Below are 70,909 nucleotides of genomic sequence, written 5' to 3' on the forward strand. Positions count from 1 at the left end.
CATTAGGAAGAAATTCTTTAGTGTGAGGATGGTGAGACACTGGAACAGGTTGCTCAGAGAAGCTGTGGCTGCCTCATCCCTGGAAGTGTTCAAGAGCAGGTTGGATAGGGCTTGGAGCAACCTGGGCTGGTGGGACATGTCCCTGCCCATGCAGGGGGGTTGGAATGAGATGATCTTTATGGTCCCTTCCAACCCAAACCATTCCATGATTCCATGACATAGTGAAGAGCTGTGAACCAGGGGAAAACCCATCCCTCCCCACCGAGATGTAGGACATTACAACATACAAGGCAACTCTCACAACAAGCCTGAAGAAGCAGGACAACCTCAAGAAGCTGCACTCCTGGAACTCACTGCTCTTTGTGGGCAGAGCTCTGGGACTAATTTTTGTCCTCTCGATTATCCACACGCGATGGTTCCTGCAAGCACTGAAACCCAACCCCCTAATTGTATTTTTGCTGGACCAACCTGCCACAGGACACGCTTGCCTTCCAAGCACCCCTGATCAAAGCTCTGGATACGAAGTCGTGTCTAAACCAAATCCATATTTCAGCACAAACCTCCTGTTTACCAACGCAGAGAGGAGATTTTTCTTTTTCTTTTTTTTTTTTCAGCAATGCCCTGAAACCACAGCATATTTGTCCAATTTCTCTGCAGCAAATTCGTTTCTTAGCAATGAAAGAGCAAGCTGGAAGAAGGAATAAACAAACTATAACACATATACAATTCAAACAATGATATAGAGGCAGTAAGTACTAGAGAAGAAGTTATGGCCAGACCCCGATGTAAAAATTGGATCTCTTCGTTCAGCCCCGTGGATTCCCCATAGCTACATGTATTCATAGAACCATAGAATGGTTTGGGTTGGAAGGGACCTTAAAGATCATCTAGATCCAACCCCCTCATTGACACAAGATGATTGAAGTAATGATGCCAGAGAATTTACTTATATGTGTTGGGAGTTTTTAAAAAACTACTTACGTCCCTGGAAGACAAATGATCTTTTTTTGCAGCTGGGAAGTGCTGCTGAGATGGCTTGAACAGTGGAGATGGGGTCTTGATCCAAAGGCTGGAGCAGCTCTGCTCTGGAGACAGGCTGGGAGAGTTCGGGTGTTCAGCCTGGAGAAGAGAAGGCTCCAGGAACACCTTAGAGCACCTTCCAGTGCCTGCAGGGGCTCCAGGAAAGCTGGGGAGGGGCTTGGGACAAGGGCAGGGAGTGAGAAGATGAGGGGGAATGATTTCAAACTGAAAAAAGGGGAGACTTAGATTAGATATTAGGAAGAAATTTTTTCCTGTGAGCGTGGTGAGACACTGGCCAAGGTGGTACAGAGCAGCTGTGGCTGCCCCATCCCTGGAAGTGCTGAAAGGCAGGTTGGATGGGGCTTGGAGCAACCTGGTCTGGTGGGAGGTGTCCCTGCCCATGCAGGGAGCTGGAACTAAACAGTCTTTAAGGTTCCTTCCAACCCAAACCATTCTATGAACCTATAAGCCTGTTACTGGACAGGAGGAGGGTTACCCCACCTAGGGCAAAGGAGACCCAGTCATATTGTCTGCAGAATTTAGACTCTAAAAAGATCTGTCAAAGGAAATTAAATGCTGAGCTTAAAGGCTGGGCATCATGTTGGAGCAATCATGAAGAACAAAGTCTTTCAGTACCACTTGACCCAAAGCTGATGGCAACCTGGTCACTGCACCCAGATGCCCTGTCCTTGGAAGCCCAATTGTCCCTCCATTGGGTCACCCACCCACGTTCCCACGTGGCTGCAGGTCAGGGCATCCCTTAGGGCTGGGGAAGGCTGTAGCCCTCACTGTGAGCCCCAAGGCAGCCCCCCAGCCTGGGGGCAGCCCCCCCTCCTCCCCAGCTGCACTGCCAGGTCCTGCTGAGACTCGTCCACCAGCTGAACCTCACACACCCTCCAACCCCCTGCACACGAAGTGCAGCGCGGGACGGACGGACAAGCCTCTGCAGGTTCCAGCTCAGCCTGAACCCTCTGGAGCCAGGAGAAAACTTCCCTCAGCATTAGCAGGAGCTGGATGAGGGGGCCCTGATGCTGGGGAAGGCTGGACTGCAGTGGGACCCCAGATCCCTGCATGCCTTTGGGGAGGGGGAATACAGGAAAAAAGGAAAAGCTTTTCCTTAAGGAAAAAAGATATCCCATCTCAGGGGGACATCACCACATCACGTCTCCCCAGCTCTTCCCACGGGAACCCTCTGCATGCCCACAGGGGCTGAGCTGACCACCTGGGAAAACATTCAATTTCAGAATTGGAATAAACGCATTTCATCAGCTCTGCCTGCGAGGGGAAAAGCGAAAGGAATGATTAAGAAGTTGTTAATGTTACATAAGGTGGCTAAGAGCAGCGGTGGGGCCAGGGCAGCACCACGCTGAGTGCATCACCCCCGGCACAGTGCGAGCACAAAGGCAAGAGGTTCCTCTCCACTGGATCCATAAAATCTAAAACCCAAAGGAAACAAAACACAGCACATGCCTTTTCCACCCTTGCCGCGGTGTTTTTCTCTCTGGTGTTCACTGTGATGCACCAGGGCATTGCAACGGGCTTCCCCGGGCTGGGTGCTGGGTGAGGTGCCCTGTGTGCACCCGGGGACAGCAGCACCAGCCGTGCTCAGCACATGGTGGGGGTGCCTGCACCAAGACCCCCCATGGGCAACATGTCCACACTGCTGTCCTGCCCTGGACACACCCCTGGGCACGGCCATCCCACCACCTTCAGCCTGAGCTCTTCCCTGGTCCCCCAGGAGCCTCAGGATCCCACTGAGAAGTGTCCCATGTTGCGTGGATGAAACCAGTAACAGAAGCAGGACATCCAGCAGCCACCACATCCACCTCCCACACCACGCCAGGGGGACAGAGCAGCTGTGCAGGGCGCAGGCAGGGATGCAGGTGGGACATGGGCAGGTGGGATGCAGGCAGGGATGGATGGAGGTAGGGATGCAGGGGTGGATGGAGGCAGGGATGCAGGCAGGCAGGGATGGATGGAGGCAGGGATGCAGGCAGGCAGGGAGGCAGGCAGGGATGGAAGCAGGGATGCATGCAGGCAGGGAGGCAGGCAGGGATGGATGGAGGCAGGGATGCAGGCAGGCAGGGAGGCAGGCAGGCAGGGAGGCAGGCAGGGATGCAGGTAGGTGTGGAGGCAGGGATGGAGGCAGGCAGGGATGGAGGCAGGGATGCAGGTAGGGATGGAGGCAGGGAGGGATGGAGGCAGGCAGGGATGGAGGCAGGGATGCAGGCAGGCAGGGAGGCAGGCAGGGATGGAGGCAGGGATGCAGGCGGGGATGCAGGCGGGGATGGAGGCAGGGATGGAGGCAGGGATGGAAGCAGGGATGGAAACAGGGATGGAAACAGGGATGCAGGCAGGGATGTAGGCGGGGACCTGCCCCACCTTAGCCACAGCAGTTCAAGGCACGCACCGACCCGGCGAGCCAACGCGCCCGCGGGTGCGCAGCCCCCCCGCGTCACTCCGCAGCCGCGCACGGCCGGGAGGGACCCGCACCGGCCGCGCTCTCGCCTCTCGGCGCGCGCTCCTTTGCGCGCACCCCCGCCCCGCGCAGCCTCCTCCCCGCTCCCTCCCCGCCGCCCCGCGCAGGCTCCGCGGGCGCGCAGCCCCGCGCCGCCCCCTGCAGGAAGCGGCGGGACTACAGCTCCCAGGGCGCTGCGCGGCGGGCGGCGGCAGCGCGGCTGCGCATTGCGCCCCCAGCTCCAAGTTTGGAGCTTTGAGCTGCCAGCCCTGGCCCATCATGTAGGTGCAGCGAGAGCCTTCCCCAGCACTGCGAGCAGGGGGGGAGGGAACCCCCCGCTCTGCAGGCTGCCCTGCACAGACGTGCAATTGCACGGCCTCCCCCCCGCTGCAAGGAGAGCTGCTGCAGCCAGTCGGGAAAACTCCCGTTGCACGAAGATTTTGAGCGCTTTGCAGTTTGCATCTTTGTTGCAAAACTAGCTCCAGAAGAGAGAGGCAAGGCAAAGTCTTTTGTGCTCCCCTCCCCCACCAAAGCAAAGGGGAAAATGTCTCAGTCGAGAGGTAAGGCTCCTACTTCTGTTCGTGGCAAATATGCAAAAAGTCGTGCATGCATTTTGAAGTGCATGCATGCATTTTTCGGGATGCAATTGCATTTTGAAGTTTGAGGCTTTCCACGGCTCTCAGTTGCATTTCCTGTTTAGTATGTGCCTTTTTGCAGACACACACACACTCACACACACAGTTCCTGTAAGGCAGGGCTTGCAGTTCAGCTGTGCATTGACGTTATTTGAATTCTTCTGCGGGGATTACTGAGCCCTTTTTGCCTTTTGCACAGTCAGGACAGATAAAGGGTGTTGGAGAGCAGATGCATTCGCTTCTGTATCTATTGCATGCAAAATGGGCACGATGCATGCGAATTGCTGCTAATTCCAAGTGCAGAATTAAATGAAACTTTTAAAGAAGTCCGTGGAGGAGATGAAAGGTGAAACTTGAGTGGAGTTACCAGGAATTAAATATATACCTATGTTTCCATGGGAAAGTATTGTTCTTGTGCCAGGACTGAGATCATTTTCCACCGATTTCTTCCCCCTCCCCTTAATATTTGGTAACTTTTGGTCAGAGGCAGCAGGGTGGTTTGGAACACCAGGTCTCTCGGAGCTGCTTTATTTAGCATTTGGGAGCAGGGGCTCGGCACTTGGGATGGAGCGGGAGGGGCCGCTTTGGGTAGGGGACAACAGTGATTTATTATTATTTTCTTTTTCCTTTTTTTTTTTTTTTGTTTTGTTGTTGTTGTTGTTTTTCCTGCCAGCGTGGTGAGGAAGGGTTTGATCTTTGCTTTTTAACTTGATAATTATTCCGGAGTGTCTCTGCCTTGTGTCCTGCAAAGGGGGGGCGGTCGGTGGGGGTGGTGGTGGGGAGGAGGTGGAGAATTTAATATTGCAGAAATGCTGTGGGAACGCAATAGCCCCTGCAAGAGCAGGCTGAGATGGTTAAGGAGGAGTTGCTCTGGCCATTCATTGTGGAAATAGATGCACATATGTCAGCGACTGGCCACACAGATGCGGCTTTTGGAGCTTCTTTTAAATGTTTGGTTTTGATATTGCAGCTGCTTTTCCTTGCACTTTGCAGCCCTCGCACGTACTGGGAAGTGTGTGTGGGGGTGAGACACGGTGCATGGCCCAGTGGGAGACCAGTTCCCAAACTGGGACTCGGGCTTTTTGTTGTTGTTTTTTGGTGTGGTGGTGGTGGGTTTTTTTGTTTGTTGTTTTTTGGGGTTTTTTAAACACACATCCGTGAAGTCAGTGGCCTTCCACTAGAAGCCTTGCTGGGAGGACATAGGAAGGAGGTGCTTTCACAGCTCTTGCCACACAGTTTTCCTTTGTAAGAAAAACGTAAAGTTGTTGTATAATTTATTCCTAATTTGGGTTTGCTGCAGTCATCTTTTCCAGCCAAGCAGGGAATTGTAAAAGTTTCCAATAGAAAGAGCCAACGAAGTTTGATAATGCAAAATTGAACCAAATGATACCCAGAGCAACACTGCTGCTGGCAGGAGTGTCCCTGTGAGACCCATGCAGGGGCAGGGGCTGGGCAGGGGGTCCCCAGACAGCCTCGGGGTGGGACAGCCTGGTGACAGGCAGGGACCTGTGCTGGTGGCCCTGCCACCCACCCTCCAGGATGCAGCTGAGCTCCCACCCTCGCCAGCACTGGCCTTGTCTGTCCTTCTCAGTACCAGGAAAACGGGAAAATACAAGTAGCCAACCCACAAAACATGATCTCAATGAATGGCATGATTCTTGACTGTTTTCTGTCCATCTCGTGCTCTGCAATACGGGTCTAAGTTGGAATTCCTTACACAGATAACTTTTCCAAGTTCAGCTGTTCAGGCAGAGGTTTTCCCCGGGAAGGGGTTTCAGCTCCGGGGTTTGCACCAGAGGTATCGTTCTTCAGAAGGCTGAATTCAGGGAGGCATAATCTGCATTTCAGGATCAGCTTTCATGTGTTGCACAGGAGGTTCCTCGTCAGCTTTCTAAAATACTGCACAGAGCTTCAGCCAGCTGCTGAGCTCTGGAGCCTGCTCCCTACTTTGAATCGTTTCCAAAGTTGTTCTGAGAATTTGCCAGAGATTATTATTTTTTTTTTTTTAATGCTGCTTGTCAAGGCGACAGCAATCGGGAGGGTTATTTGCTGATAAGACTTATTCCCTGCAAGTAATCTCACCGAGTTAGGAGGGCAGATCTGCTCCTTGGGCCCTACCTGGGCCACGGGAAGAAGCAGAGGTGATCTGCTCCCTGCACAGCCACAGCAGGGGCTGGAGAAGATAAAACTCTCCCTGGAGTTTGGAAGCAAAAGTTTCGTTCTGGCCCTTTCCACAGCAGAAACCAGCAGATGCCTGCAGCATCTCACTTGAGTGCTCAGACACCTTACTCTGGTCCTGATGGACTCCTGAAGACTTTCTGGTCAAGTCAGAAAGATGCAACCAGGTGCAAACTCCTGCATTTCACCCCATGCTCATTTCTACCTTCATTCTCTCTTTTAAGTTACAAAATGGTATTTTTAGTTGGATGGAGCAATCCATAGAAAATAAGATTTCCCCAAGCCCTGTGGATTCCTGCGTTGCATTTCTTACCTTCAGAGAAGGGTCTGCTCTGGACCAGTGGACTTGATGTTGGTGGCAGCTCAGAAGTTGAATCGATGCCCAAATGTGGCACATTTGGCTGTCAGGACTAATAGGATATTATTCTGGAAGAGAAAAAAATATGTGGAAGTCCATATTAATTACAAGCTAAACACAGTTTGAAGCCATAAATCTGAACTCTTGTGACAGCAGAGACATTCAAGAGTCTTCCAGATTCCTTGTAATGGGGGAATTATTCACTCATGAAGCCCACATCAGAGAAGCAACCTGCAAATATGCAAATTTCTCCATTGAAACAAGAAAAGAGAAGGGGGAGCAGTTCCCATTAGAGCACTAAGTCATAAACAGAACATTGAAATGAGCATCACTGAACTACTAAATATTGCTGTCCATTGATCTCATTCTTAATTCTCAGTCTTTGTTGTTTCAAATAAATTTATTTTGTTCTCTAGCTGAAAAGGGATACTGAGATTATGAGAACCATGTCCCACGTGATGCTGGCTGAACGTGTACCCTCTGGACTTTGACCAAAGGCCCTGCACCTATTCAAAATACTGCATTTTATCTGAAATGTTCTTCCTTTTTTCTTTTTTTTTTCCCCCCCAGCTAGAAGTCTCAGTGAAATAGATGTAAAGCCTAAGTGGTAGCTTTAAAAAAAAAAAAAAAAAAAATCCTAGGTAGGTGGCAGGTTTTTGCTGGTATAAAATTAACCTGTAAGGAGTGTGAGGCTGCTGGTGGTTGTGCAATGTGCAGTTTGCCTCGTCAGCACCACCTCAGCTCCTCACCATGAACACGCTCCCATGACACAGGCCCTTGGCACCGGCCAGCTCTGCAGGAGCAGGGTGAGCAACCTGCCAGTGAGGTGCAAGCCTAGCAGGGCCTCATCTGGCAGCAAAGACAGCCAAGTTCAGGTCAAGCTGTTCATTTTTATTATTTCTTTTCTTTTTTTTATTTTGGAGACCAGGTTGAGTTACTGTTTCACCTGTTGCAGGTGCTGCCTGCTCTGCTGCACCTCTCTTCTGGTGGAGATGCCTGTGCACTTGCTTTGGGTTAAGAGGGGACAAACGTTTGTAAAGAGGTTTAAGAGTCTCATGCAATGCCTGGCTGGAGAGATTAAGCAGCATGGGAAGAAGGAAAACCAGCTAGGTGGGGTAGAAAGTATTAGGCTAGAAATGATGCCTGACATAAGCCAAATCCCTGCCCTGCACTGCTGGCCAAGAGGGAACCAATGGGGCCCGTCAGGGCTCTCCAGTTGCTGCATTTTGTTTCTGCTCCGTCTGCATTGCCCTGTCCTTCAGTGCTGCTGGGCTGTGCAGGGAAGGAGCTCTTGCCCCCTCTGCCCCCGGCAGCAAAACTGGGAGTGTAAAAACCAGACTGCATTTGTCGGGTGCCCTATCCCCATGTCCTGACATGTCCTGACAGCTGGCAACATGCTGGTCAGGGCAGCAGCTCCCCCGTGTAAGCAGGCTGCTGGCAGGGACAGGAGGATACGAGCATTTAAAAGCTCAAACTAAAGAAGTAATTATAACAATAACAGTGATAAGTTCCAAGGGGAAAGGAGCAAAGATCTGTTTTCTTCTCCCAGCTGAAAAAATGTTTAGGTTTCGCACTGCTACAGTGTTTCTTGTGTGGTACTTTAGTCACCCCAAAAAAACAGAGCTTCCTTTAGGGTGAATTCCCTCCCATGACACATCCACAAGCTGCTAAGGTGAGGCAAATGATACTCAATTAACAGTACAGGTGTAATTTAGAGAGATGAGACACCTTATTCCTCCTAGAGTATTGGCATTAATGGAAGACAATTGCCTTCAAAGTCACAACCCAGATTTGCAAATTCTGTGCACAGTGGCTGCAAACACACAAGATGACAAAAAAGTTGCCTTTTTTGTCCAAACAAACGCGCATTTGATGTCACTTGTCCATTTTCTCTTGCTGAAAAGAGCCATGACAACACCTATAGAAGCCTCTCAGAAAAGGATTTAAAGACAATACCTCTGAAACAAGCTCTGATCCCTCCTTTCAGCTGGAAAAAGAGAAATACCATGGGATCTTTGACAGCACAGGAGTGTGAACACAGTGCCTGTTACTCTGATTGTGGGGATTCCCAGCCCTTCCCCACAGCAGGTCCTGCTGAGGCTGGGCAGGTCACAGCTTCCTGATGGCAGCAAGTGGGATGAGGAATTCTCAGGAAGGGAAAAGGGTAGAAACCAGAGCACTCAGGTATCCTTACTGCTGTCACTTGTGTTTTGGGGAACAATCAGGGCAATGTAGGAGTTGGGCAGTGTGACCACCAGCAGCATCATTATACAAAATGTTGAGTAAGTCTCTGGTGCCTAGAGAAGTTGCAGGACTGATCTTTTAATTTTAGATGTGGCCAGAGCTATAATTAAAAAAAAAGTTTCATTACCTGTAGAGTTACTTAGCTCCCCTTCTCAGGCCTGTTTGGGAATAGTTTAAGAGATTAGCATTATCAGCTCGAGCAACATTAGCAGGAAAGCAGATTTGGGACCCTGGAGCTGTGCCATGTTAGATATTATGCTCTGTGGTGCCAGTGGTGAAGGCCATCCAGTGCAATTTTCATATCTACTCATTGGGCAAGAAGGTTTATTTTATTTTGTCTCCCAATTCCCCAGTATTCTGCATGTTGACAAGTGTGAATGGGAGAGTCTCTTCTGCTCAGCAAAAAGCAATTTGGAGAGGGAAGCCTGAGACTCCGGCTTGTAGGGCTTCCATCTCAAAGCCAAAATTAAAGCTATCCTTCCTAGATATTCCTAGCTACAAATTCCAAACACCCAGGTGATGTTTCAGGGGGTTCATCCCACTATGAAAGTCTCTGGGCTGCTAAAGCACTTCTGAGTCATTTTTACTTTCGAGATGTTGCAAACAGAAGCTGAACATCCTCTATGGAAGTTTCAAGAAGCCACTTGTACATCTTGGTCTGCTGGTGCTGGCAAAGCTTTGGCTGAATGTCACTCTGGATTTGCATCCTATGGTCAAGTAAGGGCCTGAATTTGTGTGAGCATGGTAGGAGCAGCATCCAACTGCATCAGGACAGCAGTAGGAGCTACTCAGGCTACTTTCCCCCTGGAAGTCCCTATAGGAGCAGAGGCAGTGGCTTATTAGGCTGCTGCAAAAAGCTGAGTGCAGTGAAGCCCAAGGAGCATTGTGCAAAGAGCCAGAGGGAGCAGCGTCCACGCAGAGATAGAGTTTCATATTTGTAAGAAAGATTGCAGAGAGAAAGCACTTCCCCCCCACCCCCCATTTAAGCAGGAAAACTTCACTGAGCAGAGCTGTTCCAGGTTCTTGTTGCTGTTTTGTTAGCCTACTTAGCTTGCAGTTTTATAACCGAGGCTGGATTTTCCTAGCCTGCACCCAGGCAGATCAAAAATCATTAAAACTGAAGCCCAAGTAGGATCCACTTTTACTGCACTCAGATGAAGCCAGTGGAAAAAAAACCCAACAGACCAGCAGAAGTTGCAGATGAGATGCCAAAGATAAGGCAGCAATAGAAAGTGAGTACAGGAGTCAACACTTCACTGTGTCTGCAGCAAGAGGCCTTTAATGAAGGCTGAATCAGCACAGACTTGGTAGCTGCTTTTGAAAGAGAATCTTTTTCTAAACAGAAATATGTAATTGCACTCAGCGAAACAATGCTTATCAGTGCCAAATGGCCCCAGAGCATCATCTGGCTGTTCCTCTGTGGAAGTCCCAGGCAACATGCTTTTGTGCTTATTTTCATCCTGCCACAGGGGCTGATCCTGAGGTTCCTCATTCGGCTGTTTTCACCAGGGCTTATTTGACACTCAAGCAACAAGTTGTCTTATAAAAATTACAGCTTCACTCCGTGTTATTGTTCCTCTTAAGAATGTTTATTGCTTTTCCAGTAGTTCAAGGTCAGATATAGAAAATGACTTAAAGTCTTTTGTTGTTCTGACAGCTCTAAAGTAATGGGAAGTCCCCATCTGGCAAAGACAAACCTTCCCAGGATATCAGCATTTAAAATAAAGAGAGAAAAAATTTCAAAGGCAAATCCAGCACTGATCCCTGCATTTCTTTCCCTGGACTTGCTCCTTTGTGTCTGTGCCCATCAGCTCTCTGCATCTCCCATCTCTCATGCAGAGGAGCCCCAGTAAGAGCCCGCTAGACTTGCACACTCTCACAAGTACCTGGATGGAGGAGGTGAAGTGTTCACTTAAAAAGCAGGGCACATGAGATGAGAAGGTCCTTCTGGAGCTGGCTCCACGTAGAGGGTTTGTGCAGCACCCAGCACTGCTCTTGGCACCAGCTCCTTGTTCCTGGGGCACTTCTCCAGTGCTGGCAACTGGCAGCCATTTAGAGGCACACTTTCCAGCTTGGATTTCAACACAGCCCTTTCTTCCTAGGGTGGCTTTCATTGCCTACAATTAGGGTCTCCAGTGCTGCAAAAGTATGAAGAAATAATCCCCAAATTTGGCTTCAAAAGGACTGGAATTGATTTATTCTTTCAAACAACTGATCGTTGAGAAGGAACTGACAGTCTGTGATCGTAGTGCGTCTGTCTGCAACTGCCCAGGGCTTGAAGCACAGATACATGACATTTATTGTAGCTTTCTTCAAGGAGTGAAACACCTGTAGGAGCTGAGAGCAGCTGTCCCACTTCTTCCAGGTAGATGAATCATGAAGGAAAAGACAGGGACTTTACATGCTATCATCAAAATGCCAAAACCCCTTTGGGCAAAGCTACTTCTTAAGCAGATTTGTTTAAACACTGAACTTCAGGATTTAGCAAAAATGCTTAAGCAGAAGCACAAGCCACAGCCCAGGGCTTTTGGCAGCCTCAGTGGGTCCCTGGAGGTGCAATGGGTCACCTCAGCCCCTGCAAAAGATGACCAGGATCTGGCCAGCTAGGACTCTGCTGCTAAAGATTTGCAGACAGAGATCTGAACTTCATATCCAAACCCAACATGATTTTGGAGCTAGCAACAGGACAGAGAAGTTGTGACAGCTTTCATTCTAAGCTGGAACACCACTGAAGTTTTGGACATGGAGATACAGCCTTAACCTGCAGTCCCCACTTGCAGGTTTGCATCTCCAAATTGAAAGATGCTGATGGTTAAAGCAGAAGCTCACTCCCAGGCAGACCTCAGTACTTAGCCATACTAATTAAATGTTTTCAAAACCCACAAGATTGACCTTCACTGCATGCCCACAGATTTTTCTCTCATTTAACAAGCACAGGGTTGACAGAGTAGCCTATTAAAGGAGAAGAAAGGCAATGCTCTAGATACTGTTGTTTTTCAACTTGTTACAAAGTATTTTCTGCTTTTTAACTGTAAGAGATGGAAATCATAATGCCCTAATAAGCTACCAGGAGGAACCAGGCTGGAGACAAGGAGTGCTGGGCTCAAATAAAGCACAAAGTCTGATAAAATAGTAAACATACTTAAAACTTAAGTTTATGCAGCTACCTATGCAGTAAGCCATGACAACCATTGTAAATACTGGTACTTATGTAAGCAGACAGCCAGTGTATGTGGCAGAGAGCTGTCCTGTGGGAGATACCCTCTAGAAAAAAAAATAAGGCAATTAAGCTAGACTCTGACTTCCTTACCTTTTCCAAGGACACCAGCAATTTGCTCATTGCTAATAAAACTTGGAACATCTCTACGAAGGACTTGAATTCCTGCCAAGGAATCAGTTTTACAAATTAACTAAAAGACCAGATTGGTGTGGAGCATTGCATGAAAGGACACGGCAAAGCAGCCCCCAACAGAGCCACATGGGAACTGGAGGGGGAGCCCAAAATAGTCCCTGGCAGCTGGGGAGGGTGACACAGACACTGCCTTCAAAGATGATTAGTAGTAAGTTGATTTCGGGAGACCAAAAAGAAACAGGGACCTTTTTGGCAGAGAGAAGGACCTCTGGGCTTGCACCTCTCCAGGTCTTTGCAGGGTGACAGCAGGGGAACGTGCCCTTGCTTGTAGCCACCTGGGCTCCACACTTCCTCATAGCATTCAGTTTCATTCATGTCATTAGGCAGCTTCCTTTATAGCTAAGCATGCTATTTTTTTTTTCTTTCCTTTTTTTCTTCCCCTCAGAAACATTTGGTACTTCCCTCACATGAAATGAGAAGCTTTATGTCTGATAAGAGGCTGGAACAGCTTCCTGCAATAGGAGAGCATTCCTCCTCTGGCTCTTCCTGCCCTGACCTCAGAACAATGCCAGCACTTCCAGCATCAGCAAGCATATACTTTACCTTGTAGCACATTCATTTAGGGCCCATCCCGTGCAAGCATCTCCCCAGCCAGCACCTCCTGCAAAGGAGGAATCTCTACCCAGGGGCTTGCTTTAAAAAGGCATCACAGCTGCTGAAACGCAGGGAGCAATCTGGGAGCTTCAATCTGAGCTGATTCAGAGCAGCTGCAGCCAAGCAGGGCCCTCATTTGGACAAGTGGGGTCTGAAGGATTTTTTTCTTTCCCCCTAAAAGAGAAGCCAAATAGGATTTTATTTTTTTCATTCTCTGATCTTGAAATGACTTGTGGACGTGCTAAACTTGGAGCATATGAGTCCTTTTGCAGGAGTCAGTGGGACTGAATGTGCTTGGAGTTGAGCACACACATAAGAATTTACAAGGCTGGGGATGTATTTTGCCCTGGTTGCTAAGTAGGATGGACATCATGGATCTGTGTGGATGAATTATACTGCTTTGCTTTCTCTTCTTTATCTGTTCTTGCAACTTAGAAAGCAGTGTTGTGTTTGACAGCATGTATGCATGGAACTGAAAATACAGTCTGGAACCTTGCACAAGGAGCTCTACAGAGGCTTTGATGGAAAGGCTCATCCAGGGAGTTTTGTATTTACAGCTCCTGATTTAGCAGACTGAATGGAGAGATGTAACCTGACAGGGTTTGATCCATGTGGGCATATGTGGATAGGAAAAAATCTGCCCGGTTGTGTCAGGGACAGTTTATTGGGGGAAAAAAAAACACCCCACAACAGAACTTGCTGTCTTCTGCCAGGGTACTGTGCATAAGGCATTTCTTCAGCATGGTTTCAAAATGGAAATAAAATTCCAGGATAAAAACTGGGGAAAGCCTTTTGTTCTTTACATACTGCTTGCTTGACTTCATTATGTGACACGTGAAGAAGTGTATGCTCTTAGCAGGTGCCTGGAAGGAGAGCTAGAAGTTCATGCTCTCTAACCTCTGGGTAAAATGTGTTTGAACTTGAAAGAAGTTCCCTGGGAGCCCCAAGAGCTGCACTGCATCCTGCAGACCTTCCTGTGCATGGCTTTGAGCATCTGAGACTTCTGGCATGTGCTGAAGTGGTTGCAGGACCAAGACTGGTGGTCAGACTTGCTGCTGCCTTGGTGGTGGTGGAGCAGCTCTGGTTCTTGTCCATCTCTGCTGCCTGTGGTTTCCTGGAGCAGCTGCGGTTACTGCTGACAGTGCAAACTGGGTGCAGTTACTCTCCTGGAGCCTCCTGTCCTGCTCGGAGTTGGGGTAGAGCCCAAAGCTGCAGTGCTGGAGACCTGGGTGGGTGCCGGGGCTCAGACGAGACGTGGGTTTGGCTTTCCTGTGGTTGCCTTTGGCTTCTTGCTGCGAATAGGGTTCCTGTATGTTTTTAAAGTAGGACCCACATGTTTGCTGGGAGGCATTGCCAGCAGAGGGAGCATGAGTTAGTTCCTCCCATTTGTGTTGTCCAGACCTGTCAAATAGCATCTTTATTAATGCTGGTATAAAAAACCCAAAAACCCATATAAGCATATAAACTCTTAAGGGGAAAAGACAGTAGCACAAGAGAACTGTCAGAGGGGGTAGCACAAAGGCAGGCTGGTCAAAGTCTTGACTGTGTTGAAAACTTAATCCCAATATTTGGCTGAGCCTTTACAGAAATTCTCTGTGACAAAATGTTAAGTGAGGAAGCAGATCCTCTCCTTCCATGCCAGTGCTGCAGGTGCTGCAGCATTGTGCTAAGGCAGGAAAACTGCCACCAGATTTCTACTCACCTTCTCTGTTTGGCCTGAGCTGCAAGTGTAGGATGGAGCGTGAGCAGCATTATCACTGGGAAGAAAATCAGGTGCTGATTTGAGATTCTTCCGAGTGTTATTTGCACCACAGAAGAGGAAAGTGGTCCTAAAATTATCTTCAATTCAACACTTTTCGTTGAAACAAACACACACCAGCTGCCAAACAGAACAGCACAACTTGGGAACTGAAGAGAAGTAATTCAGTCTGGAGGTGTCTTATTCGAGTTTGGCAGGGTTGAAACGTTTTGAACCCAGAGGTGCTATTTTCCCCTGAGGAGCACAGTGGGTGATAGACCACGTGGATTAACCGTGCCAAGGATACTTGCTAAAGAAATGGCTGGTGACACATTCCTCTATTTGCATTTGATTTTAAAAGTTATTGATACTCTATAACTCACAGAATTACCAAATTGATAAGCGTTTTGCTCATTTTGCAAAATTGCCCATTTTGTCCTAATGTGGCTTTACTCATGAGCAGAAAATGACAAACCCAATTTTATATGCAGCACATTAGCACTAGAAGATGGCTGGTAGCAGTGTAGTTTAAATGTCCAACATTTACATTATGCTCAACAAATTAAATCTGTGCTTGGTAAAATGAGACTTCTGTGGCTGGCTGGAGCACCCGGGAACAGACATAAAACCAGAGCTCAGATTGCCCTGTGTCATTGATTAGATTTTTTTCTGTCTTGTCCTGCTGCATGGGTGATGACACCAAGGCTGGTATCCCACAGACAAGGTGCAATCTTGCTCAGGGAGCAAAGGAATCTGCAGAGAAATGGAGCTGCAATAATCCATGGGGAGCAGTTGTTCAGAGCTGAAGGACAAATAGCTGTGTGTGCTTTCCTGGGGACAGTGACACCTGCAAGAGCCAGTTTGCTGAGCTCCCCTTGGAGCGTGGGGGTCCTTCCTTGCCCATCACACCCTCTGGATTCAGCAAATTCCTGCTTTTCCTGTGTGTAAGCCTCTCCTGACTGATTTCTGGCTGAACAGCACTTGCCTACATAGCTTTGCCAGTGGATGCTATGGAGCAGCATCATGGGGAAGCAGTGAGGAGGAACCTGCAATCTGGCTGGCACCACGGCTTGCAGAGGGACTTGTGCCAATGCTTATCTGTGGGTTGTCCCTTTTGGTGGCTATGGCTGAGAAATGGGCTGAAGCCTGCAGCCAGGTATCCAGGGGACAGACATTTGCTGCAGCTATTTGGAGAGGCTCAGACAACAGTCTAGCACAGCCTTTTTGTACCTGTTCCTGCTCAGCCTGGCACTTAATGGAGCCTTAATAGGAACATGTGCTCCTGGTAAGCATGTGCATAAGTGTAGGCACCATCAAGACACAAAAGCCTTCCTAGCTGGAGCTGCAGGCTTGAATTGGGCTTTTGAGTCTGCAGCACAGCAGAAATCAGCAAGCGGGTGGAAATGTCACCTTCGTTTTCCAAAGCAATTTGCATTTCCCCATGCTGGCAGCACACCTGACAGCTCCAGGAGGCCCTGGCTGGCAAGCACGGTGCCCCTCCCCACCCTGCTGGGTGCCCATGGGCTCGTTACCCCTCGGTGGCCAGGCCAGATGCAGAACCTGATCTGTTTTTCCTGGGAAATGAAGCTCTGCTCCAGAGCCCTCACTCTGCTAGCGATGCTTCTTTGAAAACACCTTGCAGGACCCCCTGGGAGGAAATCCCAGCTGCACTAAACACATTTTAAAGACCTGAAAACTAAAATTGAAACATGAGGGAGACCTCAAGCAAAAAGTCTGTCTGATGGGCAGGGAATACTTATTGCCTCCCTGCAGCCAGGCCTGAGAAAGTTGGTGTTTGAGGCTCTACAGAGCAATGGAGAAAGGAGGTGGGTGCTCCTTTACTGTGTTGAGTTTTCCAGGGAGCAGCCGAGAAGTGTAGAAGTGGTTGTAAGTGGGCTGGAGCTGGTGGATTTAAAGCAAATCCTGCTCCCACCATAGCTGAGGCTGACAGGGCACCTGCTTTTATGCTGAATATAGGACACTTGCTGCTGCCTCCTAGATGTGTGGGAAATTGTTTAGAGCCCCATAGATGCATTTGATCGTTCCCTGTAGTGTTTTGAGGTGGAATCTCAGTGGATAAAGAGAAGTGGAAAAAGCAACCAGAGCAGTAGGAGTGATGCTGAGCTGGCAGCATCCCTGCTCATGCATTGGCTGTGGGAGCTTCAGCCCCTCATCCATGGGGCTGCCTCTCCTGTGAGCATCAACCGGCACGGCAGAGCCTGCCTGTCCCTTGGGAGGCATCTTGGGGTGCTGCCCCCGTGCTGAGGAGCAAAGCCCACCTCACCCTCCATGCCAGGGGCAGAGGTATCTGTCCTTCTGCCCGTGTGTCCCCCCATGCTGGGGCAGCAGCCCAGCGCCTCCAGCGCCGCCGGCAGGTGCTCTTTGGCAAGGAGAAAACAGAACTGAAGGTAGGGACAATGAAAGCAGCCGCGTCCTCCAAATCCTCCTGCACAAAAGCCCTTTTGTTTCCCGGGTGAATTCCAAGAGCTTTTCTCCAGTTTTGATTCCAGCAAACTCCCACTGCAAGCAGACAGCCGAGGGTTTGAAAACAAAGCAGCAACTAAACCAAAAGTGCCTCATAAAAAATATCCCCACGAGGGCTGGAGGCTCTTGACAAACAGCTTCCCCAGCCTGCAGTTCCTGTGGATTTCCTAATTTGAGATAAGGACCAAATAAAGTGGGCTCTGGGATGGGGAGGCAGCGAAACCAGCGGACCTTGGCAGAGGGAAAATACAGGCTTGATTGATGTTGTGCTGGAGGGAGTGAGTACCCCTGCTGCTCACCTCCCCGCAGCTCCACTGCTGGGATTTCTCACAGCAACAGGGGCAAGAGGAGAGACCGTAAGGCTCTTGATGGCCTCAGTTGCTCCATGGGATCTCCACCACCATCATGTCTTTCCCAGATGGGAGGATGCAGCTGCCCAAATGTGCAGGAGCCCGGTGAGGGATATGACCTGCTCCAGTAACCACGGAGAGCAGAAAACAAAGTCCTTTCTGGCATCACTTGAACCCCAAGAAGTTTTTCCTGAGCTGTTAGCTGCCTTTGGCTATTGCAGCCTCACTTTGGGCAGCCACGGGGGATTTGCAGGATTTGAGGACATCTGAGATGGTGTGATGGGAGGAGACAAGTGGAAGTGGTTTTTCTCTGTGTGTTATGAGGGAGGAAGGCTTGGACACACCCATGAAATTAACTTGATGGCTGGAAAAATAGTTAGGCAAAGCAAGGTGAGAAGAAGGAAGAGCCTTTGGTCCCTACAGGACTGTTGGAGATGGGATGTGTGTAGGCAAACAGTCCAATTTTGCATTTTGTGTTTTTATACATGGCTCCACAACCACCTCTGAAGGATCCAGCATGTCTGGAGCCTCAATGCACAGTCCTAGCCTTGAAGTGAGCAGGTGTCTTCTTGCAGATAAAGGGTGTCACAGATGTCTCACAAGCCTGGAAGGGATTGGTGCTGCTATCCCATCCTTAGCTGGAACCATCTCTGTGTTTTCAGGCTAATAGTCTCCAAAATGGTGTTGGGTGTTGATGTCCCACAAAACCTGCTGGAAGGTTGCTTCAGCTCCCAGACCTCCCTGAAAGCTCCTAGAGCTGCAAGGGGGTTTAGTTTTGTTTGGAGAGGCATTATGGGAGGGTACAGAATTGCCCCAAAATTGGATCAGCTCCATGTCCCCTTCTGAGAGTTGCAGCAAATGTGTGCAGTGCATGTCTTAGCACAGGATCTAATGTCTTATCTCTATCAAAGTGGGTCTTCCGCTTCACACTCTTTGAAAATTTAGAGATGCACTCTTATCAGAGTGACAAACAGACTCTCATAATCAAAATGTGCAGATAGATAAGAAGAAATTGCAAACCTCTGGTTTCTATATTGACATGAATAAACCCAGCAGCCTGCAGGCCTTTTGCAGGACTTGTTAAGAGGAAAATGGGCAGAGTAAGAGAGATTAGCCCAAATCAGGAAATTACATTCAAAATTGAATTACTGAAATACAAAGCTTATTGAAAGGCAGGCAAATAGGTTCTGGTATTTGCACAGTTTGGTGACATTTCTGTATGTTTCTGCACTGCGGGATCCAGAGATTAGTCTGCTGGAGCCCTCATTGCAAGGCTTTCTGCTTCACCTTCTTCCAGCGTTTTGTGCCTGTGCTGTTCCAAGCTTTGCCTCCCAACCATCTCCTGCTGGAGGCCAATCTCGAGGCAGGCATGAAGGACTGACCTTGTGGTTTTACCTTGCAGTAAAGCTGGAGATCTTTGTCTCCCCTGTGTTTGTGCCTCAGCAGAGCTGACCTGCGTCAGCCGCAGCGGCTTGACAGCGCAGCTTGCTCCTGCAGGGAGACAGGCCCTGAGACACAAATAACCCTGGCGTGATCCAAGCAGACATTGCACAACCTCTGCCACACAGTTCACTGGGTGCACCTCCATCGCTCCTTGTGGAAGCCTTGCTATTTTGGTTTGGGGCCTCTCCTGCCCTGGGTTTATTACAAGTTGCAGGATTGAGTCAGAGGAGCAAGTTAAGTTCTGTGACAGAGAAAGCCTGGGGCAGCCACTGGCATGGCTGGGTGTTGGGGCACAGCTGGGTGTTGGGGCACAGCTGGGTGTTGGGGCAAGACAGCAAATTACGATCCCAGCATTGTAATGTGGGTGCTTATGGGGTCAGCAAATACTTTGGGATTGGCTGGTACATGATCACTGGGGGAGCTGTGCCCAGGCTGTGGCATGCCATGCTCTTCTTATCTTCAGAAATCTTGGGAATTAATGTGGAAGATGAATGAAGAATGATCTACTCATGTGTTGTGCCAATGTTCCAGGGCTTCCTCCTGCCCAGGCTTCCAGATATTGGTTTTCCACATAGAGATGCAGGGTTTTATGGTCTCCATGATTTCATTGCTCAGACTGACTTTGAGAAAAAAAAGCATCCACCTCTGGGCTGTGGCTCTGAGGTGCTCTCCTCTTTGCCAAAGCATATTTGGTTGCATTTGGGTTGATGTGTTGGCTGGGTAAGTCTCTGGAAGGTCTTTAGGAGCAGATTGCCCCCGATCAGTGCAATGTGTCTCAGCCATCAGCCAGAGCCAGAAGGGAGAAGGAGAGAGAAGGAGCAGGGAGAAGTGACTCAGGCACTCCATTTAGCCTGCTGGCATTTCCACCTTTGGTGAGAAATGAGATTTATTTCTTTGTTTTTGGAGAAAAGCACCAAGAGAAGTGGAGGACTAGGACTTCAGAAGAAGATAGGGCTGTCCCGTGGTATTTCTGTGCCTGGCACAGTGATCCAGGCATATCCTGATTCCAGTATGTGTTGGCAAAATCCATCCAGTCATAAAGGTGCTCTTGCCTTTCCTGCTTCCTATCCCAAAATGTGGTTCTTGGGGGGGAAAAAGAAACAAAACAAAAGCTTCAATTCTTGAGACATAAAGGTGTGAGTTGCAGTGTGGGCACAGGGCACAATGGTGGGGCTGGCAGCAGGGCTCAGACATGCCAACAGCCACCAAATGAGCTGGCAGCTCCATGGCACCAAAACAAGAGGAAGAAAGCCTGAAGCTGGGAGATGTTTCAGCCCCACAACCATGGCAGGCTCAGCTGCCTTCTCCTGAGCAGCTCTGAAAGGAGTTGTTAAGGAAACAGATTTCAAGTTTGCCATTTCCAAGGAGTTATTGCAAACAGCCACAATGGAAGAGACAGATAAAGGATGTGCAGGAAATGTCCCTGTCCTGTGCAGAGGACACACCATGTTCCTGACTGGAACATCTCCAAATGACCCAGTTGCTCATGGCAGTGATGGAGGAGCAGGCATTGTCACTTGGCCAGTCTTATTTATCAACAGGGCTAAGCAGAGAGAAGCTGAATTCTATTTTGAGGAGGCAAATAAAGGACAATATCCACTTCATCTCTCCACTTGGCCTTTAGTTGAAACTTCAACAGTTTTTAAGAATCTCTTGCACATTGAATTCTTTTTCTGTGGCTTTATGAGGGGTTGGAAAATGGATTTTCAGGCCCACTTCCACATAATTGGTGCTTACAGGAACATCTGGCTTTTGATTTTCTCCAGAAACTAGGACTTGGATAAAGCTCTGCATTTACAAACTGGTGGTGGGCACAGATCAGGAGCTCCTCTGCCCTGTCCCTGGCACCCAGCAGCATTGCACAGTGTGGCTGTATGCAGCTTTACCAAAGGGTTACCACGATATGCAACCCAACCATGAAGGCAGAAGTGGGGAAAGAACTTCCTTCGTGCCTCCCTACCCCAGACCCTACTGTCACCCAGACCAGCCTCCCTATCACTTGCAGATCCACCCCAAAGAGTTTGAAAGAAAAAAGACATGGCCTGATCCTGTACTTTGACTGCCTGTGTGAAAAAATTCAAAGGCTTTCAGGCAGCCAAAGCCCTTGGGGAAAGGCAGTGATGATGCAGGAGGCACTGTGCTCATGGCAGTGGAGATACCACAACAACCCATGGGAAGGCAAGTAGGGCTGCCTTTGGGAAGTGGCTGCCCAGGAAGATACATTTTTACTACAAAATCCACCAGAAGTGGCTAGTTAATGAATTTACACCCATTTGTGTTTGTTCTTTTTGACTGGCGACTTGATTTCCTTGTCAGCTGGAGTGGAGCCAGGTCATAAAAATGAGTCCAGGTACAGCCCTGGCAGCATGGCTTCTCCTTCACACCCACTCATTTAAAATATCCTTTGTTATCTACGTGTATTTTAATTTTGAAGCATGAGGATTTGGCAGGGAATCTCAGGAATCTCTTTGCTCAGTGTCTGTTGTTTAGTCTGGAGGTGGTGAGTGTTTGACTGTGGGGCCGCCAGGAATGCACCCAGCCTTCCTGCTCCTCTTATGCTTGGCTGGGGTGTCCCCACTTGTGGGATTCCTTGGTGGAGAGACATTGGCAGAATTAAAGGCTTTTCACCTTGAGAACTGATGAGCTGTGACGAGTTATTGCTGGGGTAGATAACTGAGGACCAAAGGAGATGAGCAAGTCCATCAACAGCCCTTGAGCTCTCATGTGTGCCAAACAGGTTTGTATCCCCTCTAACCATTGCATGTGCCTTAATCTTTAATAATTTGCCAATAAAAATAATAAATCTGTGAGAAGATACTTGGTACTTGTTAAAAAGAACATTTCTCCCCCTCTTTGGTCATCCGTTGTGAACGTGATGTTAACCATGAGGTTGCTACATCATCTACAGCACAAGTTGCTCCAGGGGACCCTGCTCTGCCTTGGGTGCCATGAGCAGCTTTCAGATACTTCAGTGTTTATGTGCCTGGGTCCAGGCATGTTAATGAGTGAAGTTCTCAGAGGTTTGAGTATTTCCACCTGGCTTGCAAGGCTTGAACTTCACTTTGAGAGCATCAAATCTACCACTGCTTCCTGAAATGCAGGCTGGAGCTGGGCTATGGGTAAAAGATGCCCTTTGCAGTTGAAGACCAAGGCTTTGCATGAAGAGTTTTGTCCTGCTGGGAATTTCCAGGGCATCTGGGACCAAAAAAAGTTAATCTTAATTCCTTCATTTTGGTGGTACAGGGCTCAGTCTGGCAGAGCCCACAAGGTGTCAGTTCACCCTTGTTCCATGGAATCACACCCAGCATCTCCATTTTGGCCTCATTTTAGAGACAGGGGTTCTGCTTACACAGTTGAGTACAGCCTACAGGAAAAGCAGATCATTTGGCTTTCAAAAGCTTTCAAGAAATCAGACAAAAAAAAAAATAATCCATAGGAAAGACAGGAATAGTAAATGAACCACTTTTATCTTTTTTAAAAGTGGGAGAAAGAGGCTTTTCCAGCCTGTGAAATTTTACCAGCAAATTAGATGCTAAAGAGTGTTATTTGAAAGAAAATACTTGCTACATAGCTATTGAACACAGCATTAATAATAAATTGTGGTGAAGACAGAACTGCTTAATATCCTTTGAAGGAAACAGGAGCTCTTTGTGTGGCAAGGAACCATTTACTTTGGATTATATCGTAAAAAACATTTTTGACTACAATGAAAAATCTGGAGACGGGGAATGGGATTTTCCTTCAGAAGTAACAGTTTATTTTCTCTTACAATGTATGTGGGTAGTGAATTCCTCTGTCTTCCCTTTTGTTGTTATTCTCTATTATGCCTCCTGCCCTTTTGCTGTGAAAGTTTGAAGTTTCCTTTTTCAATATTGATACTTAATGCTGCCCTAATTGAAAGGAGCTAGCAACATTAATCTCTTGTCGGTGCTGGTGGGAAGAGGTTAACAGGCCCATTGGAAGCTGTATTTTTCTCCCCTCCCTCAGGAGTTGGCTTTAAGACCTTCACAGGGAAGTATTTAATGTGTTTTCATTAAGTCAGGTTTTCTTTTTCCTATTACAGTTTTGTTTTCAGACCTCACTTTGTTCTCAGCATTGACTTTCTTGGGCTGGTGGAGTCGGTGCCTGTGCAGAAGACAGGCAGGGTGGGGAGCTGGGTGCAGGAGCTTGCAGTGATGTTTTCATTGCTGGTTTCCTGATCAGTGCACTTAGCGAGAAAACACTGAGGTTTCTTAAAAGTGGCAACTTCTCCAGCACTGGTCAGTTCAGTATTTACTGTGGATAATTGTTTCAGAATAAGAAAGTAGATTAAAGCTTGTGCTTAATGTTACAGATGACCTGGATGTTTTGCTGAATCACAACTCAGCTCTGGAGACGTCTCCCAGCATTGTATCAAACCAGTCTGTTATTTTCTCCTCAGTTATTCTTAAAACTTGGCTTTTGAGTCAAGTGCTGGTGGAAGTCTCCGTGTGGAGGATTGCAGGGAGAGCTCTCAAATGAGCTTTAGCTTGAAGGCTTAGAGACCAGGAAGACAGGTGATTGTTTACACAGAAAACTCATGACTTTTTGGATGCTGGGGAGGAGGTGCATGATCCCATCTGTTGATCAATCAGGACTGGAAACCTTTTGCAGAAGGAGCCACATTTACACTTCATGCTTTGTATGGTGGTTCATTGGGGCTTTCCTTTTTGCAAATCTCAGGGAGTTGCAGTGAACCCACTGCACTGATGCTCAGGCCCCAACTGATTTGTGCCTTGGGATTGAGCCTCGTGCTGTCATTTTGGTGTCTGAGACACCTGGAGCTTCTGCACAGCTTGAATGTGGATGCCTGGTGTCTGCCATGGGTTGCTGTTGTGTTTCAGCCTGCCTCTGTGTTGGGGACTTTGCTGAGTCACCTGTTTTTTATCAGATTTACAATCTCCAAAAGCTCAATTTCTCTGTCAGATAGGGCTGAAATCAGCCCATAGAGACACAGACTGTCAAATACACCCATGTGGTGATTTTCTTCAGGAAACAAAGCTAAAAATAACAATGATTCATACAAACACTGGAAAATACTGGTTTTCTGGTGGATGGAACAGGTAACATCCAATTTTGCTTGTTATTAAGCTGCCTCCACATTTTGAGCTCTGGTATGGATGACTTTCTCTGCAAACTGCAATTTAATACTGCAGCATCTATGAAAGCCCCTGTCTGCTATGGTAAACTGGGGGACTTTATTTTGACAGCAAGATACTTGCTTGGCAGCTGTTATTCAACAGGACTGATTCTGGGACATAATTGTTTTGGGTTTTTTTTCTTAAAAAAAACCCCACAGCCCTCTAAGTGTCAGTGTTTGTCTTTGGGGAGAAACTCCTTCAAGCATGTGTGACCTGGATTCACCCTGCAGAGTGGTGCTGACCACTGCTCCGTGCTTCTGATTGCAATGTTCAGGATTGCTAATGCTTCCTGCAGGCACTGGCCCCAGAAGGCTCGGACAGACAAGCATTTTGCATGTTGTAACAAATGGAGCTCAGAAACCTGGCCTGATCCAGTTGAGAGGCATGAAATTGCCTGATCACAGCCTGAAACTTTGATGAAACAACCACAGGGTGAGCCACTGTGCGCAGGGAACTGCTTTCCCCCTCCGCTCATCCTGCAGGAGCTCCTGGTGCTGCAGGTACAAGTCCCACCCATGGCAATTCCCATTTGCAATCCCTTCTCCTGGTGCCATCCGTGTTTTATTCCTGCTCCTGTTGTTGCTGTCTTCTTTCTTGAAAAGAAAACCCCAAAGAATGTTAAACTGTGTCTGTGTCTTGGCAGCTCCGATACGTGAACAGATTGTGCTTCAAAAAAATGGCAAAGTTTCAAAATATTGTATTCTGTGAAGAAGAGACAAGGAAAATAAACTCCCCAAAGTGCAGATTTTATTTCACCAGAAGGCGGAAGGCTTTTAGTATTTATTTGGGTTTGGCATTTTGCTACCAAGTTCTTCTGCTGACACCACTTGTGAACCATGGTAAGATTAAATGCTGCACAACCTGTTCTGGTTCACACTCAAATTAGGTTAATTTCCAGGAGGTTTGTTTTCACCCTCCCAGAGCTGCCTGGGAGCAAGTTCCTGAGGTTCAGGTACAGCACACGGGATTGTGCAAGAAATCCACAAAAGAAAAAAAAATAAAAAAGGAAAGAACCGAGCAAATTTGTGCTTGTTTCTCTTTAGGTTTTGGTTGGGTGAATGTGATAGCAGCAGTGGGGATGGATGGTCCATGTGTAGAAGTATGCCAGGAGGCAGCTGGTGAGTGTTAACAGGAAGAATTCAGCTCTGGAGCCAAAGAGGCAGTTCCTGCCTCCATGGGCAAATCAGTGAATTTCTTTCTTGATTCTCTCGTGCAAAACTAAGGATGAAGATCCTGCTTTTCTTGTGCCTGTGGTTGTTGTGTTTGCTTGAACTGTGAGAGGATGCAGGCGGGTTTCTGGAGGCGGAGAAGTCACTGGATGGCAGACTTAGAAGCTGCCAGAGAAGCAGAGTTTTTGTTTGCCTGCACTGCAAGACCTGTATTTTTGAGATTCCTTTTTTAGCTAAAACATGACAACATCAACACCACGGTTACCCATTTAGCATCCTGTTGGATGCAATGAGCACTTGGCACAGCCTGGGCAAGAAATGGTATCTAGAGCTTCTCACACAGCAGGGCGTGCTTCTCAGTTGTGCCTTCTAGAGAACTTTGTAGTACAACCAAGAAAACTAGAAGGAAAAGGGTCAAAGAACAGCTCTGCTAACTGTAGGAATTCCTCCATGTTTTTTTACAATTTTTTTTACTTTCTAATGGACGAGCTTTTACCTCTTGGGAAAACTGAGAGCTATTCTTCATGCTTCTGAGTGACCTTTCTTCTTCTATTTTGCCTTTTCTGTGCTAGACTGGAAGCTCCTTGGAGCAGAGAATTGGCTGCTTTATGTTTGTTTTTTTTTTCTTCCCTTTTGTAAATTTGCAGCTCTGTAGATTTCTAATAACAGTAGCAAGTGTTCACAGTGGTTTGCAAGAAATGGTGTCAGCTGGGTTGTCATTGCCCATCCTGGAATGACTCTTTGCCAAAAGGAGTAAGGATGATCTTATCTTTTGGAGCAGACAAGGGGGAAAAATAAAATAAAAGATTGTTAATCTGAATTGACTAATTGCTTCTAAAAGATAATTTTCAGTTCTGGGTGCCTGCACTTTGATCTAGCACTCCTCAAGCACTGGGATGCACAAACATTTATTGACATGAGTTTGCATCAAGAGGAGAAACAAACTCAAACATGTAGAGAAGTTTGATCTGAGAGTGTTGGGAAGGACAGTAATTGATATCAATTCCTAGGTTAAAAATGGTTAACACCTAAATTAGATGCTTGTGCTGTTTTTGGGGACCAGGGATTTTATTACACAGCTAAACAGCCAGATGTTTACCTTGGGGTTTTGGTGACATGACTTATGTTTTCAGGTTATTTTATCCATGAATTCAAAGTCCTGTGCTGAAATGTGGCTGTATATGTTTAGTCATAAAAAGGTTCTTGTATTTCTCTAGTCTGGCTGGCTCTTGTGTCTGCTGGCTTGGACCTCCTTTACAGGAGAGCCTGCATTTGAACTACTTCAGAGCTTGAGCTTCATCCAGCTCAGAAAAGCTTGGCTGGTCAGTGTGAACAGAAACAAATGGCTTTGAAGCCTGCAAACTGAATTCTGCTTTATTTTTGCTGGGTTTGCACAACTTTAATGACCGAGAGGTGAAACAGCCACTTAAATAGGATCAGAATCTGGTTCTGGACTTTCAGATTCAAATTTTAAAAGTTTTTTAACCCCGCCAGGGTTTGCAGTTGTGTATCTGAAGTGGTTTAAAATCTAAGAAACACAGGGTTTCTACATGGGTAGGGCTGACAAAGGAGAATACCTTTCATTTTGCATTTTCACATGGCCTGCCTTTGCCAGAGCTCCTGCCTGTTTTCTGTACCAAGTTGGCAGCCAAACTTTGCAGGTCTAAATGAAGCGTTACTGAACAAAGGCACTTTATGTTTTGAACTCTGTGCCCTGAGTCTACACCACCAGCCTGGCTGGGCATTTATGTTAAATAAGGTCAACAAATATAGACAAGCTGTGTTTTGCAAATTAAAACAAAATAACAACAACAAAAAGCCTTGCTTTCATTCTGCCTCTTGCTTGTTTCACAGGCAAGAAGCGAAACCCTGGGCTGAAAATTCCTAAAGAAGCATTTGAGCAACCACAGACAAGCTCCACGTAAGTCTGCAAACACTAAGGCAGAATAAAAGAAAACCACGAGCCCCAGCTGCCTTCCAGCCTTGCTTGGTGCCTGCACTGGCACAGCCAGGGGCTGGGCAGCACCCGGGGCTCGTGCTTGCAGGTCTGGGATAAGGGGGACCCTTCACCAGAAACAGGGGCAAAATTCCTAGGTTAATTCTGGCACCATTAGGGAGGATAATAATTTAACAGCCCTTCTGTTTCTCTTGTAGCTCCAGGTACAGTCAGGGGGTCTCAGCCCATCACCCATCACTGCCCATGGTACATGTCTTGTGCTGCTTAATGATGTGCCCAGCAAAAGGGAAACACCAGCACAGGCACCCATTGTTAACCAATGTGACACTTCTGCCACCCAGTTTGAGTAACATGGATTTGGTCAAGGCATAAAAGTGCATCCCCTTCCCTACATACACAGCCTTGCAAAAGAACAGGCTGCGTTTTAAGGCAATTTGTGCAATTCCAGCCTGCTTGTTTTTCTTTGCCTCCTTGAGGGTTGACTTTTATGAGCCTGTTAACCCATGCTGTGTGACTTGGGTAATCATTTACAGTGGGTTTAGGCCTTTTTGCCTGTCTTATCCATCTTTCACACAGGCTGGCAGAGGTTTGGTGCTTGCCACCTAGTTTGCCTTTCACAGTGGATCTCTCTGGTTTCCTGCATGGGAAAGTTGGATGTGAGAAATGCCAACTCCAGCAGCTTCCTTCCTGACCCCTTTTTTGGGGTGACTTTGTGGATCTTGGCTGTATCTGTTGATCCTGCAAAGCTAGGAGGCTGGTGAGGCTGCTCAGGGCTGTGGGGGCTGCTGGCCTGAGGGTGTGAGGGGATGGGCTGGAGGACACTGGGGAATGTATTGACTCATTGAGGCAGAATTGAACTTTGTAAGGCATATTTCAAAAGTTTTTCCTTTCCTTTCCTACAGGCCACCCAGAGATCTAGATTCCAAAGCATGTATCTCTATTGGTGAGGAGGTAAGACTAGGAGTTATGGTGACAAGAAGACCTCTGGGGACAGGTGACCATCCTGGGCTGGCTGCTTATGGTCCTGGCTGCTCATCCAGGCAGGCTGCTCATGAGATTGCTTAAATTCAGCCCCTCAAAAAAAGGCGATCCTAACTATTCCCCTTTGCTAATACTGAAGGCCATCTCATCGGGAGTCTAACTCAGGGTAGATTTTCCTGTCCTGGAAGCAAATCCTTCTGACAGCATGGAACCCAGCCCAGCTGATGCAAAAAAAAAAAAGCAGGGAAAAAACCAAACCAAAACCAAGGACAGCTATTTTGATATGAGAAAATGGCACAGCAGCATTCATAAAAGCACTTTAAAGTTCGGCAATAAATTTATGAGGTGCAAAAGATAGGCCTCAAGTGTCAGCAAATTAATTTATGAAGTGAAAGGCTATTCCAGTAGTGTTTTATAATGTCTGTCTTTGGATGCTTCTCTTTGATTTTGCATTTTCTATTTTCCCTGGCATGCAGCAGGCACTGGAAGGTGGAGATGCCTCTGGAGCAAAATGGTGCAGCACGGAGGCAGAGAAAATGTCTGTTGGTAGAGCATGTGCCTCCTCCAAAAAAACAATTTCTCCCCTGCATTCCCAGAGATGAGGAAAAGCTCAAGTGCTCCAAAAAAGGCTCCATGCAGGGAGGGAGACTGACCATGTTGGACGGTGCAATGAGAAATGCACTTGTAAAACCCAGAGCTCAGTCTTTCTTACAGATACGTGGCTATCTTGGAGGGACTGACATGCCGGGGCTTGCTTTTCCCATAAAACTGCTGCCTGTTTGTCCAGCCAAGTTCTTACAGGATGTCCTCTGTCTTCCACCAGCCTTTCTACATTCACCCTGATCTCTAGGGAAAGCCACTGTCATAGAATTATAAAGTGGTTTGGGTTGGAAGGGACCTTAAAGATCATCTAGATCCAACCCCCCTGCATGGGCAGGGACACGTCCCACTAGATGAGGTTACTCCCAGCTTGATCCAACCTGCCCTTGAACACTTCTGGGGATGGAGCAGCCACAGCTTCCCTGGACAGCCTGGGCCAGTGTCTCACCACCCTCACACTAAAGAATTTCCTCCTTTCTTCTTTTCCTCCTTTCCCTTTAAACTCTGCTGCAAAATTTAAGAGTGGCCTTGAGAGAGTCAAGTGCTTTTTAGGAGAGGACCTGTTGAACACTGGGAGCCATGTTGGGTAGTCAGAGATGCTGAAATCTCTGCCTTACACAAAAACATGAGTCAGGGCTCCTTTTGTAGGCAACGTAGCTGTGAGCGAATGACCAGGAGCTCGAGTGCACAGTGAGACAGTGTATGGGCCCTGCCTGCCCTGGCATCCTCATTCAACACATTTCAGGCTGCAGGTTTTGTTATTTTTTTCTGCTGTGCCAGCAAAAAACGGGGTGGGATTATGCACTGTGAATCAGTTCATTATAACCTGCTTCTTTGATTGACTGATGTGGTTGTGCGTTCAGCAAACAGAATGGCTGGTTTTAGTAGCAAGGGCATATTTAAAACATCCAAAACTAATAATAAGCAAAAAAATAGAGCTGCTGCACAATATCACAGCAGAAGGGAGAAGGGCAGGTTAGAATGCAGGGCACCAAACAAAGCCATCCTTTGTGTCAGGCCAGGGGAAAGAGATCTTGAATGCTAGATGAAATAAATCCTCCCTGGTTTAAAAATGGGGCACACTCAGCTGGTAACTGGCCCAACTACAGGTCTGGAGAAATAACGGGCCTTAAAAAAACCTGGAGATATTGCCATGATCATTTGTGGGAGGGGGAGGATGGAAGCAGAAAAAATAAATGAATAAAGGACTGAAGGTGATTCCTAAGGGAGAAGCTGCTGTGGTGTTTTCCATCCCAGCCCTTAGAGGATGGAGAAGCTGAAAGCGCTGGCAGGAGCACTTGGGTGCAGGTGGTGGGCAGGGAGAGCATCCCACTGCAGGAAGGCTCCCTTCACTCGCCTGGCTCGGGATGCTCCTCAACACAGGCTCCCTGCTCATGCCTTTACATGGCACATCCTCTTTAGATTTCTGCTAATTACTGCACAGTAGTTAATCCTCCTGACAAATCCCAAGGACCATGATTTTGTTCCTAGGCTCATGAACACATATAGGGAGGGGGGATGCAGAGAGGTGAATTCAGGTGCCAAGCAGCACTGGGTTTTAGGGGTGTTTTGCTCCCTGCTTAGCATGTGTGCTCAGCAGCTGCCTTCATGGTGATGGTTTTTTCCCCTGCAGAACTTTGAGGTGAAAGCTGATGACCTGGAGCCCATCTCTGAGCTGGGACGAGGTGCATACGGGGTGGTGGAGAAGATGCGGCACATGCCGAGCGGGCAGATCATGGCAGTGAAGGTAGAGTGAGCCTCCCGAGGTGCCTTCCCTCTGTGTTGTTGTGTGTGGACCCCTTTGTGCTCTCCCTCATCTCTACCCTCCCTTGTTCTGACACGTGCCTTCACTGGGGCAACTGTCTGAAAAGTGTTGATGTTCAATGTGTTTCCAGCATTGTGGTGCACACAGACTTCTTGTTTGTCTGTGTCTGCAATATTTTTGTGTTCATGAGGAGCACAAGGACACTAAGATGCTGAAGGGGCTGGAGCATGTGCCCAGTGAGGAAAGGCTGAGAGAGCTGGGGCTGTTCAGCCTGGAGAAAAGGAGGCTGAGCAGGGGTCTCATCAATGCTTATAAATATCTACAGGGGGTGTCAGGAGGATGGGCTCAGATTCTTCTCAGTGGTGTTCAGTGACAGAACACGGGGCAATGGTCACAAACTGGTCCACAGCAGGTTTAACTTGAATATAAGAAAATGCTTCTTTACTCTGAGAGTAACAGAGCACTGGAACAGGCTGCCCAGGGAGGTTGTGGAATCTCCATCCCTGGAGACATTCCAAACCCACCTGGTTGTGTTCCTGTGTGTTCTGCTCTAGGGGATCCTGCTCTAGCAGGGGGGTTAGACTAGATGATCTCCAGAGGTCCCTTCCAACCCCCAACATTTTGGGATTCTGTGATATTTGCCATAATTTTTTGAATATACTTATTTTTTTCTACTGTAGATATAGCCTCTGCTGCATAGGGGTGCTCCTACCTTGGGTGCTGTCCTTGTGACAGTGCCTATGACACTCTGACAGAGAGAAAGGATAAAAGGATGACAGAAAGAGGTGTGATAAAAGGGTAAAGGTGCAATGTCAGGGCAGTGTGGTGAGCACAGGTATGGCTGTGGCATGTCCCCTGCAGCAGCAGCAGCAGTATGGAATGGAGGTGCTGACAGCCAATGCTAAATTGTTGTGTCTTCCAGCGGATCCGAGCCACGGTGAACAGTCAGGAGCAGAAGAGGTTATTGATGGATCTGGATATCTCCATGAGGACGGTAGATTGCCCCTTCACTGTCACCTTTTACGGGGCACTTTTCCGAGAGGTATGGCATCCTGGAGATCAGCTGCGCTGCCCCTGGGCAAGTGTATTCTCTCCTAGGCTCTGAATTCCCATGCCTAGTCTCCCTCCAAGTGCCAGGGGCTTAATCTCCATCTAGACATGGAGACTTGGTTTAATATGGATTTGCTCAGGCTCAGCCTAAGGATCTGTGACTTACAAGTTACTCCTTGGCAAGTAAGGAAAGACACTGTTCCAAGCAAGGAAGAGCCAAGGGCAGCCAATCCCTAATGCCAGGAATGTGCCAAGATGTTGGTGCTTGGTGGTGGGTTTGAGTGGTGGGGACAACTGACTCACAGCCTGATCAGTTAGTGTTAAAATTGTCCTGACTTGCAATGAGAAAGCCACATGGAGGAAAACTGGAAAGCTCTGAAGAGCAAGATTTATTCAAGAAGTTTAAGCATAGCTCTGCAGAGCTGAACTTTTCCTGGCTGAGCATTTGCAGTGACCTGAGCATGTAGAGAACCTCAGTCCTGATAACTAAATCACTGGGACTCTGCTTTGGGCAAAGACAGTAAAAAATACATCCTAAATGGTAGTGGACAGCACTTCATTGCAGCTGGGGAGGAGGGAAAGAAAAAGCCCAGTGCAGTTGTATTGGATGACTTCTAATAGACAGGGAAGAGGCAAAACGACCAGCAAAAGGCAAGTGCCAAAGAAGACCTTACACATGAAAGGAAGGGAAAAGATTCTTTGTCTCAGTAGGCAGATATTTACTTACTTTATCCTGCAGGGAGATGTGTGGATTTGCATGGAGCTGATGGATACCTCACTGGACAAGTTCTACAAACATGTAATTGATAAGGGCCTGACGATTCCTGAGGACATCTTAGGAAAAATAGCTGTCTCTGTGAGTATTAGCAGGGTGAGGACGGAAGGGAAAGGGTGTCTTTATGGTTGGACTCAATGATTTATGGTTGGACTCGATCTTAAAGCTCTTTTCCAACCAGAGCAATTTTGTGATTCTGTCAAGCAAATACTACATGGTGCTGTATTTGCACTGGGAAGAGCATGGTCCATAGGCCAGCCCCCATGAACATTTCTAGCTGGCTTCCAGTATCTCATCTGGGGTGATGTTATTTACAAGACATAAATACGCCAAAATTACGTGGGGAGATGCCTGGGTACCCACTGTCAGTTTGGGCTGCTGGGAGGGCACAGGACTCATGGGAGATGTAGTTCCTTGCCTCCAAGAAGCTCTGGTGAGGATGGGGGAGATGAAGCCAAGATAGCATTTCCTTCTCATGATGGTGCTGCCAGCTGTGATTCACTCTCAATTTGTTGTTTCAGATCGTAAAAGCACTAGAACACCTACACAGTAAGCTCTCCGTGATCCACAGAGGTAAGAGCCAGGCACACAGCCATGGCCATGCTGGTGTCTGCCCTGCGCCGTGTGCTCCCAGCCTCACAAGGGCTGGCCAGGCACAGGGCTCCCGAAATACCTGACATAAAATGGGCCTTTGACAGCAAAAATATTCCCTGGCATCTCATGACTGGCAAAATCCAGTCAGAGGAGGTGTCTGCTGGTTTGCTCTTTAGAAACAACATGCTGCTCCCAGCATTTCCCCGAGGTGGAGGAGAAGTGAGCTCCAGCCTGATTGTGCTGGCAGAGAAAGGGCTGTTTCCCCTGGGTTGCCTTTTGCCTAATGCATGGTCTAAATCCGTGCTCTGCTTCAACACCTCTGGAAAATTAAAACAGACTTTTCTTCTGACCTTGGTAGGCTTTGGATCAGGCTTTGTGAAGGCTTTTCCTGTGGCCTGAAAGCTCCATGTTGACATGCAGGGAGAGGTATCTCCATGCCAGCGTGATGCCTCATGCAGAGATCCAACCATCCTCATCCCTTTATTTGAGCTTCCCTCAGCACTGGTGGGATAGGATAGTTTGACAGCTAACATAGCCTCAAGTGAAGTCATAAATACCCTCCTTAAACTCCTCTGACATTTTCTCCTCTAGAGCATCTCAAAGATGCCATGAACACACTTGGAAAGAAACAAATTTGCAGTGTTGCTGCTTGACACCTTTATTTTTAAAGGGTCATTTTCAATTTGTCATGAGGAGGAAAAAAAACCCTCTCTAGAGTGTGTGGCTGCCAGAGAAAGGAGCATCTGAAGCAAGCAGAGTTCAGTTCAAGCAGGCAGTTGCATTTTGTACATCCTGCATGTGGCTGGGGGTTGAGTTTCTGCCTTCTGTATCATTTACAGTAGGTGGAAAATGCTGCTCAGCTTCTGGATTTCTGTCTACTTGTTTGATTTCCACTGAAAATTATTTTACTTCAGCATAGTAACAGACGGGTGAGGATCTCAGATACCTAAACCTTTTGATTGCAAAATGCTGATGAGAGAGCAGATGCTAACGAACTGTAAACCACCCCATTCTAATAAGCAGGACTCAAAAGCAGCTTCTGACCTCCTTTGGATGGTGTTTCAGCTCTTCTATTTAATAGTTTATCACATGTAGACAGAAGACCTTGTTATAGAAGAGACCTCTTATTTCTGGGTGACAACAGGGAGAGGTTTGCTTCCCTTCTAAGGATCAGTGCTGGGACAAGAGAAGACAGGGTAGCCTGTTCTACCTGTGCTGTGCTGAGATTTTATCTGGGATTAGCCTCACCAGGAGGGATTGCCTGCTGTGCGTCTCCAGGCTCTCGTGGATATCACTTACTAGCTCCTTTCTGTGCCTTACTTTCCCTTTCTAATGGTGATTAAAACTGTCTTCATAAGCATGATGCAAGTGTAAATGCACCAAGGATTATAAGGCCATGATGGGAAGCAGATAAATCTGGCAATAATAAATAGATGAGACACTGGCCTAATTTCCATAAGGTGTGGAACACCCACACACCTGCTGCTACTCACATTGCCTTCAGGCTTGGTATCCTTAAAATTAGAGGCCATTTCTGAAATCTTGATCCTTGTCTTAGTTAACTACTCCCTCTTCCCCTGTGACCCCTGCTCCTCCTCACCCTTTCCTGTCCATCCTTCACCCTTTCTTTCTGGGTTTTTCCTTTTGCTGGCATGAGACTAGGTCCAGCTGGGGGCTTACCAGAGCTCCAGCCATTTGCAGACATCCTCTGGAGATGCCTCCAGCCCTGCTGACCTGCTCCCCTGTGAGACCTCTGAAGTCTGTGGCCATCCCTTGTGCACTGGGATAGGACAGTTATGTGCGGGGTTACCTCCCAGTGCCCCAGATTAGAGCGAGGAGTTTGCATGCAAGTGAAAGGCCACTTGCAGGACACATGACAAGACCAGAAGACACTCACCTGAACTTGCAGTAGCTGCAGCCAGCCGGGTTTCTGGCATGTACAAAGCGCTGAGGTTTGCACGGGCACCTTTGGTGCCCTCTGCTGATAGGAAACTCTTTGGCTTTTTTTTTTTTTTTTTTGCTTGGCACAGCCACCCACGTGTGACAGTGACTGTGGTATGTGTTCCTTCTTGCAGATGTAAAGCCCTCTAACGTGTTGATCAATACGCAGGGGCAGGTGAAAATGTGCGATTTTGGAATCAGCGGTTACCTCGTTGACTCGGTTGCTAAAACCATGGATGCAGGATGCAAACCCTACATGGCTGTAAGTTGAGCTGCTGAGAAGCTGCATGTGAAAGCTGCTGCAGGACAGCTGGAGGAACATGAGCCTGGGCATCGGGTCATCCTAAAGGGAGAAGGAGCAGCCTCCGGAATGTGTCCTGGGAACTCATTTTGGAAGATGTATCCCTGAAGCTCCTTGTAAAGGGGCAGAGAGGGGAGACAGTTCTCCTGAGTCAGATCAGATCTCCTGGGCACAGCTTCCTGCTGCCTTATCACCTCCCTGTGACCTTAGGGAAGATTCTGTAATTACTCTGTGTTGCATTTTTGCCGTTTGCCCTGTGGGGACAAGAGTACTTTCCATCTGGGAGGAAAAACAGTCCTCAGGGATTGGATCCCTTGGACTGCTCCGAGGAGCTGCTGCTCAGGAGCACTTGTACAGGGTGAGAATAGTCCTAGAGAATTGAGATTTGTCACCCCCTCTGTGCAAGATGTGCTGGGTCAGCTCCACCACCCCAACACCTGGTGCAGATACCATCTGCTTCTGGTGATCCATTTCATTGCCTGTCCTTACTGGCAAGGATGTGAGACCAGATAATCTGTCTCCATGACAACCAAGGGAATGAGCTAGTGGCATGGACTAAGTAGTCCATGAAGACCCGTCTGATGACAGTGAGCCCTGGGTGCAGGTATTGCACTGGTGCCATTGCTGTTCCTCAACCTCCTTTATCTCTGTCCACAGCCTGAAAGAATTAACCCGGAGCTGAACCAGAAGGGGTACAGCGTCAAATCTGATATCTGGAGCCTGGGGATCACAATGGTAGGGTGACTTGGGGACTTGCTGTGATGCCAGGAGGGTTGAGTGTTGCTCATGGATTCGTTTTTTCTCCCCATACGTATCTTCCCCGACACTGGTGGCACTAGCTCCTCGGGAAGGTGGGGTGGGAATGGGAATACAGCTCTGGGGTACCAGGAACCATATCACAGGATTGAAGGCAAGGAGGATGGAGCTGCTTTGTCACCTCCTTGCTGCCTTTGGATGCGTTGGTGGCATGCCACCCTGGTGGGGACAACCCTTCTGCGGTGGCCGTGGGCTGCCGGGAGATGGCAGCATGGGCTAAGGCGAGGGCGTCCAGTGCTGCACGTCTGTCGCCTTGGAGCAGGTTGGATTTCAGGCACAAAAAAAAGCTTCCCAGCACTTAGCAATTAACAAAGTCCCCCCTCAGAAGAGGAAGGATGGCTGATGTCTCCCACGCAGCGTTTAGGGGGAATCCATCTGCTTGAAAAGACATTTTATAGTGCAGTTACCTTTTGCAGCAATGAGGTTGTCTTTAACTTCTACCCTTTCCCAAGCGACGTCTAACACGAGGGCAACGGAGGATTGATTGAATGTGGAGGCTGCTGGGTCTCCTCAGGCCTTGCCCTCTTGCTGAGGGAGGTTTAGCAGGACATTGTGGCCGGGTGGGGTGAGGAAATGCCACATATTTGTGTGAGGCCTAAAAAAGGTGGGCACACAGGAGTCCAGACTCCGTGGGGTGGGAGGATGAGCTGCAGGGCGTCCTTCCCCGATGCCTGAGGTGCCGGCTCTGTCTCCCCAGATCGAGCTGGCCATCCTGCGCTTTCCCTACGACTCCTGGGGGACGCCCTTCCAGCAGCTCAAGCAGGTGGTGGAGGAGCCGTCGCCGCAGCTCCCGGCGGAGAAGTTCTCGGCAGAGTTTGTCGATTTTACCTCGCAATGGTAAAATACCCTCTTGGCCTCACTCGTCCTGGCCCTGCTCACCTCTGCCATGCTGTGGGTTGGCCGAGGAGGGCGGGCCCCGGTGGCTTCTTGTGTCCCTGTCCCCACAGGCGTCTCTCTGGTTTACAACTCACATTTCTGAACAAAACCTCCCCCTCAGGGGAAGGAACGGGCCCTGTCAGGGCCGGGCTGGGGCCTGGGGCTGAGTGGGCAGCACACACCTCTTGCCAGAGCACGGGGGATGGCGGCTGTGGGGGTCTTCTCACCTGAGGGGGCAGGGACCAGGCTCAGGCACACGCAGGATGAGGGGCTTCAGGATACTTCCTCACCCAGTTGTCCCCTTTTCAGCAGGACAGCGTGTCCATGGCTGTGCCAGCAGCACGAGCAGGTGCAAGGCAGGCAGGTGTGCCGGCCCCTCACGATCTCGGGGCCGGCACGGGGTGAGGAAGGGGAGCAGGACACGGAATGTCGGGTCCTCCTGCCTCTCCCTCCCCGAGAGACACGGCCCTGCGGGCAGGGTGGGGCAGAGATCAGCCTGCAATGGCCCCCGCTACCAGGGCCCTGCAGCTGCTGTGCTGCTTTCCATTGGACTTGGAGCTGGAAGCAGGAGGAGAGTTTGGCTGCGGTGTAGGAAAAGGGCTGGAGCAGATGCGCGCTGTCTGGAGGTTGCGAGAGCTGCAGAAAAGCACAGGCTCTCCCAGCACCCGAGGAGACTCACAGCTGCCCTCATCGTATGGTTCAAAGGGAGCTGGCAGCAGCCCCGCGGCCCCTGACTGCTTCTCCCCTCCAGCTTCCCTGGAAACCGCCTGGGAGGCGTTTTTATTTTCCAGGCGCTGCAGTGCCATCCGCGGCCTGCCAAGTTGGCAGGTGGATGGTGGGTTTGCGTGGTAGCCAAGAAAGGACGGCAGATCGACAAATACAGAAATGTGAGACTGCTCCCGAGCTGCCAGTGTCAGGACCTGGAGCCCAGCTGGCTCTGCTGTGACCCAGGAAGGGGATTATCAGCCACTTCTGCCCAGGGACTCTAAGTACTGACATTCAGATTCTTCGGACTCATGTTCAAACATGTTTTTGAGGTCCCTGTGATTCAGCTGCACACCTCCCTACTGAGCCGTGCTGGGGAATACCTGCCTGTGCCCATACTGCTCTGTGTCTGTCAGAGGTGGGAGATGGCTTGGAAAAACCCTCTCACAAAATGCCCACTGTTTTTACAAGGCCCGTGCTGAGATTTTGGACCAGCTGCCTTTCTCCCATGCTGCTGGCTCACTACTTGTTATTGCAAAGTTGCCTGTTTGTGCCAGGCAGGCTGTTTTTCCCCACTGAATGTTTTGCTTTTGCAAGCATGGTATCTTGCAGATAGCACTGCAGGGTGATTTAGGAGTAAGATATCCACAGCCATTCATGATGGTTGCAGTGAGAAGAATGTCCCTGCTGAGCAGCACTTGTGTCTTGAAAGCTCATGCTTTGGGGAGCATGTGGCAGTTCCTCTCTTTGCAAATCCTATCACTTAGGATTGCTGAAGATCCCTCAATGACAGTGGAGTGGCAGGGATTTGGGAAAGTGAAGTTTGGATGCTGATTGCACCAGTGTTGTGTTACTGGAGTCTGACGGTTCTTTTGACACTGAACCAGATCACATCAGCTCAGTGTATCAAGATTGGCCTGATTTAGGGCTATCTCAAATTCAAGAGGTTGCAGAGTGAATCACACCATCTGCTGCGTGTACAGAGAAAATCTGATCACCTGTAGCCACTGCAGGGAAGTTCCTGGGATGTCTGAGTCAGGATCAGATCCAGATATGGCTCTTCATTCCTCAAAATTTACATTGATTTCAGTATCTTGTCACCAGATTTCCTGGTATTAGTAACCCAGAAACAAAGTTTTTGTTTGCAGAGGGTCTAAATTAAGAGGTTTATACCCAAATCCTGCTTCTGGACACTCCTAGCCTTCAAATTCACCTTAGCATCTCAGCTTGGGCTGCTTTTGAGCTCAGAGGATGTGACACATCCCGTACCTTCAGTTCGGCAATATTGGCACGTATCGTTAACTAGGTTCCTCTGTTCATTCACAACATGTCACTGAACATGAGCCTGCTACACACAGCAAGCAGGAAATATCTATTCAGTGTGTGTCCTCTGCTTCCTCTGGGCTCCAGCAAATCCCAGCAGAGGAGCGACTTATCATCACTGAGGTTCTCACTTTTGTTTTGCTCAGTGTGACACCTTTTCCCCGCCACCGACGTGTACGTGTGTGAAGATCTTTTCAAGTTGCTCCAAGTGTCTTTCCCCTAAATACACTGTCAGGAAGTGAGTAGAGATTACGTCCTGTCTTTTAAAAGCTATTTTCTGCTGGAGGGAAACCAAAATAACTTCCAGCTACAACCCTCCAGAGCCATCTGTTGTAGGAGAGGAGAAAAAAAGGATGTCCCATGTAACCGTCCCTGCTGATAACAGCACGGTGATAAACAAATAGTCGTACACGTGCTTCAGAGCGACTTGGTCACCACTCCCAATCAGAGGTTGGAGGCTGTATCCATTCCCTTAGTTGTTGGCCTACTGGATAGGGCCCAAAAAACCAACTGTACCTGGCCCACAGCAAGGCAGTGTCTTGACTGCTATTTATGGTGTCTCTGGATCTCTTGTTTGATATTGAGCTCACTGCACTTGTGTGTACCTAGCACTGTGCCATCCAGGGCCCGTGTGCAGGCTGTGTTGGCTGTAGGGGCCCTCAAGGTCTAAGCTGTTTGCTTAACATTTGAATTAGAAGTTGAACTTATGCTACAGGAACTTGGAATCTTGCTTTTGTCATGGCGTAATTTTAAGGCTTATGTTACTTATGTAATAATTATGTAATATAATTTCTTATATATACTTATACTGCTTATATTACAGAGAATGTAACTTTAAAATTTGTTCTTTTTCTTTTTTGTTCATTAAAGCTTGAAGAAGAATTCCAAAGAACGGCCAACATACCCAGAGCTTATGGTGAGTGTGCCTGCTTCATGCAGCATAATGGTTCAGAGCTGAGCTGAGATGCTGAGAATGAGATGCTGAGGACAGGGTTTCCTGACTGGTGATTTGGGAGGCTTAGCATCTCTATTTTCATAATAGATATGAGAATCATGGCAATGTGGGGTCTTGGGAGGGTGACTGCAAATCAGAGTTGCTCTCTGAAATGTCATCCGGTTGCTATTCTAGTCAGATCAAGGGACAAAAATATGTGAAAGCAGTTAACAAATTTGCTAAGGGGCAAGGATGAGGCTGTGAAGAGTTAGCAAGGATAAAATCCTCCACTTGGGTTTGTGTGATGGCTTCAAACAGCCAAGTGAGTTGGATGCACCATAGATGCTCCACATGGGCTGCAGGAGCTGAGTGGCCTGCTAGGCTTTACTGTCATGGTGCCTTGGAGAGGAGACTTTTTGGACAGAGTAATTCCTGGATGTTAGGGACAGAGACAAGTCTGTGACTAATAATTCCGGTTATTGAATTTTGTCTGCTGCTTAGAGACTGTTTGCTGTGAACATGTCTAGGGCAGAGGAGCAACTAAGGAAGAAAATGCTGATACAGAATTACAACAGGGGAAATGCAAGGCAGCTTGGAGGTCAGATGAGCATGAGTGCTGGTGAGCTCCCAGCAGTGCAGACACTGGTGTGTACTCAGCCAGACCTCTGGTCTGGAGCTGGCAAGAACAGTGTCTGTGGTGAGATTTTTCTGCTAGGGCTCCACAACTTCATGGCTTCTCTCTCTCCTGACTTTCTGGTATTGAACCTCGTGCTCCTAGTAGCTGGCAAAAAGCAGGAGAGCTTTAAGGAAGTCAGTGTTTCACTGTCTTAAATATCTAGTCCCTTTTTTACTCTCACCTGATTCAGAGCTTGTTAATGGCAGGAAAGTGCCTAACTTTGTTATTCCTGAAGATCCTGACCCAAGTGCTTGCCTGTCCCTGCATGTCCTCCCCTGTCCAGTGCCACTGGCAAGATCTTCAGGATTAAGGGTGGAAAGTGCTGCAGGATTTCTTCAGGCACTGCTGTCTCCTGCCCCAGAACTCACAGGCTGTGTGCCATCCAGGGGCTCTGCCTCATCACTACCTCTCACTCTCTGCTCGGAGGTGTTTGGACCTCTGTGGAGTGAAGCTGACAGGGTTTAAGGTGTTCTCTAGCTACAAGATGTGCTGGAAACCCAGGTTGCTTTTGAACATGAGTTGTAAGCAATGAATAATTCCTGTAGCATTTCTTGCTGGGCCCTGTAATCCAATTAGAATATATATAGATCTGATTTACTCACAGTTTGCCCAAATACTGGTTTCAGACAAAGAGAGGCCTGAGGTTTATGGCTTTTTCTCTTTTTTAAACTCTTTTTGTATTATTATTATTATTATTGAAGAAATGCATATATATTTTAAGCAAATTTCTGAAGTTTGCCAAATGGCCTTTTATCAAAAAGGTTCACCGAAGCAGCTCTGTCTGTTGCAGCATTAATACCCATTGGCAAGTGAGCACATTTCTATTGAATTAGGTTCTTGGATCACCTCTCCAGAGTATCTCAATGCTGTGGTATTTTATGGCTGACATGAATGTTGTGAGGTCCTGTGGCTGAGGGTTGCTGTTTTGTTGGTCTTTTTTAATTCCTCCTCTCTCTCTTATGGCATTAAGTTGTGGTATTGGGTTGGACTTGTCATTTAGACCAAGACTGCTCCCTTGCTTTCCTGTGGAATTGAGGTTTCTCATGGAAAATATGACTCTGTGCTATCTTGAGGATCAGGAAAATTGATATGGATGCTTAATTTCATTTTAAAACCCACTTCCCCAGGTGAAGTGGAGCATGAAAGTACTGCAGGACTCCTCCCTGGTGGTCTGTGCGTTTCAAGGAGCACATCCCACCTGGCACAGGGTGTTTTGTACTATAACCAGAATCAGTCCTTGCAGAGGGGTTGGGTTGACTGAGTGATTGGGCTAGAGGCCACTGCTGCCACTCATGTCACACTTGTGGGTGCTTCCAGGCTGTGGTAGCTCAGCTTTGGGTGTGACTTAGCTGGAATATGAAAGCAGTGGCATCAGACTGGGATAATAACACAGCAGGCTGTTTGAGCCATCTCTCTGAGAGTTATTCAAGACACTTTGATTCCCGTGACTGTCTGACCCAGAGAGACCTTAAATTATGTCTGGATCCTTGCCTCAACCCATTTCAGCTCTGTTTCCCACATAATTGTGCTTCCTCTTCCTTGCTGGAGTGTTTGAGTCTTTTCCCGGCTGTTGAGAGCTGCCTCTTTTTATTTACTGGATAACTTTCTGCTCAAGCCCACCTTGGAAAATCTGTTTGCTTCTCTTCTCCCTTCACTTGACCACTTCCATAAATGATCATTGAAATAGCCAGTGCTCAGGGACTAAGGTGTGGGCAGCTTTGAAAAACCCCAGAGACCCCAAATTGTCTTTAAAAATCTGGCTTGAAGTGACAGGGTCAGGAATCAAACTCCCAGCCTGTGCACGGGAATCACAAAAGTGTTTTACACAGAGTGGTGGGGTCATCTACAAGCCCCACAGGGCCCCAACTGCCTTTTGTTTCTCTCTGACACCCTCTAAATAAATATGAATGAACTGCCAGGACAGTGGGTATCAACCAGTGTTTGGTGACTTCAGGTGGAAGTTGGCTGATCTCAGCTGACGTGTTGCAGCCCATGGCAGCAAAATCAGTTGCTGGTGATAGTGAAGAGGAGCTTTGCTATTAGGGGACATTTCATTGTGTTTTTTTCTCCTTACACGTATTTTTCCATTTGTGCTGAAATGTAGGCAAGATTTTCTGGCAGGATATCTTCCCATGTTGGTCACGATTAAGTAGTTAAACATACAGCTGTGGATGTCTTTCCAGCCAGGATGGCTTTCCTCTTTGCAGTGGTTAGGGATAAAGTAGCCATCTCCTGCTGTGAGTATGAGCAATTGCAGGGAAGAAACGAGACTCAAAAGTCACCAGAGGGTAAATACACAGATAAAGCAGGAAGCTGAGGGAAAACCCACTTCAGTCAGCCTTCCTGCAAGGTTTGCTTGCTCCTCTAGGAGCTGGTGTGTGGTGGGGTGGGTCTCAGGAGGGGCATATCTCCTCCTGGGGCACTGCAGAGCCAGCATGTGCTGAAGGGCACAGTGTGCTAGAGACAGAGGCAGTGGGGTTTAATGCCTTCTCTTGCTTCAAGAGCAGCCCAGCTCAGGCAGCCCAGGAGCAGGATTTGGAGGGAATCGAGAGGGCAGCACAAATCTGCAGCCTTCATGAAGTGGCCCCCTCAGACTCCCTGTCTTGCCTCAGCTGCAAAACATGTAAAGCCTAATATTATGATACTAGCGACAAAATCTTTTTCACCGTCTTGAAGACTGGCTGAAAAGGTTTTAGGTTTGGTTGTCAGCGTGGTGAATAATAAACTTTCTATTTGTTCTCTCTTTTCTTTTCCAGCAACATCCTTTCTTCACCCTGCACGAATCCAAAGAGACAGACGTCGCCTCTTTTGTCAAACTCATCCTGGGAGACTGAGAACTGGACTTGTAAATGAATTGCCCTTCTGTGGACTGGTGGGTGCAGGGGAGGGGCGCGTGGCAGGACTTGTCATGAAAGCACCAACAGAAAGTCGCCGTGTTTTGTTTTGTTTTGTTTTTATTCTCAGAAACCCACGCCTCGCCGAAGTTTTTAAAAGGGTTCTTTGGTATCCATAGTGACATAGAATGAGCTGGTTAGTGAAATGAATTTTAATAAGGTTGGTAACCTTAAAACAAAAGCAAAACAACAAAAAAAAATTTAAAGAGTGATTTACATATTTAATGACTGTCAAAGTCCCTCTCTTCCTAACTTCCTCCTCATCCCCCTTTCCTTTCCCCCTGAACCAGAATTTGCTTTGTCATGGTAATAGGTGCTATGGTAGTCATGAAGTTGTGTGTAGATTTATATTTTGTCCCTTCCATTATTTTAATATTTATGTTAAGTGCTTGATGGAATAGAATTCTGTTTTATATGAGGATGAATGCGTGGTGACGATGGTGATGCTAAATGAGGCCACAGCAAGCAAGAGTTGTAGGGCTTCACTGGGGAAAACGTGTCAAAGGAGCAGATAAAGAGGAGAAGAGTCTTTGTTGTGGAAAATATTTAATGTGCATGGTAAAAAGAATTTATAAACAAGGATGTCAGCTCAGCTACTCGAGCTGCTTTTGCAGAGTGCAAGGCAGGATCACTGTAAGGGAGGGAGGCCCCAGGTCACCTCTTCTCCAGACACTGCGCTACGAGTCCGGCCAGTGTGTCCCAACCAGGCTGTGGTGCCCTCCAGCCTCCCCAACCCTACATCCCACCAACTCACTCTGCTATATCAGGTGGGTGATGAGGTCTGGAGTGGGAAGACATTGCTGGGGTTAGTGTCTGGGTCAAAAGCCCCAGAGGGAAATAGATTGTTGGATAAGTTGGGAAGAGGCCCAGCAGCCTTGTGTCATCTGTGGCTCCCTTGGTCTGGGGCTGTTCTGCTTTGGGCATAAAAGGGAGTTCCTTTCTCCTTCTCCACATGTGAAAGGATAACAGTCTGCATGGCATGACATCTGTGAAAAATGGGATAGCTCAATGCGAGTTTCCAGGGCTCTCAGCTCTGCATCGGCAGCAATCCCTCTGTGCTTGCCCACAGACTTTAGGAGTGCAAGCGTGCTCCCCTGGAGCCTGTGCCGGCATGAGGTTTGGGCTCTCTCCAGCTCTGGTTGGGATGCTGAAGGCAGCCAGGAGCACTGGGCTCCAGCATGGGCTGCAGGTGTCCCCTGCGAGAGCTGCAGCCTGAGAAACCGCGCAGGGAAACCACAGCCCACCCGTACTAGGAGCTCGTTGCTGTTGGCCAGGTCTTCAGAGAAAAGCTGCTGGCCCTTTCAAGCTTCTTTTAGGTAACACAGTTACTCTCTAGAGAAAGGAGGGATGGCACTGCAAGGTGTTGCTGTGAGTCTGGAGCAAGGCCACTGGCTCCAGGTTGACACTGGTTTGACTGAGCCAAACCTGCAGAGCTGCCTCGCTTGGCTGTGAGGTCCTTTGTCTTGGCCCATGGCTCCTTCCCCTGGCCCCTTCCCCTGTGTGTGCGGCTGCGCCAGAGTGTGCACATGTGCCTCATGCCCCTCCACATGCTCCCCTTCCCCATCCATTGCTTCCGAGCAGACTCTCAGAGGCAAAGCCCAACTAGATGCATGCCTTGCTCACCAATATTTAAGTTGTGCAGGATGTAATTCATCCTGGGATCCAGCCCTTTCTCTCCCAGTTTAGTGGCTTCAGTCTCTGTTGATGACAGTTGGGCTTCTGGATGAGCCTGTCTGGGAAGGAATCCCTTGGAAAGGATGATGGGGAGGGCAGTATTTAGAGAAGGGATTCCCAAATGGTGGTACCTCTTGTGCTAGACACGTGCTGACCACCTCGAAGAGGTGCACATAGCCACTGCCAGTGCCTGGGCTGTCAGTGTCACTGCCATGGCTGTGCTGGCAGTGCCCTCAGAGGAGGCCATGAACCCCGAAGTAGTGCAGCTCTGTCCTGGGGCCAGCATTGAAAGAGACAGGGGAGCATTACTCATGGGGATTTATTGATCCTTGTGCCCTTCAGCTGCAGAGCAGGGGCTTGAGGAGGGCTCACAGGAGTCATGGTGTGGAGGGTTTTCTGTGCTGCGAAGAGCTCATGGGTTGTGCAGACTTTGGGGAAGAGGCTCCCCTACCTCAGCCCAAATTTCACAAGCCTGCTCAGCCCTTGGTAATGATAAGCTCCATATTCCACTTTGTGTCCGGGGGAACCTTTCAGGTTACATTTTGTTGCAGATGAAACACACGGATGTTTTACTTCTCAGTGTAATTTTAAGAGGCCTTGCATGGCTCATAATCTGCCCTCTCATATTCCATGGTGTGTGTGTGTTTTCTCTCTCTCACTTTCTCAGAGTCGCAGAGCTGTTTTGATTGATTGTCCTCAGCTGCAGCTAAAAGTCCAGCCAGCCAGTTTATAGAGTTGGTTCCAGCATCAATTCTCGCTTTGAAAAACATGACATTTAAAACCACCCTCTGGTTTCCCTACATATGGATCTGATGCTTTTGTTAAAGATTGTTTTTTCTCCTGGAATATAAGTCTCATTAGGACACCACATCTCCTTGACCTCAGACCACCTTTATTTCAGTGCCATTGTAATTGACAGGTTGAATTTATGAGATACTGTCAAAGTTCAGTATTAATAGCAGATATTAATGTCACCAGCATTTTCCAATAGAAAATTAATGTCAGTGTTGTCTGCAGCTAGTAATGCTCTAAAATGATTCCTACATGCCTCGACACTACATGCTGAGTGCTTTCTTTTATGCTTTTTGCTCTTGCAGTGCTTGGGCTGTCTAATCCCTTTGTTTTAATGACATTACAATAGAGCATGCAACAAATCACTTCCCTTCCCTCCTGATTCCATGATTTTGTTCCTTTAAAAGTCACTTGCGTCAGCCCGGGGTAAGTCTGAATCCGTATGACCAGTGTGAGTGAAAACAGTGATCCCAGTGATCACCATTGTGGAAGGTAGTTACAGCAGGAGAGAAATGCAGAGGCTGTCTGTCTCTTCATCCCTTGTGGCACACGTGGATACAAAGCTTGGCCTGCCCCAGGATTTTCTTAGAGAGAAGCCTGAGCTGGTGGCTGGGAGGAGAGCCAGGGACTCCTGTGTGCTTAAAAGCTCTGAAAACATGCTGGGCTACAGTATAAAAATCAGACTCTCTTTCATTTGATTGTAACCTCCGTGAAGATGAAAAGATGAAAAGCCTTTGGTCAGTGCTCAGATCTTTGCTTGAGCAAAGGGTTGCCTAGGACAGGCATGGTTTCTGGGACATTAAACCTTTCCCAACAACCATGCTCCCTGAACAGCCCAAGTGTTAAGGCTTAAAGCTGTTCTTCAAAAAGCTCTTTTGTTTTCAGGACACAGGTCTGTGGGCAGCATGTTAGCTTGTCCTCAACTAGGATTTTTAAACTGCAAAAGGAGCAGGTCTTGTGCCATAGGTCTGAAACCAAAAACACACCAGGGACTTTGCTCTTGCTAGAGCTCTCCAAGTGTTACTGGCAGGAAAGCTATTTTCTGTGTCCCCAGGAGTCCAGTGGTCCCCTAAACCTGAAGGATAAGTTGGAGGGCATTTGCTGGTTACTGTTTTTAAATGCCAGGTTTGTGCTGCTGCATTGGGTAAAATGCCCATCTTTTCTGGAGTTTTTCCAGGTGTATGAAACTTTACACAGGTATCTATGTACTGTATTTCTGCATTTTTCCTGACTTTTGTCAGGTTTACTGGTGAGGAAGGAGGCATTTTTGACTTCTTAAGGAGGTGGGGACACAATTTCTGGAAGCAGCTGCCCTCTCCTGTGTGTTGGAGGAGGCAGCTGGCAGGGTCACTACTCAGAAGAAGCTATAAAAAAAAGATATACAGTTGAGCTGCCAGTTGTTCAGCAGGTGCAGAGGGAGGTGGCCATGAGCCAGTCAGGTCAGTGCACCTTGTGTTGGAGGGAAAGGGCTGCCAGGCAAAGGCCTGTGCAGCAGAGCAGTGCCTGGTGCTGAAGGCAAAGACACTGGCATGCACGGATTTCTCCATTCTAAATACATACCTGCATGTTCCCCTTCTTTCCTAGATGTTTTGGAAGAGGAAATCCTGCCTGGTCAATGCAGCATTGCTTTAGTGGCTGGTCTGATGTAGTTCAGACAAGGTTCTCACCAGCTCCCTTGTTTAATAGACCTCTTTTTTATTAAAAACAAAACCCAAGCTCCTCTCTCAGAAAAGCCAGCCAAGATGCTCTTATTTTTCCCCTCTTCCATCTTGTTCCTCTTAGAGGAACTCTGGGAGCCTGTCTTGGTGCTTTCACTCTTTCACATGCCAAAGATTGCTACATCCCTCTTAGTTAGGCTCCTGCCAAACCAGATCCTATAGTCTTGCCTCAAAAATCATCCACTTCCCTGCTCCTTGGGGTTCCTTTTGTTGCTGTTGCTTTTTCATTGAATTTCCTCATGTTTATTGACATGTCTATTGTTGGGCTTCCTGGCCACATGCAGCTCTCTTTTTCGGCTACAGAGAAAGACAAATAGTTGCCTTCACTGGTCTGCCCCTGCTGCTGGGGAAGTGCTGCTAGTGATACGATTCCTACAGATGGGTATGGGTATCATTTAGAGCCAGGGTCATGGAGGGTGTAAACTGGCATTGCTCCATTGGCTTGGCTGGAATAAGGCCAGTTTTGTCCAGCTGAGAATCTGTCCTTAATGTCTAAACAGTTATTACACACTAATAAAGATTAATGATTGTAAATCCCCACGGATTATACGTAAAATGACAAGTTTTACTCATTAATCTTTATTGCCATATTATAGCTGTTTATGTTAGAGGAGTCGTTTCTCTCTGTACTGAACATGCACTTAAGGAGGTGGGGGTTGAGCACGGGGGAGGTGAAGGGTGGACAAAACAGACCAGATGTCCATGTGTTTTACAGTCTGTGTCCTCCCCCCAAGTTGGTTGTTTCCTTGAAAGCTTTAACCAGCAGCAAAGGATGTATCACAGAGCTTTGTCTGCTCCGCTGGCCTCTGGCTGAGCTATAAAATCCAGATTGTTTCTGGTGAGAAGGGATCAGATCTCCTAATTAATATTTCAGCTCAGCCTTTGCTGGAGCAGATGGATAATATGAAATTTGACTTGTGCTCTGGCAGGCCAGAGCTCTGCAGCGCAGTGAGATTCCCTCTCCCAGGCTGTGGCTGGAAGAGATGCTTTCTGTACAGTAGGCAGCTGTGTTGCAGGTCGAAAGGACGCTGCTCCTTCACATAACCCCACACCATAAAAGCAGTTGAATTTGTTAAGAAAGAGGGCCAGAAGGGGCTCAGTTGAATCTCAACTTTTATGTGTTTGCAGAGGAGTATAGACTCAGCTAAGGAGGTGGTGGTGCCAGAGGTGTGGACACAAAGGTTTGTGTGCTCTGTAAATAAATAGGACATTAAAACTGCCAGGGTGGTTTTAATGACACAGGGACAAAAAGATGTCCTCTGATGGGCAGCTGGTGTCAATCCACTCTGCCAAGGAAAGTCTGGAGTTGATGGGGAAGGCTGGAGCTGAGAGGATGAAAAGAGCAGCTACAGACTTGATGCAGTACATTGCCTGGGGAGAGCAGCCTGTCTCCCCTTCCTCTTGTCAGGTATTCCTTCAGGCCTGGATTTGTAGGTAGAAGTTTTGCTCACAAGTCCCAGATTGCCACTGCAACCCCACTTCCAGCAAGAGAAACAAAATCTAAAAGCCAAAAGAAACTCACAGGGAAAAACTGCAAGTGAGTTGTTGCCTGCTGCCTGCCCTTGTGTGTTGCTGCTTCCCCTGCTGAGCTCGACAGTGAGATGCAGAGGTTGGACTTAAAGCGATGGGGAAAGCATAGGAAAGGCCTCTGTAGCTGAGAAAGAAGAGGGTAAGCATTTTAAGGTGGCCTCTAACTAGCCAAGTTGTGGAAATAGCTAATTTACAGGCCACAGGGATAAAAGAATTCTTCAGGGACCTGTGCAGCCAGCAGTGCCATTCCACCAGGAACAATTTTGGCTGCGTGACATTTATTACATGGCTTCCTTTAGTGCATTCCTGGGTTGCTAGAAACCTCTTTGCCTCCATTGACACCTTATGTCTCAGTCACCTTTACATTTTGTATTTTAGTGTCTGGGATTTTACTAGCAGCCTTTTTTCTAAGCAGTTGGTCAGACTGAAGGCAAGGGAGGGGGGCCTCCAGCCAGCTCTCTGCAGAGCGCTTTGGGAGAGGAAGGAGCTGCCTCTGTTATCCAGTGCTTGCTTCCTGGGAAGCCACAGCCAGAGGCTTGCTCCCCTGCAGGTATCCAGCCAAAGTGAGAGCTTCTCCTTTTAACTTCTCTGCCACTGCATTAAAAATCCCTTCCTGAAAGTGGAGCAGCTCTGGAGTTGCAGCAGTCTGGCTCCAAGGCGGTTCACCCTTGCTGGCAGCCCAGCTGCAGAATGGGCTGCCTTTCCTTCCTCGAAAGGCTCTTGGTTTTCTCCAAACGATGGGGCAAAAGTCCAGTGGCTGTGAGGTACCGTGAGGATAAGATGGGAAAAGCTTGGAAGCGCCTTAAATACTCTGGAAATAGAGATGGAAATCTCAAAAGATCAGACGTCTTTCGGCAATTTCCAAAGCTATGTGGTTTTAGCCAGACCTGAAAACCCTTCCTAGAAGTTTATTTCAGGGTATTTTGATTTGTTACTTTCGCTTTTGGGCCTGGCTAAATCCAGGAAACTCAGAATAGTGTAATTTTTCAATAAAGACTAAACACACCCCAAGTATTACTGAACCGATCAGGAAAGTTTCTGTTTGGTTTCTGTTACCGGAATAGTTCAGGCCAGCTTAGGGTTTATCCTAATTCAGTTTGGTTTTGCCCCAGATAATTATTATTTTTGAGAAAACAAGAGATCAGAACATGGTCTTTCCAAAACACTATGACTTATCACTCAGGGGTACACACCAAATTGTGCCAGAAGGCGGATGGAGAGAAGTGCTACAGGAAGAGGTGGCCAAACTCTGGTGGCTGGAAGGAGCAGCCTGGCAGCAATCAGCATGGTCCTGGCCTCCAAAAACATAGGTAGTGAGTTTCCCCAGGGGCTGTGTGATGGAGATATCAGGGTCTGCCACATCTGTTTTTTTTCCCCCTCTAGTAAAGAACATTCAGCCATCTCAGTGAACAATATGTGAAAGCCTTTGGTATTTCTCAGCTCAGTTGTATGGTTTTTTTCAGGAGGGATGTTGTGAAAAGCCAGGAAGGGCCAGGTGTCCTTGATTTACACAGCCAGAGTGAAGAGATGTAGATTAAGTGCCTCATAAGAGCCAAAAAGGTGTGTTTAAAGATAAATTACAGTCTCTGTCGTAGCTGTTAAGTCAGGATCAAATTTTCACATATACAGGTGCAGCTGCAGAGCTCTGGGCCATGTTTAGCCCAGATTTATTCATGAACCTTGTATAACTATCTAACAGCATGGACTGTGCCATTTGGTTGGCTTCTGGCAGGTCTGGGCTCTACGGGCAGAATAAAGCCTGGTTCAAAGTGCAGTGTTGCCAAAACCAGGATTTGGCTCCAAACATTTCCTATATAACCCACTTATGAAGTGAATTTTGAGTTCTGCCACTGCTTTGTTTCCTTCATAACTGTGAATTGAGCGCCTTGTGCTTGGTGGCAGCTGCCACTGTGCCACTGTGCTGCTGGAAACAGTCACGACATACCAACCAATTAGAATTTTACATCTTTTTATTATTTTTTTTTTTAATAGCATGACGCTGGGGGGAAGCTGCTAAATGTAGTTTATTGCAAACTGGAATAGTGTTGGAGTAAAACTTATCACTTCTCATAGAAAAAAATAACTGCCCAAAAATATCTGAAATCCTCCATGTAAGGAATTACAGAGTTATTGACAAAAGTCCATGTTTAGCATCAAAATATATGAAATTTCTAGAGTTTCTGTCCTAAAGTGTGAAATCTGCTTGCCTTTTGTTTTTTTAGGATGGTCATAAATTTGTAACAAAGCTATTTCTACAGACTTTTATCTAGCAAATATAAAAATGTTAGGAGCACAGTGGCAAAGCAACCACTTCCCAGTGGTCTGCTGGTATTGGGGAGGACACAGGCAGAGCACCTGTGTGCTTTGAACATGTTAGAAAAGTGAAGGCTTTCCAACCTGCTGTAATCCAAGTCATTATTTTATTTTTAGATCATCTTTTTTTGTTGTTTACAGTAACATAATTTGTTTTATAACTGTGAAAGTCTCTGCTTTTCCTTACATGTGGAAGGCTGATTATTCCCTCTCATGTTATTCTTATTTATTATTTATCCATTTCTGGTACTATCCAAGATGTGCTGAAGGTGTCTCTCAGCCTGCCCTCAAGCCGTATGGAATCACTGTGGTATCTCCTAACAGCTGGGATGGCAAGTGGCAGTAGATGGCTAATTATTATTTTAAATTATATTTATAGCAATTTAGATTTTCTTTTAGTGACCTGGTTTGCTCTAGCATTAGGGATGGGGATAAGGAATCTTTTTAAATATCACATTTTTCAATTTTTCTTTAAATATCTTGGATGTTTCTAAATAAACCTACTCACTCCTTTGCTTTTAATTGGAAAAGCAGCAGTTGGGTCATAATTGTTCCTTCAAGAGGGGATTGACTAGCATCAGGGTTCAGTTGAACTGGTAAAAATGCTTTATGTCACAACAGCATTAATAAAAAATGCACTGGAATTCTGAGAAAAGGATAATTTTCTACCTGAAAAATAAAATCTGGTTTGTGATGAACTTGGTTTGTCCAAGTCTCCTGCCAGGCTTTTCTGTATCAAATTTGCATGGAGTTTTCCTTTGGCCCTTGAGCCATTGAGACTCCGGGTTGCCAGGATTGCATCGAAGCAGGGCTGAGGGCCACCCAGGCCCCCTCTGGCCAAGTGTCTGCTCTGGGTCTGGAGGACATAAGTCCTCCAGAAGTGATGGAGCAGCTTCTTGCTCTGTAAAAGATGTTGAAGTGAAATCCCATGAGCATGACCTGTGTGACACAAGCAGGACTGGGGGCTCAGAACCATCTTTGTTCTTTTTATTCTCTTTCTCCTCTTTGCAAAGGTGCCTTGCTGCTCCACTGCTTCAAAAGCCTTCCCAGTCCTTCTGATAAAGAATGCTGTGGTGCATCTGTTTTCAAACAGCTTGCCTTGGTTTTCTGGTTTGTTTTTTCTTCCCCCAACGTATAAGAAATGTTGGGTAGCAGAATGTGGAATTCATTAGAAGTTCATAAAGCAGGGACCTCAGAAGGATGTGGGTATAAATGCTTTTCAGGCATCTGAGGTGAACTTTAAATGGAGCTTTGGCCCTCATTTGCTTTCTGCTTTTCAAATACCATTTATGAGAAAGTGGAGCTGTCAAAGCCATGCATGAACTTTGCCTTCTTGCAAATAACTTGTCTCCAAGTAAATTGTCAAAATGCTCAAGAAACTTGTCTCAAAGTAAATCCAGTAGCTCTACAAAGCTGGAAACGTATGTGCATTAGAGTGTGTGTGTGTGTGTGTGTGTGTGTGTACATGCTGTGTGGATGGGAGGGTGGAGTGAGTTTAAGTCTACCATTTTGGAGAGTTAAAAAACACAATGCAAGTGTTTTTAAAAAAGTCAATGTAAAATATTTCTCTCTTGGCAAAGGTACATCTGACCACATCTCCCATCCTTCTTTTAATTGCTCCGTGTTTGTTTTTGTTGTCTTAGTCTTTGCTGGCCTGTTTCCTTTGCGGTGCTCGTTGCTAATTAGCAGCCTGTAACCTCACACAACCCCTCAGGCAGGGAGGGCAGGCGCGGCGCAGGGAACCAGGAGCACGGACCCTGCAGCTCCTCGGGAAAGGCGCTGGTGTTCCCATCGATGGGAGGAACAGAAAAGGTAGTGTTAGATGGAAAGGCAGGACAATGCCATATGAGTGATTTTTTTATTTTTAGCCTTGTTGAGGGAACTCTGTCCTTGTGAGGATCAAAACTTCCCATGTCCTAATGCAAGACCCCAAATCATAGCTTTGGGGGAGGGTGGATTGGTCAAGAGAGAGCAAGCTTTGAGAAGGACTCTCCCTGCCTGGGCAAGTTCTTGTGAACACATGCTAGTGGTATATATAAAATAAATTAACTCTTCTCATCTTTGTGAGATGACACCCAGGTTCTTGGCAGTGCTGGTTAAGGTCCCCCTGGGCTTTGCCCAGGGTTTGAGGCAGTGCAGAGAGTGTGGCCAGGAGGCAGGGCCACCCTGCGCCTTGGGGAACTGATGCTCCGATTCCATCGCTCCTGTTCCCATTGGCAAGCAGGTGAAATTTCATCAGTCTGGTGTTGCAAAGTTCACAGGGTCCTCCCTGCACTAAGGAGTACCTTGGTGGTTCCCGGCTGCCGACCTGTGCAGCTTCACATCTGCTCTGTCTGAAACACTTCTCTTAACCTGTGTTGTCTTCATTCATCTCAAAACCTTTCCTCATACTATGAAGATGATAAATAGTAGGAGACTGACAGTAGGACCATGTGTGTAATGTTAGATAGGCTTTTATTTAATGTTGTCATTTTAATGAGATGCTTTTCGGATCCGTCTTGTACTGGATTGAGGATATTGGTGGAACAACTGAACTGGTATTCTTTAACCCTGACTGCCCCAAATCCTTTCCCTCTGTCCTTTTCATTAAAAAGAAAAAAATTAGACTGGGAGACTATCTTTAACTCAACAAAAAAACCCCAAATCCTGCTGGTGGAATAAGATAATCTTCTTTACTATGCTTTGATTTTATTTCTCAGGATATTCAAAGGTTTATCACTGCTGCTGAGAGAAGGGGACAGTACACCTTTTTGAAACTTCAACCACTGTAACCGGTTTCCAGATGTGTGTGTGTGTGTTAAACCCAGCACTGTGTGTGCGTGTGTTCTGCTGAATATTGTGTGCATCTATGAAATGCTTCAAACAACTGCCTGGAAGTCAAAACCAACCACCTCTTTCCAGTCATATGTTTGCCGTGACTTTTCATAACCACACTTGAACTAGTGGTCTTGGATTAAATATTCAAAGAGCAGGGCATCTTTATAGCAATGGTATGTCAGTCTAATTAATAAAAATGTACACAAATAAATGAAGTTTAAAAGTACTGTGTTGTCAATCTACGTGTGTTTGCCCAGTGGAAGCACTGCCAGTTGTTGGGGGCACACTTAGTACTGCTTTTGCTATTCATATGGAAGGTTTTCAAGGATTGTCTTACTCCTAACAGCTTACTGTACATTACCAAAAACCTGGGAATGCTCAAGCTGCTCTACAGAATAATTATCAGTCTTTCTGCCCTTGGATTTTCTCTCTGCACTTAGGCTGGCGTGGCTGGAGGAGCAGACACATCCACATCCACTCCAGCCCACATCAAAGACGCCAGCCCCGGCTCCCATCACGGCTTGGGCAGGGTGCTGGTGTGTCAAGAGGGGCTGCCTGCCTGCCCCTCTCCCCCAAAACTGCCGCTTTCCAGCAGGGATGCGGGGCTGAAGGGGCTGAAAATGGACACAGTCTCCATGCCCAACACTGTTTGGGGGTGCAGGTCTTAGGGCTGGAAGCCCAAGGGCTCGCTCTGCGCCCTGCACCCCTGTGGCTGCAGCGGGTGGTGGGGTTTGAGCAGCCACACAGGCTGGAAAACAGACACGGGGCTTTGCTCAGCCTTTCACCAGGTCCTGGAGCCAACCCTTGATTCCATTGCCAGCCCCATCACTATTATCTGCAATTAAGCCTTGTATTTCTTTAAAGGTTAACTATTAGGCTGTGCATTTGTCATGATGCAAAGCCAATTTTCACCCTTAATTTATTAGGCTAAGTCAAATAGCATTTTGCTTGAGTAAAGCATGCTGGTCTGGGTCATACTGAAACATGAATCGCTATTTCCCTCTCTCATGTAAATAAAATTATGCTGCCATTTATATTAGAATTCAATATATTTGCTCCCTCTGCTGATTCTGCAGTCCCAGTTAAGACAATAGCAGTAGTTGCAGAGCTGATGCACTTAGGAAGAAACTAAACAAAACCAGCCCAGTTAATATAAAAACCTTTCAGGGCACAGGAAAGCAATCAATGTTTATTGCATGGAAGAAAGTGCAGTGGCCAGAGCTGAACCCTTTCAGATTGCAGAGGGAATGTTACCCGGCATCAGTGATGGGAATGCTGGTGATCCAGAGATCACCATAAAAATGTCTGAGGAGAAGAATTGCAAGAGGCACAAAACCATTTCTGGGAATCCTAAGGAAAACAGCTGCTGAAGTTTTATCTGCACTGTGGTATGTGTGTGTATGTGTGTTCTGTTTAAAAGGAAGAAATGAAGAGCCATACTTTTATTTTAGCAAATCAAATTGCTCTTGTATGTTCAGAATATTTATGCATCAGTACTTTTTTTATTTTTATTTTATTAGAGCTTTATCTCACTGTAATCAATTCCAAATACAAAACTATTTTTATCGCTGAAATGCAGCAGTAAATGATAAGATGCAGACGGAACGCACACGAGATGCCAAGAGCAATTTTATAGACCCTCTTTCGTTGTCATCTACAATGCATCAATTCTTGCCTTCAGCCTCCCCTCAATTTTAACCCCCCCAAGATGAATAAATAAATAAATAAAAAGGAGTAAGTGTACTGAAGCAGCTGCCAACCCCTAAAATAGTCTAGAGATATGTATGCACCTTTGGGAGAGAGTTTGATTGAACACGACACAATAATGTAAGCTGTGCTGAGCTTTGTAACGCAATTATTTTCGTTGGCAAAGTGGCAGGTCTGGTTCCCTCTGCCTCCCTTACCTAGGATATGATATTTCATATATGTGCAGAAAATGAAATCGCTAAATAATGTCCTGCACTATCACCACTAACATCACATCAAAATGAAGAAAGAAAGAAGAAAGAATGTTGAGGTCCCCACAGCCAAACGGGAACTTCAGCCCTCTTGAAAGGCTGTGTTGAAATGTGTTCAGGCAAAAGTGTGTATTTTAAATGGTCCTTCTTTGGTTTGCTTTCCCCAAATGGAGTCACTCAGACTTTATGTGACTTGCAGGGCCAAGTCATTGAGTTGCCAGTGGGTTTTCAGAAGTTGCAGGTACCTGTCTTAATATACTCGGACTGCCACCAAACGTAAGACTTTCTCAAAAAGAAATGCAAATGAAGCTGGAATGAGGTCCCAAATACCTTCTAGCAGCATCATTCTCATGGAATTGAGTTAAAAAAAGAAAAGCCATTTCCCAGAAACGAGAGCATTTGGGAGGCAGGGACTGCTGCCTTTTGGTCTGACACTCATTGCAGTTTCTTTACTAAAACTGGTGGTAACTGCCTGGTGGTTGTGCATGTGGAAATATATGCACCCTTTTGTGGATTATTTTCTCTTGCCCTGGCACACGGGTGATCCTCCTGCACAGCACTTGGCATTCATGGAGGGATGTCCCTGCCCTTGTAAAAAGTACCTTGGCCACTGAATGTGTCCTTGTTTTCTGTAGATGTGGTGCTTGCTGAAATGGGAAAGAGATGATGAGGAAAAAGCAAATGCTGAGGCATAAACCATCTGCAGTCATTAGAAATTATAAAATTGAATTATAAACCCAAGTTTCTTGAGAATACATTGCAACTAGAGGTGATTTAGTTTACCAGTGTTAAAGGTACAAATGTTTAATTCTACTTCATTTGCTTGCCAAATCCTACTAATATTATGAGAGTAATAGCCAATTTGGAAGTATTTTCAGTGTTAAAAAAGCATTCCATTTTGATACCCAAGGATTGGTTTTAACATATTCATGTTTATAGATCTCTTTCAATGTGCTTCTGTTAACTAAAGGTATTGAAAATAAATGGAAGAATATTACGGAGTGTTAACAGATTATTTATGGCAAACATTACTAAGACACCTTTCTTGTTTGCCTACCACTTTCACATTACAGTGAAATAATAATAATTTGAAAAAAATCCCTCTTGAAGGAATCATTACTAAAGCATTTTACATGCAGATTACTTCAGGCTTCAGCATTGCAACTCTCGGCTAGGTTAGGAGATGAAGGCCAAGATTTGTTGATTGAGATCAGATGGCTGGTGGCGAGAAGGAATCTAGATGACTTAACTGGAGGGATTAAACTCAAGTCTTTTGGCTTCCATTTGGCTGTTTTATAAACTCCACCACTGGGCCAGCTAGCTGGGCTGTGTTCCCCTCCTCGTGGATGTGTGATGTTAGCGGGGCGGTTTGGAGTATCAGCCAGTCCATCAGTATTAGCAGTCCAGACGTTCTGGGTGAGAAAGGAAAAGACAGTATAAGTGAAAGCTAAAATTAGTCCCCAAAGCGCCCGTCCACACACCTCCAGCTCAGCAGCTGACCTCCTGCCCGGCCGAGGGAGGCAGGGCTGAGTGCTCTCCAGCCTGGCCAGCTCCTGGATTTCTTGGTGGTTGATAGCGTGCAGATGCCGTTGGGCAGATCCAGCGTTCCCAACAGCTCCAGCCCCATTTCCCTGCCCTGCCCAAGGAGAGGCAGGTCTCTGCAGCACCCAAAGCACAGCTGATGTCCTCTGGCTGCACCACGGCCGGCGCTTGGCCACAGGGTGACGTGCCATTGGACACGCGAGGAGGAGGGGTTGGTTATCAGCAGTTGATGTTTGAAGCCTCACCCGTGAGATGTTCCCCCACGGGAGGAGATGGAGTTCACTTTCTTCTCTCTCAGAGCCCTAACCTTTAATTTTACAATGCTGATTGAAACCAAGAGTGGAAATAAAAAGTCAGAGCTACTCTCTGTTTTCCTTCCCCTCCCTTCCATTATCTTCTTTCTTTTCCATCCATCCTCATTTCACATGCCTCTCAGATTGCGTCCCCCTGGTTTTCCAGTTATTTATTGACCCAGACCTAATTCCTTATTTCCAGAAATGTGTCATGAATCCTGCCTTTGAGTCGTTCGCCCTTTGCTTTCCAGGCTCACTTCTTTGAGCATGTTTTCCTGTAAGAGATAAGGATATAGGGTTTGTGGAGCAATCGCAGCAGGATGCCTGGGTTTCATTCATAGATCTGTTGCCACTGGCTCATTATGGAAAATTAGGAGAGTTATTTCACCTTTCAGAGCCTCACCTCAGCGTCACCATCTGTAAAACAAGGCTAATAATTGTTATCTCTTCCTTGCAGGAGAACTGGGGAGCTTTGCTAATGACCATCTGCTAAATGTTCTCAGAGCCTCACATGAACATTTCTACTGAAGTGCAAATTATTATTAGAAACCAGGGATTGTTACTGGATTGATATCAAATCATTGTCGACAGCTTCTCTGCAGGGAAAACTTAGGCTCAGCCAACAAGAACAAGCTGCATGTTTTGAAGTTGTGCAGTTGATTACATTGGCTTTCATCTTCTGGTAAGAGGATCCTCTGCCATCTGAACTCTCTGATCTCTGGGAACACAATTCATCCAATCAATCTGGGAGAAAATAAACCTCCTCAGACAAAAAAATAAAGTATCCACCTGAGATCATAGGACGATGGAAGATGTCAATTAATTCCCAGCCCCCAGTCCTTAACTCTTGTAAACCCAGTCTTTTTCTGCCCCACCAGGCAATGCTTAAGAGAACAATACACTGCATCCCTTACACAGCATTGCAAAGAGCCTCCCCAGCCTGCCCTGGCTAAATTCTAATTGAAAACATGCAAATATTTTACAAGGGAGTTGGTGCCACTGATGGCTTCTATGGTCTGTCTGAGGGACATGAGTTGATCTCGTGGTAGCGTACAGAGATTTGAAGTGCCAGGACAGAGTGAGTCCTTCCCAGCATGAGCCATCCTAAGGTGACAGACTTCTCTGTACTGCTCTTGAACCTGACCTGGTTTATTTGCCCCTAATTCATTCTCACGATGCCCACCCAGTTGATGGATTTGGTAGCAAACAGAACCTTGAGCCCATGTTGGGCACCATATACACAGACAGAAACTGCCACTGGGTCATCAGCAGTGTGTGCCCCATGTGCCCAAGACCTAAACAAGCTCATTGATGACTTCACAGGGAGCCATTGTGTTAAGTGAGCATGGCCTCCCATTCTTCTCGTGTGGGCTCATCTGTTGTGTTTTCCTTGAGCTAGAAATGGAGAAGGAGGATCCCTGGAGGTACAACCCATTACTGGGAATTCAGTAGCAATGCTGTCAGTGGGGTCAAACAACCAGACATGGGGCTGGAGATGGGGATAATTAGAAATACCAAGTTGTGAGGACCAGATTGCTCAGGTCTCCCACGACACTAAAACTGATAATACACAACTGGTGAGGCTTAGCAACAGCCCTGGGTCTGCCACCTCTGATACCCGTATGGTCACTGTCTTAGTTTGCTGGGTTTAAGTAAAGCAAATCTGTTTTAATGATGCTGTTACTATCCAACAAAATCAGGGGTCTTGTACTCACAAAACCCTTTCTGAAGCGGTGCTGGGAGGGCTTGCAGGGAGGAGAACAGGCAAGTCTGAGTTCTGGGGAGCTGCACAGGGAATATAAATATCCCCGGTGCAACCATCTGCAGCTCACTGGGGGCTCTGGGGAGAGGACTTGGTTCTCTTGTGCAGTGCAGAGCACATTAAAAATGTAAAAAATAGCCCAGTAATTCTTTAATTAAAAAAGGATAATAACATCTTGTGTTAAAATTTTAAAAAGCAATCCTCTACATTTAAAAATATACCTGTAAAATAATATGTGCCTTTTGGCTATTTCCTATAATATGTAACTTTGGTCACATGGCTCTCATTAAGACACCAGAAAATGTCATAAACTAGCATTTATAAGCTCAACATAGGAAATTCCTGTATTTTTATTTTGCATTTATAATCCCGCTCCAAGATTTACTGAAAGATATGAGCCTTTATTTGAGGTTTTGGAAATGGAACGATTTCTGAGCAAAACAGTCTTCTTTTGGTAAAAAACTCCCATCTGTTCAAATTTTGACATTTTCTTTGGGCAAATACGGGTTTTTTTTTGCCTACAAATATGCAAATATTTTTTAAAAAATAAATAAAAAATTCTGGCTAAGAGTCCAGTCACTAATACTTCAGAAACACCATGTTATGAAATATTAACAGTTCAAGATAGAACTACTCCAAGTGTGTGGCAGCAGGAACGTGCTCTCAGCCCGGCCTCACAGCCCTGCCCGGGGTCCCTGCAGGGATTCCACGCTGAGGGTGAGGAACCTTTGCTCTGAAAGTGGTAAAGAACATTAAATGTATCAACCACATCTATTTAGCACTGAGGCTTGAACAGCCCTAGCCCAGGTAGTTAATCATTTGTGTTACCCAAGCACATAGTTAGATGGGAACTCTGCATTTCATCCGAGCTCACACCTCTGGACAGAGGTCGAGCTTTAAAATTTGAAGCCAAGTGGACTAATTAATTGATCCAATGGGACAAGGGCTGATGCCCATCGTTCCTTAGCAATCTAGGGAGCTGGAAGTGCACAGGCAGGTTCAATACCAGCCTGCAAGCCTGGTTTCAGCAGCAGCTCTTTTCCAAGCTGGCTGCAGGTGGCAACACATTTATTTGTGTTGGTGTCTGGGAGCTCGGGAGCGCTCCCCGGAATGCTGCGCTGGGATCCGAGAGCAGGATGGTGCTCTCAAAGAAGGTGTAGATCAGGAGGGAAATATAACAAGTGTAATTGCAGGGAACAGGTTAGGAAGAGATCAGCTAGGTCTCCTTTCAGTGGGAACGGCTCGTTTCTGAAGGCAGCTGCTGTGATTTTTCTGCTTTCCCTGCTCAGCCCCTGCCTGGCCTTCGTGCAGTTACACCGGGAGCCAGGCAGAGAAGTCATCTGGAAGTGGAGCAGCATCCCCTGGGATGGGCAGGGCTCTGGGATGCATTGGGGAATATCTTAGAAGTAGAAAGGATAAAATGAGGCATCTTGAATTCTCCTCCCCTGGACTTCTTGTCCTGTTTTTCTTCTGGGAGGAAGAATGCAGACCTGAAGTTCTCCCTCCTTTCTTAAGGAAGATTAACCAGAGTGAAACTTAGATGTAGTAAATTATGATTTGTAGCATCCCCAAGTGCATGGTAGTGCCCTTACAGTGTTCCTCTAGCAACCCCACCTCTCTACCAGGGTTTTTACTCATAACTAAACACATTCCTAAGGGGTTGTGGTTTGTTTGTTTGTTTTTCCCTGGTGTTTTGCTAATCAGCCCTAGTGCAGGGAATTTAATCCTGGGGGACTGGAAGGTCACTGGGGGAGGCAGCCTGGCAGAACAGCCTGGGAACATGGGAGAGGAGAAACATCATCCCTCTCCACATGGAGAAATGCTTCTGAAAATGGAGCAGCTTTGCCAGGAGGGCAGGGAAGGCTGCAGAAAAGGCTCTGATACTGCACAGAATCTCAGGTGGTAGCAGGGAACTTGCTTGGGTAGGTCAAATGGGGTCTATCTCAAGATGCAAACCAGCAGGCTGTGTGAGGCTCGGGCTCCCTTGGTTTTGCAGCATCAGTCCTGCTGCTGAAGTGAGTGGTGCTTTCTGCCCTTTTGTAATGGCTCTGAGTCTCTACTCCCTATTAAGTGCCTCCTCTGGAAATAGCCCTTATTTATTGTGTTGTGGGAACAGGACTATAATTAAATGGTCATAGACAGTAACTGCTTTAAAATAATATTGCATAGTACTCACTGTGCTGTTGCTCAGTTACTTTAAGAACAGGTTGATCAGCCCTGAGTGACGCCACTATTAATTCACCAAACGGAGCACATGCAAGAGCCAGCCAAAAAGGCTCTTTCCAACAGGTAAGAATGCCCTGTCTTACTGAATAAGCACTGATATTTTGATCAAGCCATCCCTGAGGAAACAGCTTGATGACACAAATTCATCTGAACCAAGGGAGCTATGCCAGAGCTGTGCCTGTGGGGCAGCACTGCATGTGGAAATATTCATGAGTGCATTCACAGTGAGCAGCATCCCTGCGTCAGCCGGCGCCTGGCCAAGGAGATGCTGTGACCACCTCATTCCAGCCTTCATCATCCTGGAGTGATGCTCTCACTCCTATCCCCACCTTCTCTTAGCCCCCTCCATCCCCTCTGAAGCCACCAAGCCGAATTTTCTGTGGGTATGTTGGCAGCAGAGGATGGGGACACATCCAGCATAACCCTCTGCCCCCCTTCAGCTAAAGGCAGAGCTGCCCTGAGCCCTTCTAGCACAGAAACCTGCTCCTTAGCAGGGAGGGTTTAATCAGGGGCTGGGAACCTGGGTGGTGCCTGGGTAGGACACAGCAGCAGCTGACCTTCATTTGGGAGTTTCCAAACTCCAGCATGATGGGCAAACCAGCTACAGACATTATCTTGCAAGGTATTTCTGTTTGTGCTGACATGGGAGGATGGAGGGGACACACTGAGGGGTGAAGCTGGACCTGCTCCCCACGTGGGTGCTGCCCCTCTGCTCCCATCCCTGCAAGCAGCTCTGCCTGCACTGAGCCTATGAGCAGGGCAAAAGGGCAAATTCAGCAATACCTTTGGCTTATCAGTGACAGAACAAATTGATACCAGACTTTTAAGAGGGTGGGGAAACGTCTCTCCGTAAAAAGAATCTAAATTTACCATCGTGTTAACAATTCTGTAAGACTTTTTGGCAACTCCTAATGGAAATTTCAGGAGCAGATGGAAATATTTGGAAACGTATAGAACACATGAGCCTGCAACATCCATTTTTATTTTCTCATTGGGAGTGTGGAGTGGTTTCATGTTGCCTTTAATTTTTTTTTTTTTTCTTTCTCTCTTCTGGATACTGAGGAAAGCAAGAGGGGAGGCAGGCGATGGATAAAGGCAGGAGGGGTTTCTTTTGGTATTGCTCACTTGATTCTCCTGTGTGGTCTGTGATGGGTTTCAAGAGAAAACAGCACCAGTGCAAGGTTACTTGGTCCCAGGTAATTTGGCAGCTGAGCAGGAATGGGAGGGCACCTGCTAGCCTGGCTCTGTGAGGGCCAATGAACCAAGTGACCTTTTGCAACGTAAACTGAGGGGGATAACCTGTATGTACCTCCCAGGCAGCATGTGAAGTTTAATTAATGAGTGTAAAAAGGCCCTAGGGATTCTTTGATGGAAGACAAGGTCAAAGTATGAAGAAGGTTTTTACTACCCATGATGGGCAATGCCCAAGGTCACAGCCTCCTTAGGAGAGGAAAATCCACGGAGAACATTGAAAAAATGGATCAAGTGTTTCCAGTCCTCATTGCCCACAGAGTAAGAAAAGCTTTTGCGTTTTAGGTCCCATGACTTGTCCTAAAGCATGAAATTCGGTGCAATAGGACAGGAATCAATAACAGTAATAGACACTCTTCTATACAAAAGCTGGGAAAAAAAAAATAATAGCTCTCAGTTACCAAGATTCTAGACCACTGCTGATCAGTAATGATCAGGAATGAAGGAATATGCTGTATTTTTCCATCTCCCCAGTGGCTCAGCAGAGCGAGGGCCAATGCACTGGCTTCACTGCTGGTCTCTGGTCGAGCAGCCACTACAGTGTTTTATGTGGGGAACTCATTTGGAAACTGAGGCATTTTCCAAGGTGTTTACATTGTCCCACTTCCACCGGATCTCAGCAGCTCTTGGAATATCCATACCCAAAGCCTTTAATTAGAAGAGAGACTTCTGGGGCTGATGGTCCCAGCGTTTATTGTGCTTGGAAAAGGACTGATCTTCTCTTATAGCAACAGCAAACTAACCCAGCGCCAGCAGCAGTTCCGACAGTTATCACATCCTTGGCTGGATGTACTTCAGGATAGCACAGGCTTTGGAAAACTTTTTTTCCCCTTGAAACCCAGGGAAAAGAACCTGGGCGATGACAGGGTGACTCCTCTTGCAACCACTTGAGCAGCTAATGGAGAAAAATGTGTCGTGGATCCCTCACTGTCCCTGTCCTTCGGCAGCAGCATGTACAGCTGCTTCTGCTCCATGGTACCGAAGCAGAATGTGGAGGGGCTGGAAGTTGCTGCCTTTTCTGATGAGCTCTGTTGTCATCCCCTGAAAGCAAATACTCTGCAGTGACAGGAAGCAGCTTGGTGGCACAGTGCAGGGTGGCACAGCAGCCTGCCGTGGTGGGGGCAGCAATCCCCTCAGCCCTTTGCCCCTTTTCCCCCCTCATGCTGAGAAACAGTTGGGGGGCAGAACTCAGCCCTCTTCCTCTCTGCTTTCACAGCAGGAACTCTTTTTCCATTATGGGATTCATGCAAGGGAACGGGGTTAAATTTTCTTATATGTTGGCTGGAATACAGGACCACATCTGCCCAGACCTGCAGAAGTCGTTCAGGTCCTAAATCCTCTTAGTTGTATCATTTCCTAAGGAGTTCTGTGGCAAAAAGATACTGACCAAAGAGCTTTGCAGACTCATTCCCAGCACTGCAGAGTTGCCACCACCTTTGCTGTGGGTACACCACTGGTTTGGCCCCGGCACCTTCACCTTTGCCCTGAGGCAGTGGGTGCCGAGCTGCAGCATCTCCAGGTCACAACTTCTCCCTTGAACCTCTTCCCTCAGTACCTTGTAAAACACCAAGCAAGCATTTGGAGTGATTAACTGTGTGCTCTTCTTTCCTAAGTGCAGTGTGATCCCATGTGTGACATGGAAGCTGTTACAATAATTCCTTTTTTATGGACTAGTAGTGAATAATTGTCTTATAATCCTTCTGTCCCTGATAAATATGCATAATGCACTAGCAGCTGCTTTGGGGCAGGTTTAAAGCACATGCTCACACAGCTTTACCAACGGCCCTGTACTTCTATTGATCCCAAATCAGAAGAAAATAAATAAAAAGCAAACAAAAATATTTCCTAAACTCAGTTTTATTCAAAGCGATCAGCAAATGTAAGAACCCAAAAACTGAAATGAAAAAGCTTCTGTGAGTTGTGAATAATATGCTCATTAAACCATCTGATTATTAACATATTAAAACCAGAAACCGGTTCTGTTTGTAAACCACTTTTCTTCTCTAAAATGCTTGAAGTGAAACCTCCTGAAGATAAATCTGAAAACAGCCCAAATTTAGTTTATTCACAAGTGCAGGGCACTCAAGTAGGACATTAATAATAATATGACTAAAAGTTCATCCTTTTTAGTCAGCTAAGGAGTGTTATTCATACTGCAAATGTCTTTGCCTGTACCTGTGATTCATGCACGGACAATGACTCCTTCCTTCCCACTGTCCCTCCTCTGAGCTGCTTCATCTTTCTCCCTGTGCTTTCTTGCACTGTGCATTATCAGCCAGGCTGCTCCCCAGCCTGCCTCAAGGCAGAGGGGACAAGTCATGTTTGAAAAAAAGCAAATAAAAACCCCAAAAGTTCCATGGATGTGTGGAGAACTTCAACCTGCCAGGGGGATGGATGCAACCCCTTAAACACCCTCCAGGTAGTATGGAAAGATGAGCCTCCCCAGGCTGAGGAAAATGATGCTGGGTCTGAGTGTTTAACAAAAAAACCTGGATAGAGTTACCCCAAATTGTTTCCTCATCATCAGTCAAAATTGCTCTTTCCTTCCTCCTCTGCCTCCTGAAATACAAGAAGATGAAAAGAAAGGAGGGGGAGAAGAGGAATGAAATTCAGACAGATTAAAAAGTGCTATTGTTTCTTCTCAGAGAAGCTCTGGTGATCTGCTTTCTCCCTGGGACTGATGCCTGTGAAGTTGTTTGGGAAGTGTTGGGAGTGAAAACTTTGCAGAGAACTTTACATCTGGCCTTTACAGCATTAAACTCTGGAAATACTTAGGGGAAGAAAAGACTGGTTGGCATCTTGAGGGATGGTGTGTCTGCTGTACCAGGACAGTGCTGTGGCAGGTCCAGCTGCAGAAGGCACAGGGCAGGGAAGGGACCAGTGCACAGGTGAAGATGTTCCTCTGGGAGCTCCTGGGATGCTGCACAGCATGACAGACAGACAGACCCTTCCAGGAGCCTTTTCTGTAGCACTGTGGGACATCCCAGAACCATTCAAATAAAACTAATCCTGGATCCAGATTTGGTGTATCTCCAGCACATCAGAGCAGCCCATTGGCATTCCTACCAAAATCCAGTAGGTTTAGTTTCACCAGATTTCCGTCTTTTTAAAGAAACACCAAAAAGCAACGAGATCTTGCAGTTGGGGTGTCTGCACTGAATTTGGGAGATGCTTTTCCAGCCACCCCGTCCCTTGTTTGTGGTCCCTCCCTGCCCAGGTCAGGTCTCTCCTGAGCCACCTGTGCCTGTTTGCAGGGCTGGCTCTTGGGAGCAACAATTTCTCTCCCCTTCATTGTCCAACGCTGAGCCCCAGGAGCACCACGTCTTTCTTTTTAAAGCTTTTTCATTTTATTACCTTTTTTTTTTTCTTTTTTTCTTTTTTTCTTTTTCCCCCTAGAGGCTGGAGAGTTTATGAACACACATTGTAGGTGCTGTTTAAAGGTTTTTGATCTCCCCAGCATGTGCTGAGCTGTCAGGAGGAACACCTCGGAGCACTCTGAGAGACTTTTCCATTGCCCAGAATAATTCAAACTGGCACCAAGGAATTCTTTCAGGCAACACGGGTGATCAGCTCTGAGCAGGCACACGAGCACTTGCAACAGCCATTGGCATGGAGTTTCAGCTGCAAAACCAACCCCAGCCAGTCAGCATTTTGGCTGTGGCTCATGAAAAATGACAGAAATTAAAACACTGTCTGGCAAGGTCGGTAACTGAGACCAACCAGCTCGACTGGGAATAATCCTCCAGCAGGCTCTAAAATTAAAGGTGCTTGGGGTTTTGCAGCTCAGCATCCCTGGCAGAGGGCTGCAAGCCTGACCCATGGAGAAGGAGGATTGCAGTGGGAGAGGGTCCCTTTGGTCAGTTGGTCTAGGAAAATGTGCAGAACTGCTTAACAAAATCCCCAGGCAGGCACCAGGCAGTAAAATATTTCCCACATTGCTGAGCTTAATGCACTGAGTGACTGGGACCTCAGCTTTGCTCATCCTCATGCAATTCCAGGAGTTCCTGGAGCTGCCCATTCCCACCAGGTCTGGTCCTGCCATGCAGACATGGCCCAAATGGAGCTTTCCTACAAAGTCTTGGAGTTCTACCAAGCTGCTCAGAAAATGGCTTAAAAATGGAAGGAAGGTGATGGCATCCAGTGCATTTTCAGCGGAAATTACTGTCCTGGCTGAGAGTAAAACCAGTTTGCCCAGCTACCAGTCAGAGGTGGTTTTCAGAGAAGTTTTCCAAGATGCTCCAGAGCTCTGGACATGGCCCTGTGCCCCCTCAGACAGACAGACAGACACGTGTCACTTGCTCATGGCTCTCGGGAGGGCAGTGTTGGGCAGAACTCACTGACTGGCTCACCAGGACCCCAAAGCCCCATTTTCACATTCCCACTCTGACTCAGGCACTGACCTGGCCCCACAGCCCCTTTTCTTTTGTTTGTTTGCAGAAAATCTGTGAGCAGATTAAAATTTCCTGACATTTCTTGTCTTGTTTGATAAATCCCCTTTATTGATTGATTTATTAGTGTTTATTTGGTGATGGACAGGACCCATTCCTGCCCCAGGCAAGCTGGGGATTTTTCTTTTCCTTGCTCCAGTGGATGTCTGAGTGTTTCTCTCATAAACACCAACTGGTGTGAGATGAAAAGTCCAGCTTCTCTTTCTCTCCCTCATGTGATGGACTCTGGAGAGGGATGATTGTGGCTCTTGCTAATTCATGTAAAGATCTGCATGAATAACTGTGGAAAATATTTGGCATTGCTCAGCCCCAGATATAACATGATTAAATATGTCTCACAATTATGCTTAGTCTAAAATGATAGGCTCCTGCATACCTCGCATACCACTCACAGCTGGTATATCTAAATTTAGGGGTTTCATCCACTGTGGTGGTGGGATTATGTGGTATTGTTTGAGGGGACGTGGTGGGGACACACAGGTCAACCTGTGGCCTTTGTTTTTCTCAATTCCTTTGTAAACTTGCAAATGGGTTTCCAAGCCCCATGGCTGTGCAGGTGCTGTGCACCCATCCAGCCACCCAGCATGGCACAGGGATGAGTCTCTGGCTCTGGAGTCCTCATGCTCATCCCAGGCTTGGGCAGCACCTGCCCCAGGGCCCTGGGGGGGGGAAAGAGCTCTTTCAACTTCTTATTTCCAAACTGGGCTTTATTTTTCTTTCCACTACCTCTTGACCCTGGACGTGGAAATAAGAGCTGGCATCCACAGAGCTGAGAAAGTTCTCAGCATCTTTTTTCCTTCCTGCAGACATCAAAAGGGGATTGTGGGCTCGATCGCATTTTACATCATGGCTGGTTTTGATCCTTGAAGCTTAGGAGACATAAATCTTCTTCCTCTGTCTTTCTCTGTTTGGGTGTTGATTCTTTCCTGTGTTCTGAAGTTTCTCAGGAGAAAATGTAAGCAGGTTGATAAGCTGATTATCTGCCTACAGGTTTTTACACTGGTGATCCTTGTCGTTCCTGTTCCTTGTTATGATGTACTGACAGGATCTGGAAAGACGTTTCCAAAGAGAAAGGCTCCTTCTGCAGAGTGCAGAAGGCAGAGCAGGAGTTCAAACACGCCAGTGAGCAGATCTGGTTGAGCAAACCCAGGGCTGTGGTGGGAAAAACACTTTGCTGGTGCTGGGAGTGGTGGTGCCAACCTTCCAGTATGGCCAGGGAGAGAAGCAGAATGAGGGTCCCAAAATCATCCCCTCCATGGACATCCCTGGGATTAATTGGGGCAGCCTCACTGACACTGGGGGTACAGGCCTAACATTTTATATTACTAATCTTATTCTAAAAGACGAAAATCTGGGAGCCTGGCACCCCATTCCCACTGAGCCTTGCAGCTGCCTGGTTTGGCCCTGGTGCTTCTTCCAACATCCGCCAGGTGATGGAGCAGAAATGGTGCCCCTGGATGGGGATGTGGGTTGCTACCCGGAGCTGATTCTCACCATCCTCATCCTCCCAGCACTGCCACGCTGCCCTGCGTGCACGCTCAGCTCGGCATCCAGCCGCGGATGTCTAGGGAGGGAGCAGCAAAGCTGCACGCAGCAATTCCCTTGGTGCTGCCTGTGTGTGGCTCAGCCCCTGGATTATCCTTCTGGCTCAGTCTCCCAGCCCAGCCTGGCACCCACCCGTGCCCGGGAGCGGGAGCAGGCACAGCCAGGCAGCACCCACCAGTGACCATTCCCTGCCTGGTTTTTAACCAAGTCCGTTCACTCGAATACAGAAATGTCACTGATTTTTCTGCCAGGAGCATGAAAAACAAAACAACAACAGAAAGTGGGAATGGGGGTGGGGGGAGGGAAGGTCATTCCAGTTTCTTCCTGCTTCCACCCCTCGCAGCTTTCGGATACAGGATATCGCTGCACGGCAGCCTCCCCGCTGCATTTATTTTTAAGCCACTGATAGCTTTCTATGTGACCTCGCTGGACACGACCAACAACAGCCAAGAAGCTGTTTTTTTCCGGCCCTTCGACGTCAGATTGCTTCCTTTGACACCTCTGAGAGCCAAAAAATGGGAAGCATTCTCTTCCCAAGGTGACTTGGTTTTTCCCAGCCCCGCCCCCCCCCCCGTGATACAACGGCTGGGTCTCACTCTCAGGCTTGGGGGCTGGAGCAGCATGAATGGCACTGCCCGGGGGCACAGCCCCCAGGTGAAGGCTGGAGGTCACTGCTTTGGGACAAGGGTGCCCAAATGATCCACTCCCTGGGGAAAAAAAAAAAAGCAAGCCTTGCCTGGAGGCAGAGTTAGGGTGACTTCACCTTGATTTAAAGGACTCTGGCATGCACTTATAACACTTCTGTTTTTTTCACTTTATTTTTCCTTTTCAGGGCAGTTGGGGCTTTCCAGGATATCCCAGCTCACATCTCCATGACCTGTTCACTGTAATCTTAGATTTAGAGCAAATTTTTCAAGCTCATTCACAGCTGAGTGCAAACACCTTAGCCCTGCTCCAGCACGAGAGGTGCTGAGACACCAAGGTAACAATTAACCCCCTTTTTGGAAAGCACAGGTAGTTTGAAACACCCTCACATGAAAATAATAATAATAATAATAATAATAATAATAATAATAATAATAATAATAATAATAATAATAATAATAATAATAATAAATGGCTCCTGGAGTCTATTTGAGACCCTGCACTGGAGCTGCAGAGGTGGTTAAGCAATCTGCTTGCTTCGTGCCTCAGTTTACCTGCATAACCATGGCTTTGCTCTGCCTGCATGAGTGCTTTGCCCTGCAGCATCAATGTGGGGTGGGTTTTTCTATTCACTCCTCAACTGCAAAATGAGAGTTTTTTAATTAAGAAACAGATGGAATAGGTTCAGCTAGAGGTGGAAGTGCAGGTCCCAGCTGCATCTTATCTTTAAAGAATTGGGAATGCAGCTGGAAATCCCCTAGAAATCAATAGCAAGACAGTGGCTGAAGACCCTCACAGAGGTAAATGAGTCTGGACAGAGCTGCCCTGCTCAGCTCTCCAGGGTTGTTATGAGACTGGGAAAAGGGGAAAACACCAGGCTGGGATGTGGTGGGTTCCCATCCCTTGCTCTGCTTTGTCTTTGCTCTGCCTCCAGCACTTCAAAGCAACCAGGCACAAAACTCTGG

General features: G+C 47.3%; 1 protein-coding gene across 1 annotated transcript; it reads left to right on the forward strand.

Annotated features, from left to right (window-relative positions):
• The first annotated feature begins 3,752 nt into the window (after positions 1–3,752).
• MAP2K6 (mitogen-activated protein kinase kinase 6) lies at positions 3,753–54,500 on the forward strand. The gene is made up of 12 exons (XM_051634857.1): positions 3,753–4,038; positions 27,097–27,163; positions 28,102–28,150; positions 30,414–30,527; positions 31,468–31,587; positions 32,335–32,451; positions 32,892–32,943; positions 35,040–35,167; positions 35,864–35,941; positions 36,720–36,859; positions 39,797–39,842; positions 43,293–54,500. Exons 1-12 carry the CDS (start codon positions 4,023–4,025, stop codon positions 43,368–43,370), a joined length of 1,005 nt encoding a protein of 334 aa, XP_051490817.1. The 5' UTR covers positions 3,753–4,022; the 3' UTR covers positions 43,371–54,500.
• Positions 54,501–70,909: the final 16,409 nt, after the last annotated feature.

Source organism: Apus apus, chromosome 17 (assembly GCF_020740795.1).
Source record: "Apus apus isolate bApuApu2 chromosome 17, bApuApu2.pri.cur, whole genome shotgun sequence".
In the NCBI taxonomy this organism is placed as follows: Eukaryota; Metazoa; Chordata; class Aves; order Apodiformes; family Apodidae; genus Apus; species Apus apus.

Coding starts and splice junctions, on each gene's coding strand:
- MAP2K6 (XM_051634857.1), top strand. Junction 35,942..36,719: donor GGAGCCTGGGGATCACAATG/GTAGGGTGACTT, acceptor CTGTCTCCCCAG/ATCGAGCTGGCCATCCTGCG. Junction 36,860..39,796: donor GTCGATTTTACCTCGCAATG/GTAAAATACCCT, acceptor TGTTCATTAAAG/CTTGAAGAAGAATTCCAAAG.